The following is a 65,912-nucleotide window of genomic DNA, read 5'->3' as shown; positions in this document are numbered from 1 at the left end:
TCAGAGGAACCACAGGAGCTTCAGTAGGGAGGCTCAGAGGAACCACAGGAGCTTCAGTAGGGAGGCTCAGAGGAATCAGAGGAGCTTCAGTAGGGAGGCTCAGAAGAACCAGAGGAGCTTCAGTAGGGAGGCTCAGAGGAATCAGAGGAGCTTCAGTAGGGAGGCTCAGAGGAATCAGAGGAGCTTCAGTAGGGAGGCTCAGAGGAACCAGAGGAGCTTCAGTAGGGAGGCTCAGAGGAACCACAGGAGCTTCAGTAGGGAGGCACAGATGAACCAGAGGAACCAGAGGAGCTTCAGTAGCGAGGCTCAGAGGAACCACAGGGGCTTCAGCAGGGAGGGTCAGAGGAACCACAGGAGCTTCAGTAGGGAGGCTCACAGGAACCAGAGGAGCTTCAGTAGGGAGAATCAGAGGAACCACAGGAGCATCAGTAGGGAGAGTCAGAGACACCAGAGGTGTTGTGTCCTCTTCCAGGCTGGGCTCTTCGCTCAAATCTCCATCAAGGGAGGTGGAGTTCACGGTTCCATCCACTACAGCTGGCTGGGTGGAATCATCTAATTCCACCTAAAGAGGGAGAGAAGCCGTTTGAATTTTAGAAAAAAATTTTTTTTTCTTTTTTACTATAGAGTATCTTATCCAGCTACTCGATCATACATCTGCGCAGGTGTTCTTACCTCTTTAGTGGTCAGCACTTCAGACATTTCCATGTGTTTCTGTGGCTCGAACATCACACAGATTTCCCCCACTGTGACGTCAACGATCCTGGTCAGCAGCTCTGGCCCAAAGCGCCTCAGCTCCTCCAGCAGGACGTCTGGAGTGTACTTCTCTCTGACCTTGTTCTGGATAGAAAGGACCTTCTCATCCCGGATGGAGCGGGAGAAGGCGGCCTGACGGTCCATGGAGGTCAGAGAGGCGGAGAGCTTATCCTCAACGGCCTTCGTGAGTCCGACGGCCAGGTTGCTGAGCTGCAGCGGGGGTACGGACAAGAGGATCGCCGGATTAATCCAGAAGCCCTGCAGCACTTTGGGCACAACCAGCATCACCACTTCCCGGGGTCCGAGGAGGCTGGAGCTGGGCTGCTGCTTCTCCATCAGGCTCCTGATGGCTTTGTCAGCCAGACGGATGATCTGAGGGTCTCTGTCGATGAGAGTCGCTCAAAATGAGTTGAAATACTCATTTTCTGAAAAGACACAATTTCCCCTCGGGAATCATTCAAGTTTCATCTTCTCTCATAAATGTGACTTACTGAAAACAAGGACTGTTGGCTTCAGGTGAGTTGAGCACGATTCGGGCTAAAAACTCAATAACCATCATTTTCATACTGATGTTCACCTCCCACATCTGAAACAAGAAATGGGATGCACCATTAAGATTTGACATATTTACAGGATCAATCTAGTGTTATGTGATAATTTACTCCAAACTGAGTCTTTTCATGATCTTGGTCTTACCAGCGTGAGGAGAGGCTGGACACTTTTATCAAAACTCTCGAGATCAAACCTCCACAATCTTCAAATGGAAAGAAAACAGAAGGTTCATCTTAACTGTTGCTCTATTTTCTTCTCATTAGTAACAGACTAGCTTAAAGGAATAGTTCACCCAAAAATGAAAATTCAGTCATTATCTACTCACCCCCATGGCAGTAGAAAATCGGGTAAAGTTTGTTAGTCCATACAACAGATGGGCAGACAGAGTTAAAAAAATAACGGAAAATAACCATAAAATAGCTAAAAGAGATAGAGATAAAAAGATCCCAAAGTGACTTGAAAAGACCGACATTTACACCATTATTTAGCTGAAATCGCCACTCTAGCTGTTGATTTAAAAAAACGTCATCATGTGCGCGAACTAGCTTGAATTACCAGAAACAAAACTTCCAGTTTGGCTGTTTAGTTTTAAATCAATTACTTTGTATTTAATTGTCAAATTCAATAAGTGAGCACCCATATTAATGTTTGATGTCATAATAACATTTTTAACTATAAACGCTGCATGTATTATACTGTGCAGAATACATACAGAACAGAGACTAAAGTGGACATCAAACATTAAACCGATTTTCTACTGGCATGGGGGTGAGTAGATAATGACTGAATTTTCATTTTTGGGTGAACTATTCCTTTAACATGAGCAGAGTTGATGATAGATTGAGTGGTGGACTGTCTGTATGTCTCAGTAAGTCTCACCGCTCCCTGAGAGATTTCTTGCCCTGCTCCACCAGCCAGTCAGTCATGTCCTCAGCTGTCAGCTCAGATGGGACCTGCTTTTGTTGCTGAAGCCTCAAAAACTGCACCATCATTTTTTTCTACAAGACAGAAAACATCAGATGTTCTCATGTATAATCATAGGAGACACCTGACGAATTTGTCAGGTGTTTTATTTTGTGTGGGCCTGAAACAAAAGTGGTTCTTACTTGTACTTCATAGTACTTCCACTCCCAGCAGAGCTGTACAGTCTCTCTGTACACCGGTACATTGAACAATGCCTTTGAAGGAAATGAGATAATGTCACTCAAAAGCCTCTTATGCTACATACATACATCAGCTCAAAATCTTTACAATTTAACTGCAATAAACAATGCTCACATACCTTGATGGGTCTATAGATGACCCTTTCTCCTTCAATCCAGTCCATGGATGTTTTGTTACTGGATGACAAATCAACAGTGCAGAAACAACGACACAATAAAACCAACTACCAAACTCACAACTACAGAACAGATGTGAAAGCACTCAAACACAGTTGATACTGGTGGCTGAAATGAACTGAGGGTGTTCAGGGAGAAAGTTTCTGTGGGAGATGGAATGGACTTATTGTTGAGTCACTGGGAGCAGAATTCAGCTCTTTATGACAGACAGATTCTGTTTTGGTCCAGCTGTTCAGGCAGAGCCAAGGAAAATAAATGTCTGGGCAAATATGATGATCAAGATCGATCAATAAGTTGCCTTTACATTTTTTATTTAATCACACAGGAATGTCTTTTTGCAAGGCAACACTTGAATAGATGTTAATCCTGTGTTTTGACTTGGTTAGTTGGTTGGTATTGGGAGTGTAGCCTACATTGCCCTAAAAAACTGCCAGGTGTATCAGCACTTTTATATCCTTGATATGCACACTGTGTAACATTTTGGTCAACATTGCAGGATTACACAGCCCAAGTAGATGGATAAACACTCTCACATTGTCTACATGGCAACTTCTAATGCTATGGTATTATGCTGCAAGTCTGACTTCACTTCCTGTTGACCGACACGTTGCCTTGTCATCTTCTCCAAAATGTTGCTTGTTGTATCACAAGCTTTAGGTCCAAGATGCACAAGCAACATTTTGAAGCTGTGGAGAAGGGAAGTATCGCTTACAACAGGATGGGTTTGGCAAGCAGGACAAAATCAATGTAAACACACTGGCTATCGGAGAATAATGAAAAAATACTTACATACTTTACATTGCTTCACAACACTTCCCATGTATCATGGCCCTTATTCCTCCCTCTAACACATTACAGAGTTGATTTATTAAAAAGTAACTTTTACTTTAAATGAGCTACTTTTCTTTTTAATTGAGTAGGTGTTTACACCAGTGATTTTCCTTCTGCTTAAGTAAAATCTCAGCAGACGCTTCCACAAAATTGAGCGTCACAGGGCTGTTAGACTCTTAGTCTTGTTATGCTATAGCCTGTAGGTTCATAACTTATAAAAACAAAATCTCAATCTTCATCACTTTAGGTTTCTGGCTAACTCTGCTAACTTCAAGTATGTAAACAAATCAAGTTATGCTTGAAGTTTCACAGGAAGAGAGATCTTCTGCCATTGAAAGTGCATTCTATTAATAGAATTGTAGGCCTATTTTACCAATCCCCTAAACAAGCCTGGCAGGTTTACATGTGTGCCATTAAAATTAGCCAGCGTTAGAGCTGACACAGGTTCTCATTTCCTCACTTTTAGGATAATGCTAGTCGCCTATAATTACTTAACATACTGTATGCTAAAGCATTAGCATGTGCACCAGACAGAGCTATCAGAGATGATTTTGGTGCTAATAGGCTACTCTCGTCATTTGCATGTTGCAAGGGCACCAACTCACCTGAGAACTGCTGGTCAGGGATTATGGCTGAAACTAGTGCCTCTAAATACACATAGACACTCTAATCATGCATGTGTTCCTGGTAGATTGGCACTTTAGCATACACTGATGATAGAGTGATAGTAGGCTCCTATTAACACTACCAAGGCCAAGCCACCGTCAATTAACTCCTGTTTCGAGTTTTAGAACTGAAATCTCTCAGCTTTCTAAATGTGTTGGTAGACTTTCAAAATCATGTAAGGAAATAGTGGTTATGCTTTGCTTCCTTCAGTTGACAGGTAGTTTTACAACTGTTAGACCACTTTTCAACCAGTGGTTTGGCATTGCGAGCCAAAACAGATTTTGGCTCACAATGCCTATACTCGTAACACCCCGCCACAGGCTGCATGTGCAGTAGGTGACATAGGTGACGTAGTAGGTGTATTCTACACCTGTACGGCAGATGGCACACTCCTACAAATTTTAAGTGTAACTATCTGCCACTTGAGTAGGAGTTGAGTATGAAACATGGAATTTCATGAACATTCACATTTTAACACTCAGTGATTTCCTTTTAAGTAAAACCATTTTCCATGCTTTTATTTCAACCCAACTTTAAGAGCCACATAATCACCACCAAGAAATGGCTGCCCATCAATAGCTGTGGGTTTTAACGTTAATTGCCTTGTCACAAAGACAGTAAACTGTAAGTACACTGAATCTATCTGCAGAGCTGTAAGCAACGGAGAGAGCACTGCACTAACATTGTCCAGTGGAGCCAAAAAAACAATCTATGCACTGTACTGTAGGGTGCTTTGGACAGAAGCGTCCACTAAAAGGTACAAGCCAAGCCCATTTCCACTCACATTGTTGATCCAGGAGATGTAGGCGCTGACGCGGGTGAAGACGGAAGGCTTCTTGGGGTAGTTGCAGTCCATGCTGAAGCTCACCACACCGTGGACGTCCCAGGAGCCGTCAGGGTTCTGGCAGTTCAGGGGGCCACCAGAGTCTCCCTGAGGGGTAACAGAGCCAGACGTGATGTTCAAGCAAAAGATTGCGAAAACATTTGAAAAATAAAAAAACGTTTTTATGAAATAAAAATACAACTAAATATAGTCATGTTATTATGAAGACAATAATTATGAAATAATATTTATAAAGAATAAAATCAATCAATTATTAATTTATTTACTGATTATATTATATATTTCTGTACTTATTTCTGTAATTATTTATTTTACTGACACATATTTATTTATTTAATTATGACTAATATGGTCCTCCATACTTATGCCCATATGTTTTGGAATCCTACAATAGGTTTTAACAGGTTCCAAGAACCCAAAGGTCATGAACTCCACTCAACACATGCTCTAACAGTAGGACAAGAGTCACTATGCCTCAACAGATGGATACATATAAACAGCAGAAATCTGAAATCTGTGGTGTTCTCATACAGGTTTGGAGATGTATGGACAATGACATTTTGGATGAATATTGTCCTGCTGTATAATGATTAGACATTTTATGTAGGTGAACAATCATGTAATTTCACATACAGTGATGTATTCTGAAGAAAGCTTCTGCTGTAGAAGCCTCTGCCATATTGAGCTGACTGTTATTTTACTCAGCCACAATCAGCATATTGAATAGACCTACTGACCAAAATCCATATCCACTGAAGAAAACGAGGTCTGTTAAAAAGTGTGGAGTTTTGAAATCTCTTATTTATGATGGTAAGGGTGTGTTTTAGAAACTGTAGCTATATTTTGGATATTAACTGTATGTTTCATTATTCCACGTTGTTGCTTCTCTCCTCCCAAGGACTTCCTCCTGTTGTCTTTTTCGCGCCACCAGTACTCACAAGTCCCACCTCATACCTAAGACACACCTTCCCTAAAGCCCGTTGACCAATAAAAACAGGCAGCCTTTCCTTTCAACCAATCAGAGAATAGAAGGGGGCGTTGAGAGAAGCGGCTCGCGGGAAACAGACGGGAAGTGGAAGTTTTGCCGCGAAACACATATCGTGGGCAGCTTTTGTCTCTGGCATCTCGCTCGGTAGTCTCCAAAAGTGTTTACTTTTACCGAACAAAATCTAGTGCACGTTATTTACTAATTTGTTCCTACAGTGTTGTTGATCGTCTCGGTTCAGTATGTCTGGTTTTGACGACCCCGGAGTGTACTACAGCGACAGCTTCGGAGGTGGAGAGGGACCCGGCGGGGATGAAGGCGGACAGAAGCGGACACAGATCAAGAAACGGTTCCGTGAATTCCTCCGGCAGTTCAGAGTCGGAACCGACCGCACCGGTTTCACGTATAAATACAGGTAAGAAGACCCACGAGATGTAAACAGTGATGAAGTCGTAAATAACGATGGGTAAACTATGACCTCTAGTCAGTGAGCTTCCTAGTCAGTGAGCATCGTGAAGCAAACAGCAACAAAAATCACTTGTAACGTTGCTTTCAGAAGCGTTACATTCTGCCTTTCCCCTTTATAGACCCTGTCTTTTTATAAGTTACCTTAGTTTGGTACTGTTTCTATGATATGCACTATGTATTTATACCATTAAATACTCAAGTGGGCTTAAATAATGTGGATAAACTGTATTTCGCTAATAAAAATATTGCATGTAGGGTGTGTTTACTCTCTGCTAACGTTATCCCTGTAACGTTACATAAAGAAGAAAAAACTAAAACTGAATAGCACATAGCTCATTATCTGACTCGGTAGGCAGTTTTTTCCTATACAATGACGTGAGTGAAGTGACTTGTTTTCACGTCACATTTTCCCTAGCTTGAGTTATGTACTTTTTAATGTAACTATCCCTTTTCATTCCCCCTTCAAATAACCTGTGGTGGCTTTACTGCCAGTGCTAAGCTAATCAGCCAGATAACTTCAGCCATCAGTTAGTAACCTGCCTTGATATGTATTGTTCTCTCTTGTTTGGGTCTGTGGGAGAGTTGGTCCATCACCATATCCTTATATTGCTGTAAAGATTTCCTCCTCTTGCAGAAGACAGGATGAGTTAGTTGACCTCTGCCTGTGTGTTTTTCCTCAGAGATGAGCTGAAGAGACACTACACCCTGGGGGACTACTGGGTGGAGGTGGAGATCGAGGACCTGGCCAGCTTCGATGAGGATCTGTCTGATTGCCTTTACAAGCTGCCTACCGAGAACCTGCCTATGGTGAGAATGAACTGATAAACTGGTATAGCGAAAGCTGCCTTACAGCCCCTAACCATGATGACTGACCCATCGTTTCACAAAAGTCTCTTGTATTTTATTGAGATTGTCTTGAAATCACACACGATCACATAATGTACAAGCTGTTGTCACAGTGTTATGAAAACTCCCCTCTAACCCTCTGGTGATGGTCTGATTGATAGCTGGAGGAAGCAGCCAAGGAGGTAGCGGATGAGGTGACCCGTCCCCGGCCTGTAGGGGAGGAGACGGTGCAGGACATCCAGGTCATGCTGAAGAGTGATGCCCACCCTGCCTCCATCCGCAGCCTCAAGGTAAACCACTGCCATTCCCTGTGAAATTTAAGGGACGATACTGTTGTTTTTAGCTAGTATAATTCACTGTCGGTCGATTTAAAAAAAAATGCTCTGACTTTTTTTATAGAAGCATAGAAACAAGTAATGCACAGTCCGCTTGCAAGGTAGCCTTGATCATTACTCCCTAGTCTTTGGCTTTCCCTCTCATTTCCCCCTAGTTATGACCCGCAAATTCACCATATTTCTCTTCTGTCTCCCCTGTAGTCTGAGCAGGTGTCTCGTCTGGTGAAGGTGCCCGGCATCATCATCTCGGCCACACCAGTGAGGGCGAAGGCCACCCGAGTGTGTTTGCAGTGCCGCGGCTGTCGCACTGTCATCAGCAACATTCCTCTGCCTCCAGGCCTGCAGGGCTACGCTCTGCCACGCAAGTGCAACACGTGAGTATGACCATCTGAATTGATGACCTATCAGGAATGACTTGGGTGTATGTTGAATTTACTTATATCACGTGTGCAAATGCAAAAAAAATTTTTTGCATTTACTGCATTTGTATAGAGCGTTACAGTGCTTTACAGAGAATAAAAACGAGGTGTCAGAAGAATAAAATGGGCGAATGGAAGTAAAAAAGTTTGAGCGTATTCTATAAAAGCCAGCCTGCAGAAATCTGTTAGAGGTGACTTGAGATTTGATTTTTTTTTTTTTTTTTTCCCCAACCTAGCCTCCTCAGCCTAGGAGCACAGATGGCAATGATATTGGTTTGAATGGTTTTGGCCTTGTGTCTAATAAGTTCTCTCCCTTCTCTCCTCAGTGACAATGCCGGCAGGGTGAAATGTCCTGTGGATCCCTACTTCATCATCCCAGATCGCTGCATTTGTGTTGACTTCCAAACCCTCCGCCTACAGGAGTCCCCCGATGCCGTGCCGCACGGAGAGATGCCCCGTCACCTACAGCTCTACTGCGACAGGTAAGCTACACGTTCTCAAGACGCCCTTATATTTGGTCTTTGTATAATAGGATTCTTCATTCATATGTGAGCACCTGTCAGCAGACCATGAGAAATCAACCACTTTACGCTTTTTAAATGTGTAAACCTCAGACTCTGTTTCCCCTCCCCCCCTTCTTTCTCAGGTACCTGTGTGACCGTGTGGTCCCAGGGAACAGGGTGACCATCATGGGTATCTACTCCATTAAGAAGATGGCTGCTGCAAAGACTAAAGGCAGAGACAAAGGGGCTGGTGTGGGCATCCGTGCATCCTACCTGCGTGTGGTTGGCATCCAGGTGGACACAGAAGGGGCAGGTAAAGACCATTTCCTGCATCAAAACATGAAACTATATGATATATTAGTGTGATCCATATCAGTATAGTATTATACTAAGTAGGAAATTAACGCCAGTTATCAGCCAAATGCCAAATTTTTCTTTCCTTGTCCCTTTGAGGTCGTGGAGCCACTGGATCAGTCTCTCCACAGGAAGAGGAGGAACTGAGAGCGCTGGCTGCTTCTCCCGACGTCTACTCCTCTCTGGCGCGCTCAGTGGCTCCCTCCATCTACGGCAGTGATGATCTGAAGAAGGCCATCACCTGTCTGTTGTTTGGTGGTTCAAGGAAGAGGTGAGACAAAGGAATGTCCGCTCATTGTTTTCTGCCTGTATCGGTACAGTTTATTATGCCTCTTCTCCTTTTGCTTAATGGTATTGCCTCCTGTCCCTTAGACTCCCTGACGGTCTAACTCGTAGAGGGGACATCAACCTGCTGATGCTGGGAGACCCCGGTACAGCCAAGTCTCAGCTGCTCAAGTTTGTGGAGAGGTGCTCTCCAATTGGGGTAATTATCCATTTGCCTGTACTGATTAAACTTTACTTAACTGCAAATTGCATCAAATAATCAAAGTTCCTTTTCTATTAAGTGCTATCTTTGGACCAGACTTATAATAAGTTGTGTGAAGCCAGAGAAAGCCAGTGTGTTTGTAAATCTTGTCCACCACTGATACTAAGCATCCATTTGTCCTATCAGGTTTATACCTCCGGTAAGGGCAGCAGTGCTGCTGGTCTGACTGCCTCCGTGTTGAGGGACCCCAACACTCGCGGGTTCATCATGGAGGGAGGGGCCATGGTGCTGGCTGACGGTGGAGTTGTATGCATTGATGAGTTTGACAAGGTAAAGAGACGTCGACTAGCAGGAGTTGTCAAGCATTTAACTTGATTTGTGTCATAGGACCACACAAACAAAGCTATACTTCTTTGTTCCTCAGATGAGAGAGGATGACAGAGTAGCCATTCACGAAGCCATGGAGCAACAGACCATCTCTATTGCCAAGGTAAGTGCTTTTTTGTTAAAAATATACCGCACATTCCTTACTGTATTGGGGAGATTGACTTACTTTGTACACATAGTTACCTCGCAAATTGACCTTTTGACTCCTTCCAGGCTGGCATCACCACAACCTTGAACTCTCGCTGCTCAGTGCTGGCTGCGGCTAACTCCGTGTTCGGCCGCTGGGACGACACAAAGGGGGAGGACAACATTGACTTCATGCCCACCATCCTGTCCCGTTTTGACATGATCTTTATCATCAAGGACCACCATGACCAGCAGAGAGACATGGTGAGGAGACGCATGTATTTGTATTGTTTTTAGAGTTTGGTAACAGGGGCAGCGGTAGCCTAATGCACTTTTTGGCTGGAAGTTGGCCAGTTCAAATCCTTGGACCAGCAGGGAAAATTTGGGTGGTTTTTATTTCCACATAAGTGTGGAAGAAGAGTTTTGATTCTGTTGAGTCTCATGATGTTTAACCCCCCCTCTCTTTGTAGACCCTGGCTCGTCACGTGATGAATGTTCACCTTAGTGCTCAGACACAGACTGAGGGTGTGGAGGGAGAGATTCCCCTGGCTACATATAAGAAATACATAGCCTATGCCAGAACGTGAGTCTCCCTGAATTCTCCTTTCTTTCAGACGGCACTAATGCAAAATTCATCTCTTGTAAATTGATTTTGTATACCTCACTCACCACAAAGTTATTCTGTATACTGTCATGTGGTCATTACTGATATTTGGTATGAATGTCTCCTGGCAGTAAATGCGGTCCTCGTCTCTCTGCTGCGGCTGCTGAGAAGCTGAAGAACAGATATGTGGTGATGAGGAGCGGAGCGAGGGAGCATGAAAGAGAGAGCGACAAAAGACCCTCTATCCCCATCACTGTCAGGTATGTGTGTGTATAAAAATCCCCTAAATGTCTACTCATCAGTGATGAACATTTATCGTCTGATTGTTTGATGCTCCTAAGTAATCATTCATCTCTTCTCCAAGTGAGAATAGTTAGTCTTGGGATGTATGGACCTTGCTTGTCCTCTACTCCTTTGTAATTATGCTCATGTGCACAAATGCCTTGGGTTTAAATTCTGGCATCAAACTCACACTTGCTTCTGTGTCGCCTCCTCTTCCAGGCAGCTGGAGGCAGTTGTGCGTATCGCAGAGTCCCTGGCCAAGATGAAGCTGCAGGCTGTGGCTGGAGAGGAAGAGGTAGACGAGGCCCTCAGGCTCTTCCAGGTTTCCACGCTGGACGCTGCACTTTCTGGCAGCCTTTCAGGTGTGTGTGTGTGTACGCACATTGTCATATTTGTGAATGGAGCTATCGTGAGTTTAATTTTATTACGAGCGTACATATATAGCATTTGACTTTAATCTCATTGTCCACTGTACTGGTGAAGTACATAAGTTGGTGCCTACAAGAGTGCAAATTGGTCACACATCTTCCCCAACCGTTTAACCTCAGTTAAGTGTTTTAGCTGGTCACAGGGCAAAAGCTTGAAACATTCTAATGTCTCTCCATCTACATTTTGTGTGTAGGAGTGGAGGGCTTCACAACTCAGGAGGACCAGGAGATGATCTCGCGTATTGAGAAGCAGCTGAAGAGGCGCTTTGCTATTGGCTCCCAGGTGTCCGAACACAGCATCGTCCAAGACTTCACCAAACAGGTCAGTAACGACTGTTTTAAAGTGATGATTACATCCATTGATTTGTAATGTACCTTACATCTCTGGGCCCATTTTGTTGTTTGGTGTAGTTTTTCTTTACTGACCAAGTGTAGACAATGTGACATCACGTTAGTATCTCCAGCACACCTAAAACATCAACAGTAAACTTCAGTTTTTGGTGTCAGTCCTTCAGAATGAAAGACAACCCACAGCTGAATGGCACAAGTTCAGGACTCTTCTGTATGGGTTGTTGGAAGTCACTCTGGGAAATGTAGGAAATAACTGAGTGAAATAGAAGTAGATGAGGCAGGATGAGGGAAAGCTGACACACCAAAAAAGTAGATTACAATGCCTGGAACATCACAGATTGATATGTTAACGGTGCAAGAGTATCAGAGGGTGGATTTTTCCATAACTCTACAAGTCTGGTCAAGTCTTTGCTCAGTTACCTGCTTTTCCATAGCATTGTTTAGTACTTCATGATTCTGTAGCACTTCAGCTTAATGAATCCACTGGATCTTAGACTGGCCTGTGTATTGTGTTTTTGGTCTGAGTCCACTGAGAACTCTCCCTTTCCCTCCCCTGATGGTCTTCCTATATCCTTGTACAGAAGTATCCAGAGCACGCCATCTTCAAAGTCCTCCACCTGATGATGAGGAGGGGAGAGCTTCAGCACCGCATGCAGAGGAAAGTGCTCTATAGAGTCAAGTAGAGCCATCCATGTGTTCTCATAGTATTGTTGTTGATGTAAATAGTTTTGTTAAAATGTGCCCGTTTCGCACTACCAGTGGACATCCTATATTTTCTGATCTCACCCACTTGTCATGAATTTCCTTGCCACCATAGCTGTGATTGGGTTGGATCTGGATCCATTGCTAAAACTGTCTATTTAGATGGGTCAAATTATATAATGGAGATGTTTTATGGAAACCATTAGTGGTTGAAAAAAGATGGAAAGAGATGTTTAGGATTTCACTGTATTCATTGTAAGAGGGTTATGATGCGTTCTACCAAAATAACAAAGATGTTAGCAAGTGATGTGGTCTGCATGTTCTGTAAAGGATTAAAGTATTTGAAATCATATGAAGACTTGTACTCTTAAATGGTTTAAATTAGTCTGATGTAGACTGGTTACTTTGGGAATGTTGTGATTTTGGATTAATAACCATATCAGTAGCAACGATGAGTTATGGAGACAGTTTTTATTTTAGGATTTTGCATTGTTTTTACAGTTTTTTACAATTGGTTACAAACTTTTCTCAATACTGAGTCCACTTTTTCAAAACTCTTCACACTGTTGTCTATACCAACACGCAGCTTGGCACAACAGTTAATTTCACACCCAAAATGCACCAAAACTACCAAAACACTGCATACTTGTGTCAAAATCAAATAATTCTACCAAAACACCAGCACTAGTTTTCTCCAACAGCAACACTTTGTCAGTCATAACACAATTACCTAAAAGACACTAACAACAGGTAGCATTACAGTAGATTTTATGGCAATCTTTGATGTAGTAAGTCATTTTGTGCTCTCTAGTTTTTTGTTGTGTGTGTATATATATTTTTTGTTATTGTTACAGTAATTGTATAAGAAATGTGTACATTGTCTTATTTTACAGTAAATGAAGTTCCCGTTACAGAATACAGTAAGAATGGTACCTCTTTATAGAATGTACTACAGTATACTACAGGAACAAGTCATAGGAATGCAACAGGAAAACAGGAAAAGCTTCAATGTGCTTTTTTTTTGCCATAAAGTAATTCAAAAATACAGTAAACTAGAGTACAGTAAATGAAAATTGCTCTAAGGAAAACAAAAGTCAATACTGTAATAGTTTGCTCAAAAAACAAAACATACAAATCATGTTACTGTACTGTAGTCCACCCGGTCTCCTGCGTTTGGCCACATGTTTTTGTCCACATCACACCTACAGTACTGTATAGGTAGTAATTAAATGGGACTGAGATGGGAATCGCCTGTGGTTGGTCTCATTTACATAATTTCAATCAATAATTTTTCACTATTTGTCTCCATAACCATCTTTTTTTAGCATTTTGAATGTATTTCAATGGAATGGGAAGGCAAATTGCTCTCCACTTGAATGTATGTTAGGTTTTGAAAAGAGTATGTAAGCATTTGCAAAATGGGCTGTAGATACACATGGTTTTGCTGGTGGTTCACTTTGAGTGAGAAGAGAATTCAAGAATTCTGAAAGCTGGTCATTGAATATCTTTTGTGTTAAACCAATGCATTTTGTGTTAAAGCAAGGCAAGAGTCAGTCACAGTTTGGTCCGCATAGACTTCTGTTGTGCTAACAGTGTGAAGAGTTTTGAAAAAGTGAGTCTAGCATTGAGACATGCTTGTAACCAATTGTAAAAAACTGTACAAAAAAAAGACAAAATAATCAAGGAAAAACAATTCTAAGAAATAACTCTAGGTTGTCATTTGTTTATGAATGAGACTATAATTTAACGCGATTCCATATGCTTATTGAATTGACTAAGTAGTAAAGTGTTGTATATCCAAATTAGTATTAATACAGTTAAACCTTAGTTAAACAAGGGTCTGCAGTAGGGTACAAGCTGCTGGTAAAAGCTCCAACAGTGGCCAATGCAACACATATCCCCATGGTGACCTGCATCATGCATATGGTGAAGATGGGAACATGGCAACCGGGAAGTTGACAATGTTGGCTTTTGGTTGGTCCACTGTTTCTGCTGTGACATTCAACATTTTCTGCAAGTCATCAAATACCTGTGGGAAATACAAGGGATAAAAAACAATCAGCAAGTTGTTCACATGCTTACTCTGAAGCCATTCCCTGAACAGATTCACTTTCGCTAACTGGCGATTGTTCCGCCATCATTCTTCATTGACACCACAGAGTCCAGTGATTATCAACGTCTACATCCACTCTTAATCCCCATCTTCTCATTCACTCACCTGGATGTTGAGCTCAAATGCTGAGACTGCCTCCTCCAGCACCGCCTCCCTCTCCTCCTCTGTTAGCTCAATGCTGTTCATCCGACTTCTGTACAGCTGTTTGAAGCGGTTGGGGCTGGTCACACCAGGGAACAAGAAAAATGAAATCCCCTCTTTTCCAGTGAGCCCCATAGATTTCTGGTAAATTTCCTCAACCCTCTTGATATGTCACCAATGTAACAAGTGTAGGCATGGGCCACCAACAACATTGGCTTGTGTGTGCATTTATGTATAATTACAGAGTAGGCCCACCCTCAGTATTGATTTCTTCCTCAGCACTCACCTTTTGTGGCTTCTCACAAAAAAGCATATAACTTCCGGATGGATTCACGCAACACCATCAAACTTGTGTGCCTATCAGCAGACATAAGAAGAGGTAACCCTCCATTATTGGAGGGTTTATGAAATTATTCACTTTTGGTGAAAATCAGTCATGTGGAACTGGCATATATTATTGCATAGCGCTGGTATGCGCTCTACTGTGCCATCTACTTTTGGAATGATGTGTTCAATGAGGTGTCCCCATACTTTTGGCCTTGTAGTGTGCTTCTTCAAGGGTAAGTGGATGATGTTTGACATCCCTGGTAATACCTCTGCTGTGCAGTCACATGTACATGGGCTTCTCCCAAGACCTGTCCACTGTAATTCACTGAGCTCAGCTCAATATTTAAAAAATGTCCCATGGTGGCAAGTCAAGTCAACTTTATTTATATAGTGCCATGAACACAAAACACTTTGTAACAAAGTGCTTTAAAAGCTTAAAGAGAAAAAGACATCAGAACAAGAAACAATCTAAAAAGTCAGAAAAGACCAAGCACATTTGAAAAAGCAGAAAGACATCAATCTACAGAGGAAGAGTGGGCCTTTTTTCCATTATTAAGAATGGCAATGGATTATGCTGACCTAACACTTTCAGGAAAATTGTTCCACAGTCTAGGAGCTGCAATGTGGCAGTAAATCATAGGCCATGTCCAGACAAGGTTAATATTACAGGACAATGGAGATAATGTCATTTTTTTACATTTCTAGTTAAAATAACATATCAAATACTGCAATATACACAAGTTCCCAGGATAATCAGACATTGGATAGCTACGAAAGCTCAATAGTGAAGTAAGTGATGAAATTTTCAACACAATCAATCATCATGATGGCAAAAACTAGGAAAATAAGGCCCAGGTTGGAAATAACTGGAATTATCCTTTAATAAAGTAGCTAAACTAACGACATTGAGGAAAACACACCTAAAATCTCTCAGTTTTGGGTTGTGATTTGTTAGTTTATGAATTAGACCATAATTTAATTTGATTCCACATTGAATTAAGTCATTAGTAAAGTGTTGTATATCCAAATGAGTATTAATACAATTAAACCTGAGTTAAACAAGGGTTTGCAGTAGGGTATTCCTTGTAAAAGCTAGTTACGATGCAAAGATTCTCACTGCAACAGTGGCCAATGCAACACATATCCCCATGGTGACCCGCATGATGGATGAAGATGGGAATATGGCAGCCAAGGATTTGACAATGTTGGCCTTTGGTTGGTCCAGTTTTGCAGCTTCAGCACTTATCATTTTCTGCACGTCCTCAAATACCTGTGGGAAATACAATGATAAAAAACAATCAGCAAGTTGGTAAAATGCTTACTCTGAATCCATTAGCCATGGATGTCATCATTCTTCATTGACACCACAGAGTCCAGTGATAGAGGATTATGAACGTCTACATCCACTCTTAATACCCATCTTCTCATTCACTCACCTGGATGCCTAACTCAAAGGCTTTGCCTGCCTCCTTCACCACCTCCTTCTCCTCCATCTCAATGCTGTTTATCCAACTTTTGTACAGCTGGGTGGGGTTGTCCACACCATGGAACAAGAAAAATGAAAGCCCCTCTTTTCCAGTGAGCCCCACGTTTTTCTGTATCATTTTCCACAATTCTTGTCCTCCTGATAGGTCAACATGATAACGAGTTAAGGCGTGGGCCACCAATAAAATTGGTTTCTCTGAGCCAATCTGAAAAAGAGAGACATGTAAAGTTGGTTTGTGTGTGCATTTATGTATAATTACATAACAGGCCTTCCCTCTGTACTGAGCACTCACCTCTCGAAGCCTCTGTTCATATCTCTGTGTGGCTGCAGAAGTGGTTATTTTCTTTTTCCAGTCTGGGCCTAAGAAGTGCTCCAGGTCTTTCTCCAGGGATTCTAGACGGGCAAGTTCCTTGGGGAAATATATTGGTGCAACACCTGGCTGTGAGGCATTTTTGACCAACTCCTCCTCCAGTACTTTGTAGATCTTATAGTAGGAACCCAGCAGGAGCTGTCAAGGAATAGAGGCACACACACATCACAACTCAAAACAAAGTAACATTCACAGTCCCCTCTGGGATAATTTCTTACTTGTAATCACATGGAAAATATGCTGCATATTCTTTTGTAAATGTTCAGCCCACAAGACTTGGTCTGTTTGTTTGAAGACAGAAGAGGAAATCAGTTTGACTTGCCTTGTACTGTGGCAGGGTGATCTGTCCCTTCTGGTAATTCTGGGAAAAATGTGAGTTTTCCAATTTTAACTTGCTGTCCTTAATGACTCCTGTAACCAGCTCTGATACATCACTGTGGACAGATGGCCAACACAATAAGGATATGCAAAATCAACTGAAAACATGAAATCATAGCCTGAGAACACATAACTATTAACAGGTCTTAAAACCCAAAAGGTTTTGAGAACATAATTGAAAATATGTTGCTGTAAATCAGAGATTAAGTTTATCATTGTACCTGCCAGCTTTCTCTGTGCCATTTATCTTTGCAGTCGCCCTGTTCTCCAGCTCTGCAGTAAGTATTAAATGGTTAATTACTATAAGGTTTAGTAAATCACATTTAATAAGAACTAGAAAAGGTAAAATTTTCAGTTTCCGTTTGAAAAGTTTAAATGTCTTTAAAATTTGAAACTTAAAGGAATAGTTCACCCAAAAATGAAAATTCAATCATTATCTACTCATCCCCATGCCAGTAGAAAATCGGGTAAAGTTTGTTAGTCCATTCAACAGTCCCGGAGATCCCCGGAAGAAGTATATTGCAGCTTAAAAGTTACTGATTTACTTTTTGGAAAAGAGAACGTTGTTAGATGTGATCTTTCCCATGCAATTCTAAAAGGATGAGAATACAGTTCAAACTCACATCTTTTAAATGGAAAAATAAGAAATTACAAAAATACATAAAATACATAAAGTGCATGAACAAAGTAAAGCCAGATTACTCTTTTCTTCTTTACTGATTGACCATTCACTGCAAAGGGCTCCACAATTTGTCAATTTACGATTATCCAGTTCTTATGCCCACAAAATATGTACTCTGTAATGGATGTGATTTAAAATGTATACAATATTTCAATAAAAATCGAATTAAGTAAAAGTAAATGGTTGACTAAATGGTGAGTAAATGTAATTGGTTACTTCCACCCTTGTAAATTAGATTGTATAGTGTGACTTGTTGAAGCAAGCACACTAAGTCTGTAACAATGCATATAACTTTGTATTTACCTGAGAGAAATTGCAGTGCTTTCTCCATTTTGTTTGTTGAAATATATCTTGTATTGCTGGTTGCCTTCCAATTCCAGTTAACAGTCTACTGTTGCCTCTCAGTTCGGTCCCGTCTCTTTTATACATGCCTCTGCAGTGGCGAATCTTGAGTTTTGGGCCCGAGGCAAAGAACATTGCCAACCCCCCATATGCTAATATTTTCACCTCCTCCATTGCAGTGGGGAGATCTCTTACATCTCTCTCTCTCTCTTTTTCTTTGACAGTGCAGCAAACAAGATTGCAGATGTTAGCTAGATAACTCAGAAATATAAAATATCTTCTGATTTTGACAGTAATACTGTAACTGGGGATCCAAAATACAAACAACAACAAAAATACTTTGAAAGATTCCAATCTGTATCATTCCAAACCAGTGTTGGGAGTCACATTACTTTTTCCTATAATGGAGTAAAGTAAGGCATTACTGTTCCAATTTCAGTAATCACATTACAATTACTGATCTAACAGATCGGTCACTACAGTTGTGTTACATATTAACCTCTTTATTGGTGTAATAGCTATGAAAGATTCCCCTTGCCTTATCCTGCCTTCAAGTAATGTTGGAAATAATCAGAATTACAAGTAGAGTGCACATGAATGAGGCAACAACGTGATAAATACTCGCTGCAGCCTGGACATCAGAGCTTCCTGCGAGCACGTGAACGCACCAGAAGACGTATAGACTTTCAAATCAATGTGTGGTTTCAATTAAATTATCACGTAATGTAACTGACAAAAATAAACCTGGGGCAGAATCTTTGCCTATTGCCTATCTAAAGCAAGTTTCAGGATAGGAAAATGAATGGAAACAAATGGCTGCCTGGGAGGAAAAACACATTCAAACATATATGTAAAAGTATGCTCGCTGTATAAATGCACACAAATGAGCTATACAGTCTGACAGGCCCCACACTCTTAGAATCTGTTTTTCTAATTTTAAAAGCTGTGCTGTAGCTCTCTCATAACACTATAGTGCCTGTCCTATTCTTTGACACTTTTTTTTCTTTGACAAACAAAATTGCAGCTAGTCAGAGAGCTCAAAAATATAAAACTTCTGTTTTTTTGGAGATCCAAAGTACAAATGACTAAAAGGCATACCATACGTTTGTTCCAATTATTCTGAGAGATTCTAATCCAAATGTGCCAACACAGCCTTTTACTTGCTTTCTAATGCTTTCTAATTCTAAGGCTACCTCTCCTCTTCTTTCTTTTTTGTGTTATAGACATATGTTTCAGTGTGCTGTGACCAGTTCACTGACTGGGAGGTTCATGAATGACGTCACATAAGATAATATAAGATAAGATAAGATAAGATAAGATAGCACTTTATTAATCCCCTTGGGGAAATTCAGATGCCACAGCAGCAACTGGCAGAACAGTACAAAGGAAAACAAGTACAGGAAGATAATAAAAGAGAAGAGGTAATAAGATGAAATAAAGGTAATGTACATAATATAAATCTATAGAGATGGTGTAAATAATGCAAATAAATGCAAATAATAATAATAAATGCGTATACATATATATATACTGTATATATACACATAGTCAATGGTCAGGAGTTATTAGTACATCTGGGTAGCTCCATGTAAAAGTTGAAATTACCATAAAAACATCTTATGGTCATTACATTTTTTTTAAAGCTGCAATAAGAGAAATTGTCCAACCGCTAGAGGGCGACAGAAACCGCAACACATTTGTAAATAACACACAGCAAATCCACTGCACTACGGAGGCCTAGAAAGGACAAATGAAAAGATAAATGCTAATAGCTAAGCTAAATGTAGCTAAACGTAGGCTAAGTGTCGCCGGTTACCAGTGTCGCATTGCCAGATGAAGGCTACATGAAGGTTACATGTCCCACAATGACAAGTGAAGAGGTAGGTAACAAGTTTACTATTTTAACAAGTTTACTTGCTCGCTTCATCGATTCCGCCATTACGAGACAGTTTTTCAGGAATGGGAGGGCGTGAGAGCCGATTTTAAACATCAAGGGAGGAGACAAGCTCGTGTTAAAAAAAGTAAAAGCTGCTGAATGGAGCAGGAGGAGCTTCATTCCGGAGCGGAATTTGACAACAAGCTTTAGAAAAGAGGTGAAAACAGCAACACAGCTGGCTGCTGTGTGGATATTGGTTTATATCATTGTGTCTCAATGAAATCTCCACATAGCACACATTAGTTTCAAGATTGATTATAAGGTCTGATATTGCTTATTCCGCAGATTTAAAAACTGCCTACACTACTCCTGACATCATCTGTCCTTTGGGGTCACCCCTCTCGGCCCCCTCTACTGGGGGCTCAAGGCAATTGCCTGCAGTGCCTGCTGTGTTCATGAATATTAATACAGTTAAACCTGAGTTAAACAAGGGTTTGCAGCAGGGTACAAGTGCTGGTAAAAGCTAGTTACAATGCATAGATTCCCATTCCAACAGTGGCCAGTGCAACACATATCCCCATGGTGAACTGCATGATGGGTGAAGATGGGAACATGGTGGCCGGGAAGTTGACAATGTTGGCCTTTGGTTGGTCCACTGGTTCTGCTGTGACACTCAACATTTTCTGCAAGTCATCAAATACCTGTGGGAAATACAAGGGATAAAAAACAATCAGCAAGTTGGTAACATGCTTACTCTGCATCCATTAGCCATTCCCCGGACAGATTCACTTCCTCCATGTGTTTTCTTTGCTAGTTTCAGTTTAAGACCTAGTGACCGTTAAAGCAACTGTGGATATCATCATTCTTCATTGACACCAGAGTCCATTGATACAGGATTATCAACATCTAAATCCACTCTTAAAGGAGACGATTTTGAACATCTTTCTCTTACATACCTGTAGTACTTGGACCCACAGAGAATATTGGCTCCCGAGTCAGCTGTCGGTTGAAACAGCGAGCTCCTGTTGCTAGGTGTCTTGCTGATTGGGGTTTGTTAAAATATCTCTAAAAAAGCCAGTCTGTGAAACGATATTGTGGCTAATGTATTTATATCCACGGCCCGGAAAGCAGCAGCACTGCACCATTTCCACTCAGTGGATAGTCTTCTACCAAACTCTACCCGGCTCCATGTGCAATTGTTTACAACCTGACCTGGCCGTACGCAAAACTAGATCATGCCACCAGTGACACACTTTCACCCCACAGCAGTCTGTGCTGCAGCAGAGAAAAATAGTTCTGTGATTTCCTGATTAATGAAAATGTGTGGAATGACAGAAATGTGTGATGAAACCAGAGCTAAATTTTAATCTATGTACTCTGCAACTTTTCCATTTACTCTCAACCCCTGTGGAGCTTACAAATGGTTTGTTTGGAGATATTTTGAAAAAAACACATTTGGACTCATTGTTAGCAGCAAGAGGCCTAGCAAAGGAGCTCGCTGTTTCAACCAACAGCAGACTTAGGAGCCAATATTCTCTGTGAGTCCAAGTACTACAGGTTTGTAAGAGACAAATTATATATAGGTCCAAAATTGCCAAACTTACCCTTTAATCCCCATCTTCTCATTCACTCACCTGGATGTTGAGCTCAAATGCTGAGACTGCCTCCTCCAGCACCGCCTCCCTCTCCTCCTCTGTTAGCTCAATGCTGTTCATCCGACTTCTGTACAGCTGTTTGAAGCGGTTGGGGCTGGTCACACCAGGGAACAAGAAAAATGAAATCCCCTCTTTTCCAGTGAGCCCCATAGATTTCTGGGTAATTTTCCCCAACACTTGTCCTCCTGATAGGTCACCAAGATAACGAGTGTAGGCATGGGCCACCAATAACATTGGGTTCTCTCTGCCAATCTGAAAAAGAGAGATGTAAAGTTTGTTAACTGTGTGCATTTATGTACTAATAGTAGGCCTACCATCAGTACTGATGTCTTCCTCAGCACTCACCTTTCGAAGCGTCTGTACATATCTGTGTGTAGCTGCGGGAATGATTATTTTCTTCCTCCAGTCTGGGCCGAAGAAGTGCTCCAGATCTCTCTCCAGGGATTCTAGACGGGCAAGTTCCTGGGGGAAATATATTGGTGCAACGCCTGCATGTGAGGCATTTTTGTCCAACTCCTCCTCCAGTGCTTTGTAGATCTCATAGAGGGAACACAGCAGGAGCTGTCAAGGAATAGAGGCACACAGATATCACATATATCTATAAATTATTTTGTAAATGTTCAGCCCACAAGACTGTTCCCTGGTCTGTTTGTTTGTAGGCAAAAGAGGAAATCAGCTGAACTTGCCTTGTACTGTGGCTGGGTGATCTGTCCCTTCTGGTAATTCAGCATCAACTGTGTGTTTTCAGCTCTGATGTGGCTGTCCTTAGTGACTGCTTTAATCAGCTCTGATAAATCACTGTGGACAGATGGCCAACACAATAAGGATATGATGATCTTGATTTAAAAAATCAACTGAAAACATGAAATAGCCTGAGAACACATAACTATTGACAGGTCTTAAAACCCAAATAGTTCTGTATGATGGACAATGGTTTTGAGAACATATGTATAAGTCAACCATGAAGTTTACATTGTACCTGCCAGCTTTCTCTGTATCATCTCTCCTTGCGCTCTTCATGGCCTCCATTTCTGCAGTCAGTTTTAAATGGTTGATTACTATTAGGTGTAGTAAATCACATTTCATAATAATAATAACAATAAAGAAGTAAATAAGAGTGTGTAAGTGTGATTTTTACTTAAGTAGAAGTAAAAGTAGTTATGTTTAGTAAAATCACAGTTAATAAGAATAAGTCGGTAACAATGCATATAACAAACACTTTTTTATTTACCTGTGATAAATTGCAGTGGTCTCTCCTTTATGTTTGTTGAAATATATCTTGTAATGTTGGTCGCCTTCACTTCCTTCCTCAGAGAGTTAACTGTATACAGATGCCTCTCAGTTCGGTGCCTTCTCTTTTATACATGCCTCTCTCCTATCACGACCTACTGTGGCTGCTGAATCAAATGGGAAGTGAGATTACTGACTCACATTAACATGACAAAGCAGATATGCACGTGACACTGAGGAAATCAGTCAGAAAACATGAGAAGGCAGAAATCAAAAGCTGAGTCACACTAAGGTTTAGATTTAGATTTGCGGCTGTAGCAAACAGCTTTAAATGCCTTTCCAATCCTTCTGATACACAAAAAGCAAGTGTATACAGAACCTGATGGAGTGAACCTTCAGTATTGCCCAGGATTCAATACAGCTTGAAGAAGGCTGGAACAAGGAGTCTGAATGGACCTTCCTCTGTCCCTTTCTGAAGACCAACAACCCTTGGAAGAGTATGGAGACACCTAGACAGGAGCTGCAACCACAGGAGCTGCAGCCCAGTGTACATGCTGTGGCACCTTATCACAAGTGTTAATAATAATAATGAACACAATTAATTAATTGTGTTCATTAATTAACATAATAATATAATAATCTGCAGTGGTTCTATAGTGTTAGGTTCTATGGGTGACATAACATATTCCTTTTGACCCAGTTAGTGTTGTGTAAAATGTGGTGCTTTCTTGATAAGTGCACACATAACCCAAAATAGGAACCATAGTCATTTTAAAAAAGTACAAAAAGTACAAAAGTAGAATAATGTTGGGCATCTTTCATAGAAAACAAGGTAATTGTCTATTCTATTCTATTCTATTCTATTCTATTCTATTCTAATAATCACGCCCCCTTTCTACACGCAGCCCTCCATTGGTCTGTCTTGATCCTAGGGGGAAGTAGCCTGTGCTAGTGGATTTGCAGAGAGGGGCAACACACACACACACACACTAGGCGTTATGAAATGTAACTAATTGTCAACATGTAGCTTTCCTGGCAGGTTTGCTAAATGCTAAACCGCGGATTTTGCGTGCGAGGGATCGACTGACATAAAGGGTAAGGTACACGTTTACAGTTTTGTTCTGTAAATAATACAAATCTGTTTGCACACCGCACATCTGGTTCAGCGGGCGATGGCAGCCGCCGCATCCTCTAACATGGAGTGATAACAGGGGGAAGTTTCATGGAGAGCAGGGGGATACTGCACTTATCCTGGGCCTGCTGTGTTTTTCACCATGTTTTCACCCGTTTCGAGTCGTTAATAACTTATCTGGTTTAATGCCATAATAATTGTGTGTTAGATTTGGGTATGTTCCATAACCTAGGCCTACAGGATGTATTGAATGTTGCCTATATGGCTCAAATTCATTATTTGTTCGTGTAAAGTAATACAACTCATATGAATCCATTTTCCAATATCGCCGTGCTTACACATGTAACAGAAAATCTTAATGACGTTTACTGAACTGTCTTTATGCCATATAATGTTTTAGCAGCAATCCTTTTAGATCCTATTGGACAGTCAAAGGATGTTAGAGTCAAATACAAAGTCAAAGTCCTGCAGAGTTTCATGCTACCCAAACAGATGTTCTGATTGTTTCTGAATGGATTTTTATGATATGTTGGGATAAGCATGAAGTAATTCTTCCCATGGAATTCCTAAAGAACCTTTTGCCTCGGCCACTTTGTCTCGTATTCGGCAGGTTATGGATTCCAGCCTGCCTCGTCTCCTCCTTTGCATCCTGATTGGCCTTGTCCACTGCTCTTATGACAACCACCGCCACAACAGCACTCGTCACCATGACTACTGCGTGCTCGGAGCCGGGCCTGCCGGTCTGCAGATGGGACACTTCCTCTCCAAAGCTAAGAGAGACTACGTCATCTTGGAGAGGAACTCGGGACCGGGCAGCTTCTTTAACATGTGGGTTAACCTTGTCATGCATCACTTCATATCAAAGACGTCCTATTTGTGTTTATCCTATCTTCCTGAATCGCCTCTCTCTCTTCTTCTCTGTTCGGTTCTGTGTGTACAGCTATCCCAGGCACAGGAAGCTCATCAGCATCAACAAGATCTACACGGGGCGACGGAACCGCGAGTTCAACCTGCGCCACGACTGGAACTCTCTGCTGAGCGACCGGCCCGACCTCCTGTTCCAGCGGGTCAGCCGGGAGCTCTACCCGCCCGCTGACGCCTACCCCCTCTACCTGTCCATGTTCGTGAAGGAGCTTGGGCTGAGGGTCTGGTACGGTGTGGACATCGGAACGGTCCGGGCGGCGCAGTCAGCCGCAGGCAGGAGCTACGTACTGACCGATCAGCGTGGGCTGGAATATACGTGCAGGTATTTAGCATAATGCTGCACCTGAGATAGAAACTAAAGGAAACATTCTGGGAAGATGGAAGTAACTGCTCTCTCTCTCTTTCTCTCCCAGGGTCCTCCTGGTGTCCACGGGGTTGTGGGACCCTCAGAAGGTGCAGTTTGTCGGTTCTGACCTGGTGGAGGGCTATGAGTCCATCTCCGTCGACCCGGAGGACTACAAGGACCAGGCCGTGCTCATTCTGGGCAAGGGGAACTCCGCCTTCGAAACCGCGCAGAGCATCTTGGGACGAGCGAGTCGAGTCCACCTCTACAGTCCCAGCCCCGTCCGACTGGCTTGGCAAACACACTACGTCGGAGATCTCAGGTACTGTTAGTGATGTAGTTATTACTGGGGATGGGATGATACGCGATATGGTTAGTGTTATACAACCATGATACGATGTAATAAATAAAAGCTCAGTGGCAACAAAGTCTGACTGTGCAGAATTATGTTTATTTCTGAGCCACAAATCAAATTTCTAGCAGTGGCATTGGCTTGCTATAATGTAAACAATTTTAAAATGTCATTACAAAGTGCAAATATTTGGATGGAGTTTGCGAGTTTGCGATTACTACAGCAGAATAAAGTGGAGCTAATATTGCGATTCATTTTTCTCCCCCATGATACGTATTGTCACATTTTTGTATTGCGATATATTGAATTTCAATAGCCTATATCGTCCCATCCCTAGTTATTACTTATCTCTTATTTTCCCATGACAGATTTTGATTTACCTCCTCCTCCGTGCTTTGCATACGTCAGCTATGTGATAATTGTCCTGCGCTGGAGAGTGCTTGCCAGCTTTTCAGCGTATTTAAAGTCAAATTGACCTATTTTCTTTCAGAGCTGTGAACAATGAGCTGCTGGACACATACCAGCTGAAGTCCCTCGATGGGCTGGTGGAGGGAGGCCTGGAGGACATCGCCGTGGTTCAACAAAAGGAGGATGAAAGGAGGAGATCAGGCAGAAAGCAGAGCGAGCGGAGACCCGGCGGGAAGCGGAGGAGAGGCCAGTTGTACCTGACTCTCGCTGAGCTCCTGGACAGCAAGGAAGGGAGGAACGGCTCCGGAGTGACGGCCGCCAACCTGCCAGCGTATCACAACGACAACTTCTCTCTGCGGCAGCCGTACGACCGCGTGATTCGCTGCCTGGGCTTCCGCTTCAACTTCAGCATATTTGATGGGTATGGCTTAACACTGCTTATTAGTTTTGTATTGTGTGTACATCCACATAGGAGTGAGAAGTTATGTAGTAATGCTCTTCTGTATGGTTTGGAGAGTCCTGTCCATGAGTAACATTATCTTTTCAAAGTGTTTTCCCCACCTATTATCTGTTGGCTACATGGCCTTTAGCTCCTATTCAGTGGAAGTAGTTTCTCCTTTATCATATCAGTATTTAAAGAAAAGCCCATGCTGTTTCATTTAGATAATGTTCACATTTCCTAATAATACTGATAATCTCCCAAGCTCTGCCCGCCCACCCAGCAGTGAGGGTGCTAGAAGTCGGTTGCCGGGGGTGACGGCCTGGTATGAGGGGCGGGGCACCCCTGGCCTGTTTGTGCTGGGCACTGCTGCCCACTCCAGAGACTACCGCTCGTCTGCTGGAGGCTTCATCCACGGCTTCCGTTACACAGGTGAAGCTAAAAAAAAGTAAAAATAAAAATAACTTACAGACAGCAACCCTTACTTTGCTACAGCTTGTCTTCTGTAATCATAAGTGTCGTGCTAATTTTACATACAATTAATTATCTACATGAATTTCCTGCCACAGTGCGAGCTGTACATCGTGTACTTGAGCATCGTTACCATAGCGACCCGTGGCCATCGACAAAACTGTTGACAACTCAGCTGCAGTCGTGGATTCTGAAGCGGGTCAACGAGGCCTCTGGGCCGTACCAAATGTTTGGGGTGCTTGGTGATGTCATACTTCTTCAAGGGTAAGTGGATGATGTTTGACATCCCTGGTAATACCTCTGCTGTTTCCAACACATCTTTTATTGTAGTCACATGGGTAATGTAATGTCATTTTTTTTACATTGCTCATCAGTGATTTCAATGAGCAATCTACACAGGATACATCTATCACAATATATTGCCCCAAAATTACTGAAGAGGTGTTTAACTTTTGGAACTACATCCTACACTATTTCAGCCTACACTTTTTTAACACAGAAAATAATATTCAAAGCACACAACTTACATGGATCGCCTTCACAGCAACACAGCAAGAGTTGAAAAGGGTATTGGTTTGTTTTTGTCAAATTGTCTTGCAAAGTATTTACACTTTACAACAAGCACAGACTGCCGATCCAGGCGGTAATAAAACTGACAGATGACGTGGGAATTGAGACAGCAAGTTATTTATCCTGTAATTATTACTCAGTGCAAGGACCAATGCCCTGCTCATCACAAATAATGTCGTTCCACACAGGACTAAAATCACTGAATTATGTTGCTGAAAATTACATCAGCTGACCTCTTCCAGTAAAGTAATCCTGTCTGGACAACAAAGCCCTTATTATGTTCATCACATCTCTGGTGCCTTCTTCTCTCCTTGACTCTAAGCTCTCGCTGTGAGTACTTGGAGGAGTTTCCAGTCCAGGCCTTGCCTCAGCTCTCCTCTCTCTCGGGCCGTGAGGTCTCCAAGCATGGACTGCTGGTTCTAGTCCTGCAGTACGGGCTGAACCGTACCGACTCTCTGGGCCCCGGCAGGGCAGAATCAGAGTGGACCCGTGCCTGGAAGTCCAACTTCCTGCACCCTGTTCTGTACTACTATGACACACTTCCTACTGGTGAGGAGGGATGCTTTTTGCCTTTAAAAAGTTAATGCACTTTTTAAGAAAACATCACTGCATTTTTGCCATGTAGTGATGCTTCAATGAAAAGGGGACAGTCAAAATAATCCCTTTTAAAAACTAATGTTTCTTTGTCTTTTCTTTGTATAACAATCAGCTGTATTTTTTTATTGTTTCTAATCTGTGTGTTTTTTCCCCCCAGAGAGAGACATGAGGCATCGTCCCTCTGGTTGGCCATTGCCACGGCCCAAGGCAGTTCATCACATGATTGAGGACTTCCTGACAGAGTGGGACGGTCCTATATCTCACAGCCAGCCACTGCGACGCTTCCTGGAATACTGTGTCCAGACTGACCTCAGGGCCTTCTATGCAGGTAGTGTAGCGTGTTGCCAGCTGATCTGTGACTAGGCCCTCAGTACATGTCATATGTGGCAGTATTGCCAGGGTAGACATGCCACGCTGACACATTGTTTAATTTCATATAAACGTTTACATCCCACCACACCGCTGACCTTATACCTTAATTCCTTAAAGGAAAATTCCACCCTCAGATACTCACCCTCAGATACTCTTACACTGTTATATATCATCTATCTGTGATATTCAATGCATTCCAGGAGTTATTTTGTGATCAAGTGTTGCTGTTTACTTTTTTGTTGTACCCACTTTCCCTCAACCCGCCTCCTCTACTGCTACTTCAGTTAGTTATTTCCTACATTTCCCAGAATGCCTTTCGATAACCCCCAGAGAGGCCCAGAAAGTCAAGATACATCGCCAATAGCTATTTTTTTTAACAGTGTTTAAGTGTTTTAGGGTGGGTTTTCCCTATTATTTTCACTCATAGTACAAAGCAAATCGTGGTGTAACTTAGAGCTGCAACGATTAATCGATTAATCGATTAGTTGTCAACTATTAAATTAATCGCCAACTATTTTGATAATCGATTAATCGGTTTGAGTAATTTTTTAAGAAAAATAAGTCAAAATTCTCTGATTCCAGCTTCTTAAATGTGAATATTTTCTGGTTTCTTTACTCCTCTATGACAGTAAACTGAATATCTTTGGGTTGTGGACAAAACAAGACATTTGAGGACATCATCTTGGGCTTTGGGAAACACTGATCGACATTTTTCACCATTTTCTGACATTTTATAGACCAAACAACTAATCGATTAATCGAGAAAATAATCGACAGATTAATCGACAATGAAAATAATCGTTAGTTGCAGCCCTAGTGTAACTCGACCCTGTATTTTCCTCTGTCTCGTAGAATCATGTTTCCGCTTATCCCTCACCCATCGCAAGCCACCTCTGTTCTGTCGCCAAGGATACTTGAAGAAGCAGGGCGTTGTTGGTACCAGCCAGCTGTGGCGGCACGCCCGGGACGCCGGGCTGATGCCTGCTGAGCAGGACTCCGACGCATCAGAGGACGACCCCTCCTTCCCCGATTACCTGACACGAGCCGCAGCCTCCATGTCTTCAGGACTGAAACTTGACTTCTGATTGTTTTACTTAAAGCTATGCCTGTGACACTTTCTAGGTCCCTCAGACTCTCTACCTCCGTCACTCTTCATAATTCCCCTCATAAGCCCTAAGTCTATGGAAAGCTCCCTTGTTGTTATTCCTCACAAAATATTCGTCTGTTACATCAAAGTGTGCCATTTTTATAAGATGAAAATGTGAATGTTTATGTATACTAGGCTGTATAGGTGGAGGGTATGGTGGGTTTTCATGATATGAAATTCTATTGATTATGCAGTATTTATTTTTTATACAATGTATAGTGACTCAAATATTAATTTACTTTTGCTGTTAAAACACACATTAAAGAGAGACGATATACTGTGTCTTTTTCCTCTTCCGTTTTAAAATATCTCGTGTGGAATATGAATGATTTCTACGATATGCATGTGCAGAGCAATCACTGGCCCAGCACGGGGGCTATCTGATTGGCCGCCTGGTTGCGTTGATCCGATTGGACGAGAGGCAGATGAACAACGCGGAATCTGATTGGTCGTTGCTGTTTGCAGACTGTTGACTGTACAATGGGTGTGCCTTTTACTACTTTTATTCGATGAAATGGAAAATGTGAAATAGGGGACATTTTGGCTCTTTGAGGTACCATATCTTGGACTCTGGAAATATTTAAATGACCCAGGATGGTAAGGCGGTGAAGGGGGCTTTCTGTGTTTTGACGCGCCGTGCCGTGCCGTGCAATGCCGCAAACGCTGCTAACGGAGGAAATGCCATATTCAAAGTTAACTCCCGATAGCAATGACGATTTTATTTCCTTTTCGCCTTGGCAAGAGTAGGAACCGTATGTAACGAGCTTCGTCCAAACCACAGCCTCCATATGTTACGGTAAATATGGACGGGTGGAGCCCAATCGTTGCGACAGCCTCGGACAATGATCGATCCAGCTCCGAGGGGGAGTACACGGTGGAGCCCGCGCCCCAGGGTGAAGCCCCGGGGAGGGACGGAGAGCAGAAGGCTGCCGCGGAAAGGATGGACGGGGGCACCGCGGTCGGGTTTGGGATAAGTGGGATTGGGGAGGGCAGCGTGGTGCTGGGTCGAGCCGGAGCGAGAGACGACCAGGAGCTGCGGTACCTGCACTTGTTGTGGGAACCGGGTCGGGCTGAACTGGGCGCCGGCGGCGTCGCGAGCAAGCTGGGGAAGATGACCGGGAGCAGAGCGAGGCGACACGGCAGAGCTGTGCGGAGTGTTGGACCCATTGGGAAAGATATTTATGGTAAGGAAAACTGTTTGCATGTGACACGGGCAGCTACACGGTCTACAATTTGAAAAGAAAAAAAACATAGGTGTGCGTGAGTAGAGAGAGAGAGAGAGACATGTTACACTGTGGTGAAGAGTAGCACCAGTTAAATACAGCAACAAACCAGTTGCTAATCATGAAAGTGTACATTCAACGTGGCTGTGAACGCTGCCTTTGTCTGCTGTTCTGATCCCATGCAAATTGAGCCCTTCACCAAGTCATAAATCTGTATTAATATGCCTTTACTTTGCATTTCTCACCTCCGCAGCTGTGAAAAGACTGAGAGAAGCAGCGAATGGCAATGACATTGACACAGGTATGAACCGTGAGGTGACAGAGTGACATGTGAGTAATGTGAATGTGAAGACCTGTGTGGATGATGGAGAGTGATGTTGTGTTTTCCCAGTGCGAAAGCTCCTGCAGGACGACATAGACCCCTGTGCAGCAGACGACAAGGGACGGACGGCCCTCCACTTCTCCTCCTGCAACGGCAATGAGAGCATCGGTAGGTTCACAGCTGATTCCTGTGATAGTTTGTAGCTTTTATTGCATTATCAGGGTCTGTTCAGTAAGAGAGCATCTTGTAGAGGCAAGGCACAACGTTTCACAGTGATGCTGTTGCTATAATGTCATGACAGCATCTTAGGAAATCATGTGTCATCCATGCAGCAGGTTGGCATAGTGGTTAGACAGAGCATCTTTCAACTGGAGGACAACAGTTCAAGTCACTGTGTCAGCAAGCATCCGTCCTGCTGAATCTCTCCCAGCTGTTCTGTAGCTGACCCTGCAATCTGACCTACAAAAAAAGGAATAAATCTCAATAGGGATCAATAAACTATCACATTAATTAATGGGTTAATCAATAGGTACTCTGTTACCTGCGCTGAACTTTGCTTAGTTATCCTTCAGCCTAGTTTGAAAAATCTTCTCTACTTTTCTAGTTCCTTTATTGTTGTTCATTGCACTTGTTTAGTCTTCAGTTAACTTTGCTCTCAGTCGTCCTTTCCTCCTATGCAATCCTTCTACATTACATTACATTATGTCATTTAGCAGATGCTTTTGTCCAAAGCGACTTACAATAAGTGCATTTTGTCAACAGTAGTCAAACCAACTGTATATCACAGTCTTCATCAGCTGAGCCTTTAATAGGAATAAGTAGCTTTTGTAGAATCACAGTTTTTTTTTTGTTGCATTAAGAGTAGAATCGGAAGAAGATCTTTACATGATAAGCTAATTCAAGTGGGGTCCTGTGGTTTCACTGTAGTTTCTACCCTATTCCAGTTGTTAGTATTGTATTGTTGCCCATTGCAATTGTTCTTTACCAGGCAGCATGCAATTACAATATTCAAAAATTCTTTTTCTACAGTTGGATTTTTTGTATGCGGCTCTGGGTTTGAGCATCAGTTACAGTTTACAGTAAATTTTTAACAGCTGCAATGTCCTCTTTCATACGCCCCTCCTTGTGGCTTTAGTGCAACTGCTTCTGAGCTACGGCGCTGACCCCAACCAGCGGGACGGTCTGGGGAATACCCCTCTCCATCTGGGTAAGACAGCACAACAACACATGGCATGTCACATCTGTAGGACTGAGGTCAGTCATGCACATCACTGTGGTTTCACTCTGACACACGCTGCGCAGCTGCTGCAGAGTCACACCTGTTAATGCGAACAGTTACACTACAGAATGACACAAGAAAAAGTGGCCGCGTCATTTTCTTCTGTGCATCCTGATTGCATTGCAAGAGCTTTGCGACAGTGTCGTGAATGTGTTTTGTGTTGTAACATGCCCATTTCATCCTGTGTGTCTGCAGCGGCCTGTACCAACCACGTGCCTGTAATCACCACATTGCTGAGAGGAGGTGAGAACCCAGAAGGACACTGTTGTAGAGGTGTTGAATTCTGTGTAAAAAAAACACAAAAAAAAACGGTACACAATCATATTATAAGAGAGTTATTTCATTAAACGTATGTAAGAGATAATGTAGAGCAAGCCGGTCATTATCGCAAAATAAGCCCCAACTAGTTCTTGATCACCCAGAAGGGGATTATTGTTGAATAATGACAGGCTCCTTGTATATTATCCTGCTTATTACATGGCTACTTACCAAAGGCATTCATCATTTGTCACGAGATGTTGATTAAAAATGATTTTATTACAAGCTTACGTAATTGACAAGATTCTGCCAAAAAGTAGTTCAGGACTGCATCCATATCATGATAGCATGACTAGCATCCATGGGCTTCATTGTAAGAACTGCAACCATAGCAACATAAACAAATCTGGTAAGACTGCTGTTTAGCCTTTCACCAGCAATCAAAGGTTTTGTGCTTTCTGAGGTAATTAAAAGTAATATTGGAAAAATCCTTCATGTTTCTAACCTCGATTAGCTGAATGTTTGTCTGCAGTAACCAAAGAGTGACATCTTTTTGGCACAAGGTGTCACTAGTTAATTTGATTAGAAATCAATAAAAACAACTGGACTTCTTGTCTGTGGAGTGATATGATTAGATGTGAAGTAACAGCAGTCTGTTATTCAGAAAAAGACCTGAGAGCGCCTTCACATTCCAATTAGAACTGAGTATTCAACAAAGCAGTGTAATAAGAATTTATAACATTCTGAGAGTATGTTGTTGATGTTTCTGTTCAGGAGCGCGTGTGGACGCCCTAGACCGAGCAGGCAGGACCCCTCTACACCTGGCCCGCTCCAAGCTCAACATCCTACAGGAGGGAGACTCGCGCAGCTTAGAAACCCTGAGAGGAGAAGTCACGCAGGTAGAGGGAGTTTACTGACTCGACTGACCTCGCCAATCATGACTTGGTGTTTTTGTACAGATAGATTCTGAGGATCTTGACGGGATTGTTTCTGCCTTCCCTAATTTTCAGGCTTGAGTTAATTGATGCCGGGGTTTAAGGCAGGAACACTTGCTAATATTCTCTACATCTGTCCTGCCTTTACAGATTATTCAAATGCTGAGGGAGTACCTGAACCTGATGGGCCAGAGTGAGGCTAGAGAGAGGCTGGAGCACATTTCAACACAGCTGCAGCACACACGCACCAAAGAACAGGTGAGACCTACAGACATACTAACTGAATGCTCCTCAGCTTCACACTCATCAATTGCAAACCTATTTTTTTTTCTGTAAATAGATTGAGATGTGTCTGTCCCTGAGAATTGCACATAATGTTGGTTTACTGTATATTTATATGTATGTAATTTCCACCAAATCATGTATGTTTTTCTTTTTTTTTTTCAGGTGGATGAGGTGACTGACTTATTGGCCAGCTTCACATCACTCAGTCTACAGAAGCAGAATTTGGGGGATAGGTAGAGGGTAGAGAGTACCGTGTGTGTGTGTGTGAGAGAGAAGAGAGAGAGAGAGAGAGAATGCGTGTGTGTGAGAGAGTGAGAGAGTCACAGCTGTGTCTGTGCAGACATGTTCTCTTTTTGCCAATGATTATGAGCTACGTTTTGTGGAGAAGATTAAAAACATGATCATGAAATCACTCAATACTTTTTGACTGTTGTATCGGTTTCCTTCTCAACAGCATCTTTATAACACGCTGCCTTTTCTCTTGCATTGCATGTTATGTTTATATGTGAACTGTAATTGTAAAAATGGATTTGGGTTATTGTTGTAAATGGATATATCTGAATCAATCATTTAATAAACTATCTTTGGGTATATTTGTGAAACATTGTCTTCTCTGCTATGTATATCTAATTCAATTAGAATGTATTTATGAATAGAGTATCTATCTATCTATCTATCTAATCCAACAGGGCTTCTAGTTGCGTTGTCATGACATTAAATGTAAATGCTCTTTGTAATTGTCACGTTGGAAACAGGATACATTGTATCCTCATACATCTATATTATTAATCTTGATAGTATATGTATTCCTAATATGGCTACTTTTCCCCTGCGCTGATTGGCTCCACTGGCTAAGTCCCTCCCCCGTCCGACACGTATTGTTGTTCCCCGATATCAAAGATGGCGACCGGACCCGCGTAAATTGGTGAATCCATAGAGGTAGTAAAATTTAATAAATGCATTCTTTTCATATCTCCTGGTGGTTATAAAATTCACATGCTGCCACCCCAGTGTGGACGAATACATATACAGAGTTAAATGCATGAAAGTCACTGTGTTTGGCCACTTAGGGAGACCCGGGCCTAGCTGTGTTTGAAAGCCCCGGGCTGCCGGTAGCGGCTCTGCCCGGGAAGCTAAGCGCACATTCAGGGAGACCGGTTCAAGTGCTGGAAATGTTGGGAGTTAGGGACTCAAAGTGAATGGAAAGGGGGTGTGTTTGTGTGTCTTTACGAAAGTAGGCGGGAATTTGTCTATCAATTTTGTTCTGCTGCTTTGTAAATGATAGAGAGCAACATTACCGTGATAGACTGCAGATTTGGGTTTTTCTCAAGTAGCTGGCCGTCAACAGCTTCTCTACTTTTGAGAATGTCCCGTTTACCTGCAGCTCCTCCTGTTTGCTGCGGTCCCTCTTCAACACCCGACCTGAAACATATAAGATCCTATGACTGCTCATTATGGGACTAAATTGTAGTAGTTGTAGCACCCAAATATCTATCTTATGGATTTAAGTCTGCTTGAAACAAGACGTCTTTGCTGTTTGTCTGCAGTCTAGGTAATGCACTTGGCTACAAGATATGACAATCAAGACACAAGTTATAGTTTTTCAACTTCATTGAAATCTAAATATTCTGTGCAGTGATATAAACAGTTCTGATTTCTATGTCTTGGCTGTTATGTTGATATACAGCACTTTAACTTGCATCTTGAAATAAGTGTTTCCTTTCCTGGTATTCACTGAACAGGTCATTGTCCTGTCTTCATGTTGTCAGTGACGTCCTGTGACGAGCAAACCTGCTGGGAAAGGAGGACTCATGGCTTTTGAGGAGATCAAGAGTAAAGGAGGGATGGGTAATGTCTGCCTATAATGTAGTTTTACTGTGTCCCTATGGTACTGAATTATTAAAGTGAATTACATTTCTGCATTACAGTGCAGTCAATACCACAGTGATAAGTGATAAGAAAACTTCAAGTCCAATCCCTGTTGTTTATTTAAAAATCACTGGGCTCCTAGTTTGAGGGAGTGCTTGCCAAGAGACCCGATTGTGATGACGCCCAACATATGCAAAACATTTTGTTGTCATTCCATGGCGAGAGTCTAAATGTGTCATGTTTTTATAGTCAAGGTAGGGATTATAATTGTCATGCCATGTTTTCCTCAGATGTGGGTATGGAGGGAGACAGGGGCCTAGTAGCTGGTCGCAGCCAGAGAGAGAAGAGGCGGTCGTACAAAGACCTGCTTAGGGAAGAGGAGGAGATCGCTGCTCAGGTCCGCAAGTCCTCCAAGAAACGGCCCAAGGTAGGTCATCTAATCTCTCCACAATAACTTAGTTTGATACCATTAGAAAGCTTTTAAGACATTATGTCACTAGTTTAGCTGTTATCGCACATTGTAATTTTTGAACCTCAGTTTCTATGAGTTGTTAAATGGAGAGCCGCTCTGTCTTTCCTAATCAGGACTCAGAACTTTTCATGCTGGGAGGGGACTCGCACAAAAAGAAGAAAAAACATAGTGATGACTACTATTACAGAGGTGAGAGCCAGATATTTCAAGTTGTAATATATTTTTTTATTGTCAATAGAATTGATTTTCTAACTGCATCAGTTTTTTTCTCCTCTTCCTTCTCCTTCTTCCATGTATCAGACCATGAAGGTTCAGGTCCGCCTCCCCACAAAAAGAAGCGCAAGTCTGCAGACCGCTCTCCGCCGCTGTCTTCCCCCTCGTCTTCCCACCCGGCAGATACAGCCATGGGCCTCCTGCAGGCCATCACCTCGCCCCTGGCCACAGGTACAGACCCCAGTCCCCACCTGCACAAGAAACCCTCCTACCCCTCCTTCTCCTCCCACTCCTCCAAGGACCGTAAACGTGAGGGCAACAGCGGCGGAAGCAAAGGGAGCCACGCCTTCTCTCACTCCCGCCCCGTGACCTCGTCCTCATCCTCCTCCAAGAAGCACTCCTCCTCTTCGTCAAAGTCGTCTCTGTTCCACGGCGGAACCCCCAAAGAGGAGCCCTTGACGTTACGCGAGGCCGACGGGCTGAAGATGAAGCTCATCATGTCGCCAGAGAAAGAGGAAGGGGAGAGCTTCCCGTTCACCCCCCACTCGTCCAAAGGAGGGGTGAAGAAAGAGAAGGACAGAGACCGCATGCAGCTCACCAAGTTGCCCAAGAAGAAGATGCAGCAGAGTCGAGATCCACTGCCTGTCGTGGGGAAAGAGGTGGAGGTAGAAGGTAAGAACATTCCTTGGGAGGCACCTATCGTATTTATTCCCCAATAAACCGATTGATCGACTCCATAGAGCAGCACAACAGATGGCACATATATTCACAGACCCAACGTAATATATACTGTCTGCTTGTTGTTTAAACTGATAAGACCTCCATGTTCTGAATCTGTGAATTTATGTTTTTTTTTTTATTAATGCTCATTCTGCTGTTCTCTGTTGCTACACAGGTCACTATGGAGGTGGCATGGGAGATGATAGCTCATCATCTGGAGGGGAACTGGAGGCAGGAGAACTGGTTATAGATGACTCATACACACATCTGTCAAAGAAGAAGAAGAAGAGCAAGAAAAGCAAGAAGAAAAAGGACAAAGAGAAAGACAGGGACAAAGAGAAAAGTGGAAGGGAGAAGAAACACAGCAAAGGATCTGGAGGTGCGTGGATGTGAAAGTTGTAGTTGTCTCTGTTCATCTGCATTATTACCCAAGAACCGATTAAGTTCCCCTTCTCCTGTGTTGTGTGTATGAACTGATTTCAGATTCAGAATTTTGTATAATTTTTTTTTATAATTTCAGGTGCGGTCTAATATGTAAGAAATTATATTCAGAAAGGTCTTTTCTCTTTTGCATTGTTTGAACACTAGAGAGCGCAAGGCTAGCAAGTTTTAGTTTGGGTCATCACACTTCTGGTGAGCCCAGCTGAACTCACTACTGTGCAGACAAAGTAGGCTACAAGATGGACTCAGGCAAAACTGGAATGGAATCAAATTTTAAGTCTGCTGTGTGGCAGCAATTTGGATTTTCACTAGCAACACGCTGCAACAACATCACAATGAAAAACTCGCTGGTAGATGGTTATACATGTTTTTTTGTTAAGGTATTTTTGTTTTTGTTTTGTTTTTGATTAGGTATTGTTTGTTTATGGTATTTTCTCAGTTAAAAAATGTTTTCATTCAGATTTTGCTCAAAATATTGCGATAATATTGAATGATGACCCCAATATGTATCGAACCAAATCGTTAGCGGAATATATCGTTACATCCCTAGTATTTTGACATTCCTTAAGTCTATACATTGTTAATTTCGTAAACCCTTAACCTTTGTTTTTGTTATCCCTTCTGTTTTGGTCTCCTGTATGACCATCTTCAGACCCGTCCAGGGGCCACAGCCACTCCCATCCCACGGTCACCCACAGTGCTGTTGGTCCGATGTATGCCATGGGCACCCCCATCCCTCCCCACCACCATCAAGGCAATGACGGAATGATGGAGAAGAAGAAAAAGAAGGAGGAGAAGGAAAGGGAAAAGCACGAGAAGGAAAAAGATAAGGTAGGATCCTGTTCAGTGCTATTTCCTCAGGATTGAAGCCAATTGTTCACATACATGCGTGCTGTCATTACTTTGTATTTTGACTTGGCAATTACTTTTCTTAAAGTGGCATTAAGTAATCTATGACTTTTATTGACCTCTATCGACAACCAAGGAATTGCAACAAAAACGACACGTGTCTGGTACAGCTTCTGGCCTGTAACTGACACAAATAATAAAGTCATATTTTCACAATAGAGATGAGCTCCAACAGAAACATCTAGTAAAGACTTAATATATCATGATGCAGAATACTTCAATAATAACACTGCTTTGTCATTTGCTTTTTTTGGCTTGATAACGATAAGTCTTGCAACGCCTGTTGCTTGGTCATGGCGCCATCGTTCATCATTGAACAGCTGAAAATGCCAGTAGGTTGTGGGGAGGAGATGTTGGAGTGGATTGAACTTCCAACAGGCAGAGCGTTTTGTTCCAAAACAGAGTCCGGGCATAAAACTGACTTTTGAAAGCCAGAAATCTCGGCACCCGTTGAAGTAATCCTTTAGTTCCTGCTATTGATCAACATCTCTATCAGACCCATGCAGACTATTATGGTCATTTTGTACTATTGGACAGTAAAAATCTCATTGCACCTTGAAAGCCATGGTGCCGAATGTGTTGTTTAATGTTAATAACCCCATATTAACAGAGAAAAACCAATAAAATAAAGGCGTTTCAACTATTGGAGTGCTTTTAGGTTGCTATTTTTCATTGCTTTTGAAGACTTGTGTCGAAAGAGCACCCAACTTTTTTTCTTTAACTATGAGAAGCTAAGTAGTGTTCCAGCCTCCTCCATTTCTAACACTCGTGGTCTGTTTCTTTTTCCTCTCTCAGCCCAAGAAGAAAAACACAACAGCATATCAAGTGTTTTGTAAGGAATACAGGGTCAACATAAATGCAGAACAGCCAGGACTAGGTGGGTGAAACGTCAATCTATAATTCCATTATAATGACACAGCTTTGCATATTGTCCCTTTGTGGGTTGTAAAGGATCAAAAATTACTCTATTCAAACAAACTGCTTGTATGTCTGATCTGCAGTCTTTGGTGAGCTCAGCAAAAAGCTGGCAGAGGTTTGGAAGGCCATGCCTGAGAAAGACAAACTAGTAAGTTTTGTTCAAACTTAATCCATGTTGAAAAAAGCTTTGGAAGTCCATCCAATGTTATGTCATTCCAGCCTCATGCTTGCAGTTGTGGCGGTGCACTAAATGCCCCATGTGTTTTCTGTTCGTTCCCTTGTCCAGGTTTGGAGGCAGAAAGCCCAGTATCTGCAGCACAAACAGAACAAAGCCGAGGCCACCACCGTCAAACGCAAGAGCTCCACTGACGGCAAAAGCAAAGGTAGTGATCCTTCAACCATTCTTGTTTGAGTGAAACTAACTCCAGAGTTTTCAGTTGGATAAATTGCAAACTTCTTGACCTTTAATTAGTTCAGTGTTCCTATCTCTTACACTGTCGTCTTTGTATCTTATTCTCTGCTGAAAGGTGTAGGAATGGGAGCAGGGATGGTGTCGCCCACCAGAGCGTCTGGCAGCATGTCCCTGTCGCCGGCGCGGGTCCCAGATGTCGATCCCATCGATGCAGCCGCTCACCTGCAGCTGCTAGGAGAATCTCTGTCCCTGATTGGCCACCGGCTGCAGGAAACGGAGGTTACTTTGCACTCATTCACAGGCCAATATGCAGTGTCTGTTTATACTCTGCATTGGTTTTCACCGTATAACCTCCATACAATAATAAAAATATTATGTTGACTACTTTTCAGAACAGTTTTACAAAATGCTTTACACCATAAGCTGAACAATAACAATGCATTGAGTTAATTATAACAAAATTGTGTTATATATGGTGAATATGACCCAACTAAAATAGACTGAATACAAATAATGTAATCTGACTTTGTATTGGGACCAAGTGTCTCTGGTAGCAACATTTCGCTGGCACTTTTAGTGTTATGTATTACATTAAGATGCAGTGAAACAAGTAAGCCATGTGACTAACTGTTTTTTCCTCTGTTAGGGGATGGTGGCGGTGTCAGGGAGTCTGTCTGTCCTTCTGGACTCCATCTTGTGCGCCCTGGGGCCGCTGACCTGTCTCACAGCGCAGATACCACAACTAAACGGATGTCCTCGAAATGTTCTGGTATAGTATTTGCATTTATACATCTTATGTGAATATAATTATGGAGGTTTCAGCTTCATAACTGTTTTAGATTTATATTCACGCTTAGTATTTCCCAAAGGCCCAATCGTTGATTCAAACAAAAACAACAACAACAAAAGAACCAACCCCTGAATTGCTAAACCTTCCTATTGTTAATGAAGCGGAGCAAAAACGAAATGTAAACTTAGAATTATTTGTCAGGTTTCAAAAGACCAGCTGCACCACAGAAAGTCACAACATGCAACATTGTCCCTCATTTGTGTTGCCATTGTTGAAACCACGATAAATTCAAGAGTTGAATTCTAATAAGAAACTTGTCAAATTCATGAAAGTTTCCTACCCGTCTATATGAGTGCATAACCCAATGTGAAACACATGTTGTCAAGCACAATAACACCCACATTTGATGGTGCCCTCCAGTGGAAATCACAGGTTGCATGTGCTTTCTGTTAAACAAATGGAGCCGAACAAGCCGACTTTGTATTCTAGTTTGTTTAAATATATACTGTCTGTCTGCTGTCTTGCACTGCATGCTTCACAAGTAAAGCAACTACAAGTGTGCTTCCCATATTCTGTCCTCTAAAACAAAGTGAACAAAGTGCTCAGAGGAGTAAAACATTAGGGAAACATTTTTCTGAAGATGCAAATTAAAAATATGTGGGAGAAGCACATGAGCTCATTTTGTCATTCCATATTCCTAATGCATGAAGAGATCCACTTGTCCACCTACCCAACTGCATATCTACATGATTTAGTCTGGATTTTTAGTCTGGAGTACTGGAAGTGCAGAGTTCAAAATTATAAATATAGATTTTGTGATAAAATGGGCAAACATTTATTTTAAGATTAAAGGCACACAATAAGTGAGCTATAGTGCTTCTCTCAAAATGATTAGCAGGTCTTGATACCAGAACTGAAGAGTATATGACAAACTAGTGTTGCAAAGAAAGTTTATTGTCCTGTATTTTAAATGTGTAAAAATATAGTTCAGTAAACTACTTGATTGAACCACTTATATTGCGATAGTTTGATAGTAGTTTCATTAAAGGCTCCATATTCAGTTTTAATGATTTTGTTTTTTACTATGGCTCAGGATAAGAGTACGTTCTTCATAGTGTTTTGCAAGTGTAGTTTAGTTAAAAGCTGAATTAGTTAAATTGAATTAATTGGAAGACTAAGTTCTCACAGGCAGAACAGTCACAATACTGGACCAACTCCTCTAATTCAAATGATTCAAACCTGCTGACTGGAGACTTTCCACTCTAAATGCTGCAAACTGGCCTGACTGGATGGATTTCAGTCATTCTTTAGTGAGGAAAGCCCAAAATTCACTTGTGATGCGTTTACTTGAGTTAGTCTGAAACTGCCTGTAAAAAAGGGGAGGATTGTTGAGAATGCAATAACTTTACATTTAACCACTCAAACAAAACATTTTTTAACCTAAACTTTACTATTCATACATTGTTATAATTGTGTCATTATGTGTTCCCTCCTTTCCCTCAAGCCTTCTTCTTTTCTCTAATGTACCGCCAGGCACCCCATGAGTGTCTGTCAGGGAGTTGTTTTATGTGCCGTTCAACTTGTTAGTTAGTCAAACCTCTTTTGCAAATTAAATTCCGTTTAACAAATGTAACTGAACTGCTCCCCCTCTTGTACTGATTATTTTGGGTTAAAGTCGTGGAACCTGAATGCTCATACTGTATAAAACACAAATTTTTCAACTGTATTCAAGAACCCATTTGTATGCATCCAGGACTGAAATACGTGAACGACAATCACATGCGCTTTTATTGCAGTTTTCTAATATTATTCTCCCTCTTTCTCGTCAGTCAAACACTTTGGACAACATTGCCTACATCATGCCTGGGCTGTGAGTGAAGGACAGACGAGCGTTCCTCTGTGTGACTTGGCAGTGCAAGTGAAGAGATTTGAGTGGAAGTGTCCTTTAAAGGAGTGGCCCTTGGACTTTTATTTAAGCCACTGCTTGGCATCCGAAAACCTGGACATTTATAGTATCGATATGTTTTTAAAGTGTATTTTTTAAAAACCTTTTCTGTTGATTTTCTAATTGTTATATTTTTAAAGGAAACATTTTACTGAACACCTTAATCTTTCTCAGCATGTCAGCTTGGTTTTACTGTTACTACACAGTTTGTTTCTGTATGAATGGAGTGTGTGTATATACTGTATGTATGTACGTGTGTGTGTGTGTGTGTTTTAGTTTGTTTGGCTGTTTTAGTGTATTTGACTGTTAATGTATGACTGCTGCAAGCGTGTTATGTACATACAAGTCTACACGTTCATAGATGACGGTCTAGAGGATATTTTTTTTACTCAAATGTACAGAAACAGTGAAGTCAGGGTCCAAGTTTCTTTTGCTCATCATCAACACAACATAAGAATAATATATTTGACAACTGCTTATTATTTCTTTTGCCATGTAAGTACTGTCATGCCTTGCTGTTTTATACATGTGCTATTTTACCATGCATACAGGAGTTAGATTTTGATTGTACTGTAGAACTTGAGATGTGATAGAAAACACTTTTAGGTGCAACCTTGTCGTAATCAAGAGCTTTTTAAGCACAACACTGTCAGTCAGAGCTTCACATTCATGCATTTCCAGTAGGCGATGGAAATGGCAACAATAAAAACAATACATTTCCAATTGAAGCTTTGCTTTTCTTCTTTAATAAATGAAAGATCAGGTAGGGCTAGGCAATGTGGACACAATATGATAATCATAAATTATTTTGATATTGACAACTATCTGCTAACATGCACAAGCACAATAATCAAATGAAGGTTCATTGCATTGACCGTGGTAATATAAAGTATGACAAAACTGCTTTTCAAATATTTCCTGATTCCAGATCAGATCTCATTTTGTGAGATTTTATATGTATTTGCTTTTTATCATTAAGAAGACAACAAAATTGTGTATCACGATAACTCAATACTTCATTACAATATGATTCTATTGAAAGTGATAAATTATAATATTGAACTATTGCCCAGCCCTAAGATCAGGGTTTATTTGGGTTTATCTCCACCAAAATAAGTGAACATGTCACAGGTATGAATGCCAAAGAATATGAAGAAACAACCCAAAAAAGTGATCACACAAATTGTTTTGCCGCAAAAATGTCATGGCATAAAAGTCTGGCCAGGAGAGGTCCTTTATATGTTTAATATATTAGGATTATGCAGCCATTCAAGATAACAGAGCATGTCCCAAACCTTTTCAAATTGATCCTTATTAGACTGGATTTTATTTCTATTTTGTCTCTGGACCCCTCATTCAGAATTACATCACTTTCTACTGCAGGGTGATTCCAGCTGAGAGAGCGAGACCTCTGATCAAAACTTCCTTATGCATTCTTTCATTGTGCTAACATGTATAGGGCAATTAAACTCATTTTGCCCCGGGCCCCCCTTTGGGAACCAGTGCATTAGACCCACAACAGATGGACCTGTGTTCACCCCTGGTTCAGTTTAGTTCAGTACAGTACGGTACAGTACAGTACAGTACAGCCGGCCTGACCAGGCGGGCAGGGCTGAGTCAGGCGTCAGGAACGAGGAAGTGTTCATCCCTGACTAAATACGGCGTTGGACAGGACGAGAGATGGCAGCAGGCATCAGACACACAGGTATGCTGTATAATTATCTTTGTATGCTGTGTTTCATGCGCTAGAATCTATGACAGATTATAGGAGCAGAGTCAGACGGATGCCGCTCCTCTTTCTACGCATTTTCGGCATCGCAATAGTGTGATCTGTGTTGAGAGGAAGCGGCAGCACTAAAGGGCGCTGCCACTTCTGAAGTGTCCGTGCAAAAGCGATAATAACGTCTCCAGTAGTGAAATATGCCTGATTGCACGACAGCGTCTCCAGCAGCTGACCAGTATGAGTAGACAAAAAACCAGCACGCAAACACAACAACAGCTGTTTCTTTTATGGGGCTGTAAAAAGACACCAGTAAACACTTAGTAAAAGACGCGTTCAACTTGTTATTATGGACGCTCACGCTGCTGTCTCTCTGTCTTTCTGTCTCTGCCCTTTTCCTTAATTGCTAGCAGAGCTGAGGCTGGTCGTGCTGGGCCGGACGGGGGCAGGGAAGAGTTCAGCAGGCAGCACCATCCTGGGCCTGCCAGTCTCTCAGCCCCAGCAGGGAGATGCTGCCGACTGCCAGCAGAGCCGCAAACACACGGGCGAGGCTGCAGGCAGACAGGTAGGTGGGGGGGGACCTTTGGGTGAAATATGAATCATCAGATCATGAAGGCTCGGGGCAGCATGCAAAATTTACACTGTATTATATGATGTAAGGAAAGTATAGAGGTAAGTGATTTGAATCTATTGAAGACATTTTACTGAAGTTAAAATCACCCAAAGCAAAAACCATGCAAAGTTTTAAGATTTGCATATAGGCCTACTTCTTTCTCTGCTGTTCTCTCTCTCCCTCTCTCTCTCTCTCTCTCTCTCTCTCTCTCTCTCTCTCTCTCTCTCTCTCTCTCTCTTTCTTTGATTTTGTCTGTTACTGTTTTATCTGTTACTAAATGTGTTACTGCTGTCCTGACCAGGTCTTCCGTATCTCAAGATAAAAATACATTTTTCTTATCTGGGTGTAAAAATACCACTTCTACCGGGTGTTTCAAAATATATATATTTTTTATAATAATAAGAAGAATAGGAATAATAAGAATATTCATTTTTCATATTTCATTTTTAACTTATTCAGTCATTATAACAGAATAATGCAACATTCAATTAATGAGAGAAACAGGAAAAACATTTAATAATACAGTGATAATGTATATAGAAATGTATACCGACTTTTGAAACAGTACTAAAAAGTAATGAAGGACACATTATTTACTGTCCTTCCAGTACACAAAAAATTACATGTTTGTGTTGCTAATGCATTTTTCCTGTCAAACCCTCTTTAACTGTGTTTTTCATTCTTTGAACCTCAATATTTTGGTTTTGTATATTGACACAGCTTCTACCTTCTCTGTGCAGGTAGTAGTAGTCACCAGTCCGGATTGGTTCAGCTCTGACTGCGACCCGGAAGAAACCAGACGCCGCATCTCCTCCTTCGTGGCCTTATCCAGCCCCGGGCCGCACGCCTTCCTGCTGTGCGTCCCTGTGAACCAGCCGGCCGACAGAGAGGCCGAGGCCCTGGAGGTGCTGGAGAAGCGCTTCGGCCCCTCGGCGGTCAGCGGACACACCGTCGTCCTCTTCACCCGCACGGACGAGCTGGAGGAGGGTGAACAGCTGGAGGAGCACCTCGTCACCTGGCGCAAGGACCTCCTGGAGCTGGTGGAAAGGTGCGGGGACCGCTACCACACCCTGGAGAAGCGGGGCGGAGAGGCCGAGGAGAGGCAGGCTGTGGAAGAGCTGCTGGAGAAAGTGGAACAGGCGGTGAGAGAGAGCGGGGCGGAGCACTTCAGCTGCCCCCTGTACCAAGAGGCCGAGGCCAGGGTGAGAGAGAGGCAGGCAGAGATACTGAGGAAGAGGAGAGGAGAGGAGTCGGATGATCAGGCGCCTCCAACGGACTCGTGCCCAGAGGAAGACATGGATGATGAAGAGATGGAGAGAGTGCGGGAAGAGGCGGAGAAGAGCATAGATGACTTGAATGTGGACGTAGACGGTATTTTCCCCTCTACCTGTGTCTCCCCTTCCTCCCCCGCTCCCTCTTTCCTCTGGGGCTTGTGGGAGAAGCTGACAGGCTGGATGAAGAGGTTGCCCAAACTAGTGAGGCGGGAGGCCCTGCTGGGAGCCCTGGTCGGCCTGTTTGTGGGGGGGCCTTTCGGGGGCATGCTGGGGGCCACTGTGGGATCGGTGGCTACTGAGGTGGGCAGGAGGAAAACACAGAAAAATAAATGAAGGGAGCAGAGGGGGAGATAACAACCAAATCTCATATCAATGTATTATGCATAAAGCTGCACCTTTAAGTCGTTTCACTGCATTGAGCAAACCAATGTATTTCTGAGCTATTGGCTTGCCTGCTAGCACCTTCACAATATTTATATGATATGATTTATATGTTTGACCACTGACCACCAGGACCTGTTTTCTGTTTTCTATGTTCAGTATTGCAGAATGTTTTAAGGACTTTTGGGAAGAGGCAATAGTAAGAAACGTCCACATGGTGGAGACATCGACCCTTATACTGGAGAAGTTTACTGTTTGAGTTGAACTGAGAAGATACTAATTTACTGCTTACCCAAGCAAATAAAAGCTGCTGTTTAAATACATTTCGCTGTTGTTTCTCATATGTGTTATTGAGATCTCCAAATCTGCAGTTATTTATTTTTAAAGAATGTGATCGAGTTAAGGACAAATCCAACTCAAGGATGTCCAGGACATGACAAAGGGAAACTTCAATTATAAAGATACCTTTTTATGCAATGTATTTTGCATGCATTAAAACGCCGGGGAATGAAATGAGAGACTATGGTTAACTGTGGTGGGCTGTGCAAAGAGAAAGAGCCTCTATTCTGCATTTAAAACACTGCACAAACTCAACTGAGCACTGAAGCAAGGCAGTGGGAGCTGTCTCTCCCAGTCTCTCTCCTCCTTACACAATGGCAGGTTATGGTTTTGACATTGATGTAATTGATACTCTGCTAAAACCATCAGTCATAACCCATCCTTACATCTCTCTCTTCTCTCTCTCTCTCTCTCTCTCTCTCTCTCTCTCTCTCTCTCTCTCTCTCTCTCTCTCTCTCTCCCTCTAAGCTGCCGGAGGCTCTGCCTTAGGAACTGCTAGGCGTTTCCGAATGTGGGTGGTCCGGCTGGGGTGGGAGGGAGAGAGAGAATTAGCCCAGCTCTCATGTTTCCCAAAAAGAGAGGGAGGAAAGACGCGAGAAAGAGAGAGTGGGGAGAGAGCGAGTGAGAAAGAGCGAATGCGAGGGAGAGAAGAGAGAAAGAGAGACGAAGGCAGAGAACATGCTTAGGGACTACATCTGTCTTCCAGATGTGGCCTCCACAGTTGTCTGAAACAGGAAAAAAGAAAGTTTTAAAAGTAAAGGAAAATTGGTGCTAAACAGTTTTTTATTGTTAGGGATTACACATACAGTATAGACTACAGTATACTCTACCAGCTTAGAGCGCACCAGCCAGGATATGTTGCCTTTTTCTCCTCATGAAACTGCAGTGAAATGACGCACTAGACCCCATTGAAGATAATGTATATAAAAAGAACACCTGTCCAAATATTATTCGGTCTTACTGGATATACATTGAGGATAAGACAGAGAGAGTAATGATGGAGTCGGCGTGATGGGGAAAAATTAAGAGGGAGGATTTTCGGGGAGGGAAATTTATTTCTTCGGGGAGACAAGACTATGGGACACAAAAGTATCACAGATCAAAAGTAGCAGAGAAAAAGTCACAAATCAAGGCCGAGTGTGTGTCGGGGCGTCCCGCAGGGCGCAGACAGCGGAGGCCAGGATTGGTCCTGGAAGATGAGACCTCAGCAGGACAGAGGAAGAAAAAAGAGGAAAAAAAGAGGATGCAGAGTTGATTTGTGCCTGTATGTATAAGCAAAGCCAAAATCTGAACAAACATCTCAGGGAATCACCAGTGACCCATCATTAACACACAGGCTGTAACTTCTGGGCCTCTCCCTCAGAGCAAAAATGTTGTTGTAAGGGCCTTGCGGTCCCTCATTGAAGTGGGGGCAGTCCGCTGTGAGACGTGGACAACGCGATATTTTTTGTTATCATCGCGCCCTATGGGCTGGAAAAGACAGCAAACCAAAGGAAAATAAACAAGATGACACAGTTTTTCCTCAACCGCACACGGCCTTTTCTCTCGCTGCCGGTTTACACACAGCTCACACTTTATCATTACATGCTCAAACTTGTTTTCCTTAAGAGTGATAAAAAAAAGTTTTGCACAGATTTTTATTGACTTTTATTCACCCAGAATTGTTTTTTTTAAGGGATACTTGACCTTACTTACTTACTTGATTGTTTACACTGAAGTCCGCTTGATTAATCTGAACATAATAGTTTTAGTTTGTAAAGCAAATGCAGCACTGGATGTTCTCCAAGAAGAAATATCAACACACCAGCATGCATCACACAAAATATACAAAAAAAAACCCAAAAAATGAGGTTCAAAGAATGATAAACACAGTTAAAACTCTCGACAGGAAGAATGTATTAGCAACTCAAACATATAATTTTTGTGCTGTGGAAGGACAGTAAATAGCGTGTTCTACATGACTTTTTTTAGTATTCAAATTATTATTTTTATCTGGAGATCTGGGAGAGCCGGCCAAGACGGCAGCAGCACAGTTAGCTACAGATAGAAGAGGAACAAAAACACAGTAAATACAGACACAGTCAAAGAAAGTGAGAGAGAGGGAATGAGGAAAGAGAGAGAGAGAGAGAGAGAGGGGGGAGAGAGAGATATCTTGAACAAACAAACACACAAATGTCATAGATCATACTGTAAGTTATATTTAAGCGAGGAATTTAAGTGGGCTTTCTGAACAATGTGCAAGGGAGTAAGACCTCCTACGGCAATGTTTCTATCAAATCCCAGGCGGTGTGTGTGTGTGTGTGTGTGTGTGTGTGTGTGTGTGTGTGCCAGCGGGGCTGAGGCGGCGGTGTCCAGCAGCCGGCCCTCTCTCCTCTCCTCTCCTCTCCTCTCCTCTCCTCTCCTCTCCTCTCTCTGGGTGTGCTTGCTGTGAGCCCTCTCATCTTTTTCCTATTAGTGCTGTTTTCATGTTCCTCCCTAGCGTGAGTGTGTGTGGCTGCAATTGTTTATGAAGCAATGCTTGCCCCATCCGACTGTGCGTGTGTGTGTGTTTGGGGTGTGTGTTTGTGTGTGTGTGTGTGTGTGTGTGTGTGTGTGTATAGTGTATGTAAGTCTACATGTGTCTTTGAGTGTTTGTGTGTGTGCGTGTGTGTGTGTGTGTGTGTGTGTGAGTGTGTTTGTGTGTGTGTATGTCAGCATGTCAAAAGCATGATTAAATATTGAATTATATTAAATTACCCAGAAATGCAAAAAATAAAAATATAATTAAGATGTTCAATTTAATTAATCTATGAAGTAATACAATCAATTATTTAATCATTAAAGTTCACAAAATGGAATTGTCTGTTGGTTTAAAAAATTGTCAGAATGTATTGTAGAATATAATCATAATCATTTTTAGCAATTGCAGAACCAGGATATAAAAGTCAAAAATGAATAGGCTCACACAGGCTTAACTTGTGCAAAAATGTCCTTTATTATGCCTAGTGCAAACACACATGAACATATTTTTTCTTCTACATTTGACTCATGAAAGCGAAGGCATCTGTATATGAACCGCCTTGTCACAGATGAAGTGAATACTGTATCCGTTCACTGAAGCTCTGCGGATGAAATAATGCAGCACACATCCATCGTCTCAGCAGAACGTGTCTCCAGCACACGAAACAAGGTGTCGGGACAGGCCCAAAAAAAGAAACAACAGGAAAGAAGCCCCCAGACAACATGAATACAAAATCACACGCAGCTGCTGAGGTTAGGGGTGCTAGCACGTTCTGGTGGACATACACTCACACACACACACACAGAGCCAGCCGCACATGTGCCAGCAGCTGGACTTGCTTTCTGGGGGATAGGGAGAGGCACGGCTAAAATGGAAGTGCACTGGTGGCGCCGGCCAACATGAGAGTCACCTTTCATCCCCCTCGCGCTGGGCCGGCCTGACCTGAACCCCTGGCCAGATGTGAAGGAGGAAGCTCTCTCCGGGACAGAGACGGAGAGAGACGGGCTCAGAGAGGAGAGGAGAGGAGAGGAAAAGGAGGAGGACGAGGCACTGAAAGAGAACCGAGAGAGAAAGAGAGAGAGAGAGAGCGAGACGAGGGATTTCAGATGATGCTGTGTGGTCTGGTTCAGGTTTGCACGCCCCGCCGTCATCTGTCTCTTAAAAGTGAATTCTAAATATGGTCACCACATTGTGTGTCATTTATTTTCACCCTTACAACCTTAACACAAGTTCTGTCACTTGAATACCAAAAAGGCATTTGGCCCTAACGAATACCCCATGGCAACATCTTAGAATCAGATGTCATCAAATGAGTTCCAGTTTGCCTCACAAGCAATAACCCGCCTCAACAGTTGTTCTCCTGCCAAGGGACAGATAAACAGTGAGTAGGAGGGTAAGGTCGCGGACTCTTGTGTGTGTCTTACAGGCGTGTGTATGAGCCTACTGTGGGATGTTTCCTGTGTTTTAAAGCAGGTCTACGGGATGGGAGGAGGGGTGTGGACGGACGAGAGGCAATTACATCAGGGAGCGGAAGAACTGAGCCGCGCTGGAACGAAAAGAGAGGCCAAATTCACAGACAAGAGACATTTTTAAGGGAGTTATCTGTGTTGCGGCGGGCGTCTGAGAAACGCGGCATTAAAAGGGCCGTGAGAGCTCGGGGTTCTGTTTGTGTGACAGTTCATAGGAGTTAGCGGTTTTACACCACACCTCCTTCAACAGATGGGCTTTGAGGACTCTGGGGGGGGGGGGCTTCAGTCAGAACAGAAGACAACTCACTAGTCGCGGAGCTGTGGCGCGGGTGCTGGACGGCCCCTGAGCTCACCATAATTGATGAATAGTGTGGTCCACATTAACTGACATGCGCCGTTGGCTGTAAGTGGGTGCGATGAGTGGGGCCTTTTGAAGCTGGGGCCATGGGTTGTGTTTGAACCATCAGCGGAGAGACCCTTCTTCTCTGTAAAGGACACCGACCTGTGGTTTGATCACGGGCTCGGCGCAGGATGAGCCAAGTACGCACACATACACGTAAACATAGACATACAAATGCACGAACATGTGTGCAAGGCCATGCATGTGCGCTCACTTACACACACACACACACACACACGTTACCCTCCAGTTGTATTACAGGGCTTTGGGGGAGGTGATTGTATTATTCCTGCTGCAACACTGACTTAATTCAAGGCAGATCTGGCCCGAGCGCGTTCTTCTCCAGTTCTACTCTATTGGATCAAGTCATAATCCTGCCTTCACCACATGAATGGGAGACACGAAGAGGAGCCGCGCTCGCTCCTGCCGCATACATCAAATGTCACTCAGGTCCATATGCTGTCATGCAGCTTATGATGGGTATCACCGTGTCATATGAAAGCTGAAGGGGCTTAATGGAGGGCCTAGAGAGGCCGGAGCTGGAGACAGACAAGCAGGAAGATTGGAGCCACGTCTCACACAGATACACGCCGTCAACCTGGAATTGATCTTCTGTTTGCCCTGTTGTTTTCACGGATCCGCAATCCCACACATCCTCCGCCAGGAAAGCCAGAGGAGCTGCTGACCCATGACACCACTTCAGAGTCGCAACGCACAAAGCAATCTCTAAATAGAAGCGTCTTAGGAGACACTTTACAGTAAGCTATGACTAACAAACCCAAAGCACCTCAAAACAACACTGGGAAACGTCCAACTTCCATCATAGGAGCACAGCGCTGTTGCTTTCAGCCAAACACATAATAACTCCTGCTCAAAGGCCCTATCTTGTCATATCTTTTCAAAGGATGCCAAACCCAAAACACACACACACACACACACACACATATACACACACACACGGCCTTGAGCTAACGAGGGATGCAGGCGAGGCTTTCGGGGCTTTTCCAGTGACTGCTCGCACCAGACAGCAGATAGCGGGGCAGAGGCAGTTGCGGTGGGCTTGACGTTTGGTGTGTGTCATGGTCCAGCTCCCACGCAGTGGAAACACAGAGGCCCTGGGGCGGCGGGTGCTACTGAGGCCCCCTGATCCCCACTGACGCCCCGGGGGTAGACACGCCCTTCAATCCCCGTCTGAAATGAGAGACAGGCCATTGGTGCGCAGGGATGGGCCTCTGATTTGTTCTGTGGTCCCTTTGAAACCATGCATCCTGCAAAAAGAGAGAAGGAGAGAGGGAAACATCAAGTAAACATGACAGGCAGGATGCAGGAGAAATAAGATTAAGATGTGCAGCTGCAGTGGCTTTACTTTGGCCCAGAGAGGGCAGTGGAATCAATATGGAAACGATAAGGTGGTGTCAAAAATTTGCATTTCTCACATGCAGTGGCTTATAGGGCTATTGCATGTTAAGAGTCTTTTCAGCTTAAATAAATGTGTTTGTGGATGAAAAAACATTTAATTCAACCATGCTAATAACATCAAGAACTTGAATGTCAAAAATTATATTGGTGATGTTTTGTAATATTTCTGTGGACTGTGTTCAGGAGTGGATTTGCTGTCAGATGAACAGGGATCAAAAGAACATGTTGAATCCCTCCCATAGCATATTCTTACACAAATGTGTTTCAGTTTGTGCATGGTTTGTGCACAGGCGTGGGCCGGAGAGAGAAAAAGAGTGTGTGAGAGACAAATCGTGAGAGAAACAGACAGATTGTGGTGGCTTTGATGTGCTCTTGGTGCTTGGTGCTTAGAATAGATACTAGGTGGAAAAAAAGCAATATCATAGGACAAATGTCTCTCTGCAAACCACTACAGTAGAATAGTGTGTGAGTGTGTCGGGATGCGTGTGTGTGTGTCTGTGTGTGTCTGCGCACATTTGCGTGTTGCACTGTAACTCGCAAATGACTTGCACACACTCATTCATGTGTGCAGACTATCGAGATGTCAATCACTAGGAGTGATGAAGTAGAAAAAAGGTTTTTCTCCCAAATATCCTCAAGCAGGACAGACAACTGACACGCCTTAAAAGGGAAACAAAACAGCCTCTACCACATCTAAATCGTGTTGTATTCTCTTCCCCTCAGAAGAAGAGGAAAAGTAGTACTTGTGTGATCAGAACCCTGCCACCAATATGCTCCCCATATGTCTGGGTTCAGCGTTTGTCTTTCAACTCTGGTCATGTTTTTGTTTTTAAGGAATTTGGCTTTTCTGCACATATCTATTTATCTATTCTTTGCTCTATATACCCTGCGTATTAAGCGAAGGCTGTCTCTGCGCGGACGCTGACAGCCCGTCACTTAGCAGTGACTCGACGGTTTGCTTTATCAATAGCACACACAGCGGTATTAGGAAAATAGGCCTAAATGGGCCCAAATGCTAAGACTCACGGCTTAGCCCTGCAAACAGATCCCGTCTTATGCTGCAGATATGAAGCACATCAAGCAACGTCAATGTTTTTTCAATCTAAATTCCAAGATTACTTCATTTTCAGCACAATGCCAGACCCAAGTCACAGCCAACATGTGAATACACCATCACTCACTGAAATATTACAGACACCAGAAACACACAAGCTGAGGGGTTTTGAAAAATGAATCCGTGTATTCACAAGGCCCGTCTAATAATTAACTGATGCTATGACTCAACATGGTCTCAGCGTGGTAATTATCTGAGGAGGCTGTCATATTTATTTAACTAGGAAGCTAAGACGGCTGAAGTCCAGCCGTGTCGTTTGTTAGATCGTGTCAGATTGAAACCATGACATATTAAGTTGATTTTTTTCCCTCTTTCTATTGAGGCAGGGTGGTCCTCACTCTGGACTAGTGTGTGGGACTGTCACAACAACTTGACCCCCAGAAAATTTCTAACATACACACTAATTCTGCACAGACACGCACATCTAGGCACGAGAGCTTGCATGTCCACATGCACGTAAACATACACACACATGTGCACACACACACACACACACACACACTAACCTCTGTCCCATCTGCAGGGGTGAGTGAGCAACGCTCCCCAAAATAACAAAGCTGCCATTGACACTGACCCTAACCTCCTTCCTCCATCCCTCCTTCCATCCCTCCGTCCCTCCTTCCATCCCCCTGGCCCTCATCACCCTCCCACGTTGCCCGGGCCCGGCGCTGGCCATAGGGCCCGGAATGCGGTTCAGGTGCAGGACTGTGCTGTTTCCAATTACCAGGGTATAAATTAGCATTGCTCTCTCCTGTCCTCTCTCCAAACATTGCTGTCTCCTCATCCTTGTCGACCCCTCCACACTTCACTCTGCCTCTGACCTCCCCCCCTATATCGCTCCGACACATAAATTTAGCCCCTTTATGGCTCTTGTCGGCAACCTCTGCACTCCCCTAACTCATGCTCGGTGCTGTTAATGTGCAGTGCATTTGGTGTAAAATCCTCCATTGTCAGTCAATGAAAGTATAAATCCAATGCCATATATCTGACTTTGAAAGGAATATACCTCCTGGTTTTACTGTAAGTCTGGTTACTGTAACTGAGATATTTCACAGAACACAAGGACGTAACCTGACACATGTACTCCATATTGCGGCAAGGCATGTACTGATAGAGATATTCAAAATCGTGAAATCTGTGTGAGGAAATGTAGCCTTATTCCTGGACTTATTACACAGCGTATTTGCGAGCTCTTTTCCACAGGTCAGTCTGTTAAACGGAGTGTTATTTTTCCAGGGCGTAGAGATCAGCCTCAGTGTAGCCAAGTAGGACCTGAGGTCACCCTGGCACTGAGAGTTCACATCTGTTCAAATAAATCCTCCACTGTGCCATCAGCAGTAAAAACACACACACACACACGTGTGTGCAATGCAGGATCCACACACATGCACACACACATGCATGCAGAAAGGAGCATTACAGACACACACATGCATGCAGAAAGGCACATACACACACGTGCACATGCACATACACACTCAAACACTTCAGGCACATTCTGCCTGCACTCACATAAAAACACGCAGAAAGAGACACACACACACACATAAAAAACTTGGTGAAGGCGGGAAGTAACAAGCACAGTGATATTATTTCATCATTCACTTTTTTTTCGCATTCCTGCCTTTGGCACCTGTCATGCGTGTGTTTTTTCTTTTCTTTTTTTCTTTTTTCTTTTACAAGCGCGGGCTGCCGTTGCAGAGAACACAGCACACGGGAGGGAAATTTACAGAGCGTGTCCTCCCCAGGCCGCGCACCGTTCACAGGGATCAAATACTCCCAAGGTGTAGTGTGTGTATATAACTCTATATTCCTCCTCCACCACCACTATACCACCACCCGTGCCGCTGCCACAGCCTTTTACACAGCCCGGGACCTCGGCGTGCCCTCGGAGCTCTCTCTTTATGAGCCCCAGCTCATCCCTCGACTTGTAGAGAAAACAAGACCGGAGCAGGCTTTTATAGGACTCCTGGGGAAAACACAAGGAAAGAGACAGAGGGATAAAAAAAAAAAAAAGAGCAAAGTTTAGAGCGGTCGGCTTCGGCTTCTCGCTCTCCGAACATCAGAGAGGGAGTGAAGGAAGGAGGAAATGAGGATGGCAGAGGACAGAGGAGAGGAGGGAGGTGAAGTGGTGGAGCTGCCATTCACGGTGCCAACAGCAGAATTAGACAGACTCTTGGCCCATTACTGCAAAATGCGCTGTAGCCCTCCGACCCTCCGCCGACGAGGGAGACATTAGGAAAGAGGTGAAGAGGACGATGAAGATGAAGACAAGAGAGAGATGGAGCGCAGGCACGAGGAGGGTGTGAACTTTCCCCCATCGACACGGGACCACCCCCAACCCCCCCTCCGCAGGAGTCCCGTGCCTCATAAGATAAACACGGCTGTTCGGTTAACAGCTTTCACCTCTCTCTCTCCCTCCATTCATCCCCCCTTTCCCTCCTCTTGCTCTCTCATGTTCGCCCTGTCTGTCTCTATAACCTTCTCTCTCTTTGCTCGAGCAGCCCAGTCCCCCCCCCCCCTTCTCTCTCTCTCTCTCTCTCTCTCTCTCTCTCTCTCCAGATGTTTGGCCCCAGCAGCAGCAGCAGACAGAGTGAGAGAGGAGACCCGGGGCTAAGCAGCAGGGATCTCCAGCGTGGACTGGAATGCTGACCCTCTATCCATCTCCATCAGCGGAGACGCATTTGTTTGACTTGAGATGTGATTGTGTTTTCTCTTCCCCACACCTGCAGCTTCCTCTGAACCTTACCCCCCCCTCCCCTTGGACCCGGGCCGGACTCTCGCTGATCAATCGCTTCAACTTGGAAAAATACTGATCCAGCTGCTACTGCTATTCCTTATGTTGTTTTTTATATTCTCTGCTGGTGGTTCTATAGGGGCCAAACCTGTGGAAGAAGAGCCGGAGCAACATCCTGAGCAGTAGTTGTGTTTAATTAGCCAAGTATTCTCAACAAACACAGCCCAGGAAGTATTATAATCCGATGAAGTCATGAAATGAAGCAAGTGCGCTCATTTGTTGTCACTTCGTCTTTGATTGACTGCTGTGAAAGCGGGCCGCAGGGGGAGCAGCTTCAGTTACGGAGACAGCTAATATGGGATCTGAATAAACTAATAAACCTCCTCTGTGTCATGATGGTGTTCTCCCCACCCTGAGCTGCACAGGCATTGTGTCGTTCAACAAACTGCGGTTTGATGCAGATCAAACGCATCTCGAACTTTTGAATTTATCATGCAGCAAACCCACCCTCATTAGTCAATGGCACTCAGCAACTTGTAGCATCTAATTCTGCGGGGGCCGCCCAAACTTAGCACCCTTCGTTTCAACATGGTGGGCTGCCCCGACGCTGAAACCCTCTCAAGCGGTTCCAGACGTCTGACAACAGCCACATTTATTTATTGACTTCATTTCGCTTACGGGGCAGCCTTTACAGCTCCCCCGAGTGATACAGAGTTAATGTAGAACTGTACATTGCTAGTGAGTGTTTTTTCTCTCCTCCTCCTCTTCCACCTCCTCCCCCCTCCTTTTAAAACCGTTCTTAAGTGTTTAAACACTCGGGTAATGACGTGCTGTTGTGGAAGTGAAAAACCATGCGGGATAAAAAAAGAAAAACATCCATGTGGGCTTTTCCCCGAGGAGAGAGCGAACCACCAAGGATGGGACGAGAGTGAGGAAGGCCCTGTTAATCAAAATGAATGAGCACCTCTCAGGGCCGCTGCGCCGACGAGGCCACATAGGATCTGTCAGAGTCACAGACCCCCTCGGCTCCAGAACAGCGAGCCCTGGGTGTAAAGAGAGATCCAGACGCTCTCCCGCATACAGCCTACGGCCATCACCAAACCAAAGTGGCTTGGCTGCAGATATTCCATGGGTTGTTTCCTGTTTGCTGCATCTTTCCAGCGTCTTGTAGACATCAGACTTTAAAACAGAGTAACATGCAGTGACTGAAACCATTACATGGCTTTTTGAAGGTGTTTTTTTCCTCACTTTTATACATGTAGATAGTCAGCTGGAGAGAGTTTCTATCTCAGAGACTTTACGATTATAAGCCCTAAGAGTTTAACCAAACACAAGTGAAATACGAGTTATTTTGGCCAAGGAAGTCAACTCAGAACATGAGTGTTTTCGTAGGCTGAACAGAAATCGCATTAGCTTGGAATGGGAGGGCACACATTATCATGATCATTTCATTAAAAGAGCCATAATTATTGGTGGCTATGGTTTTTTATTTCCCAACAGTTATTATTACATGACTGTCTTCTGCCTTTTGAGGCTCATCGTGTTTTTGCTGTTTCTGTTTTCCCTTTTGATGCACTCGACTGATTGAATTTAGTCCCTCTCTCTCTCTCCCTCTCTCTCTCTCTCTCTCTCTCTCGCTCTCTCTCGCTCTCTCCCTCTCCCTACTGTTGCTCCTACCGCGTTTCACAGAACGCCTTCAACTCAGCAGCTTTTTCAAATTTGGGGCTTGCGACACTCAGCCAAAAGCCGCAAATTACCCCCCTCTAGCAGCAGCGAATTAGGAACAATTTTGTGTTAGCTATAAAAAAAGAGGGAGAGAGAGAAGTGAGGGGAAAATATAGCTTACACCAGGGACCACCAACAGAGGCAACATGGGATGAACGGCTCGTTGGCCGACAGTTTGGGTGGCAGGGCGGTGCTAGAAACGCAGCCTCAGTGATCTTCACAGCAATCAATCCTATCATATCGCATCTACATAGTATAGCACAACATCCATTACCAAACATAAAGGCCTGAATTACTGGATTTATGTTGCTGTTACAGGATGTTTGCAAGCCCATGAATTGGCTTTACAGCTCCCTGAGCACACAGAGACCTGCAGCACTGATAAAAAAGGAGGCCTGTTCCCCGACACTGACAGGCTCACAGCACTTCAAGCTCTTTTCACCCCGGTGACACTGAAGGCAAAGGGGGAACGATATGAGGTGACAATTCACTGCCTGGAGTTTTCATTCTCTCTGTAGCGAAGAGGGTGGGATTTTTGATTTCCCTTACTATGCGGTTGGTCCTTAACTCTGCGCATTAACGTAAAAAAAAAAGCTCTTTTTTCTTGTTTCTTACAAAGCGTGAGGTTTGGCATGCCCACTTAATCTGCTTCGATTGAGCCAGTCCATGTTTTTCCCATTCTGGCACCGCTTTCTATTCCCTTTTAAAATCCATTTCCAAGTTGTAATATGCCACTGCAGACGTTATTGAGGGGAGAAAACCAAATGTAATGGGGGGGAGAGGTGGAGAGAGGGAGACAGACAGAGGGAGAGAGAGAGAGAGAGAAAGGGAAAGAGGGAGGCGAGAGAGTGAGAGGAGAGAGAAAGAGAGAGTGAGTGAGAGGGAGGGAGGGAGGGAGAGCGAGAGAGGTTTCCAACTGTTAACTGCCTAGTTTCCAAACTCCCCTCGTCTTCGTGGCGATGCCTGGTGCAGAAGGCAGACCACTTTGTCTTCCTCAGAGATCAGTGGGACGGGGCGAGCCGCAGCCAGGTTGGGGTTACTGACTGAGTGACTCTCATTAAGCCGTACACAACCAGGCCTAAGACTATGCAACTGTAATAAGAGCCTGCACCGTTATGACCTGACCCCTCTCTGACACATCTTGGCCCAGATGTTAATTGTGCTTCCTGCTCCCCTTTTGATTAAATGACAGAGAGTTTTAAGTCTTTGTTTGTATGGCTAATGGCTCTCATTTAGTGCAATAAGTGGTTTAGGGGCTGCCGTGGGTGACATCACCCTTCCACTGGCTTTGATCTCGGGCCCATAAAGGGTGAGCAAGCGAGCGTTTCTGCTTGGACCATGGTTTTGCTGGAACTGGTGGTTGGAGGCCTTGTACCTGCAGCGGCTTAAGAGCAGTATGAGGCCCCGATGCCCAGGCACGCGCTAGTGCTGGTACACAAACCTTGCTTTCCATTGCTAACCCATCCACCAGGCTGTGGGATGCCAAGCTCCATGGGCAAGGCGAGGGCATGAGGTCGCCAGCTGGGGATCAGCGGGATGCCAGGAAGATTGAAAAGGCAACATGGAGAGGAAGAAGAGGGAAAACAAGGGGGGTCAAGACCCAATGTCACCCAATGAGCTGCAGCATGGCTGCTTTACAGGCCCTGTGTTTTTGTCAAACAGATGTCGTAATGAGGAGGATCTATCTGCCATAAAATCTTGAATGCAACTGCGGATTTTCTGATGTTGTTTGATGGAGTAGCTTGATATTTGCTTTTCCTCAGGAACTTGGCTTGCAGAAAGAAGCCATGGTTAATCAGACAGAGGGAGAAATCTGAGGTTAAGAATAGAATATCTAAAAGGTTTAGCATAGCTGAGTTTATTCAATTATTTATTATTAAATTATTAAAACACGATATTCAATTGTACAAAGTATCCTAACATATTTAAGGAAGCCACAGACATATTTCTAATTCAGTTCTGCTGCTGGTTCTTCCCTTGCAGTGTCACACACTTATCAGATCATTTACTTGACTTGCACTTTTAACGTTTTTATCTTGATATTGGTGAACCCCATGCTTTTCCTTACTCTTTCTTTTTCTTTCTTTTCTTTTCTTTCTTTCCTCCATCCTTCCCTCTTTTCATCTTGATTTCATTGTCCCCTCTACCCCCAGCTGCAGATCCCCCTCTCTAGCACCCTCTCTCTCTCTCTCTCCCTCTCTCTCCCGCTCCCTCTGAGCGCGTGGCTGAGGTGTGAGATCATTTTCCTTCTGGGTGGCTTTCCTGCTATATGTCACTGTCATCTGTTGGCACTGAGGCTTGAGGGGGGGTCCCTTTTCCAAAAACACACCGCACTCCGCTTCACCACCCCGAGCATAATAAATTCTTGGGCACGAGACTGGAGAGGGGTGCACCAACGGAGCACCGTGTTTTACTGGGCTTGGCAGGCTAACACATAGACCGGTGAGAGAGGGAAAGCAGAGGGGGGGGTGGGGGTGGGGTGCAGCAGAGGAGGGTGGAAGATTTATAATTGAATAACTCCCCAAAGCAGGGCAGCGGGGATTGGCCCTGCCAGGAAAAGCAAACGCCAAGGAGCGAGCGAGGCCCGTGGAAGTCAGCCATTAAAGTGAGAGCAGAGAGAACCTCGGCTCTGATCTGCCTCAGCAGAAAGGTGCTAGATTTACTAATGTTAACTGAAAAACCACAACACCTATTTAGCATAAGCATCTGTATTCACCCCGATTCTCTCTCTGATTCTCGACAGTCGTATAAATCATCCAGCTGAAACAATGAAGCAAACTCAAATCGGTCTTTTGCTATCAGCTTTCAACCCGCATTCAGAAAACAGTAGGCTATAAGAGAGGGAAAATATTTGAGAGGAATTTATTCCAAATGATGCATTTCAAACCCTCTGGAGCAACATAGCAGCATTGTTTTTCCTGCCCTGACTGGACTTGCAGGGGTTATCCCAGAATGCACCGCTCTCTCTCCCAACTAGGATTGTGGGTCGTGGCTGTCTCATCTACCAATGAGTTTATCTTGCCTGTTTGGCTTGGCGTTAATAAGTGGAGAAGGAAAGCATGGTACAGCGGCACTGTTCGGCATGAATGGAGTTCTGACTGAATTGACTCACTTCTCCCGGGGAAATGGCCTCCACATCAGAGGGAAGATATGAGTTATGATAACTCATGACTGATAATCCACGTGGAACTGAGCAGCAACGCTGCAGCGGTGTAACATGGCATGCACCATTGACAGGTTGTCACATAAATGCACATTCATCACATCCACTGTGTTATGAATAACCCTAATGTGACATTGATTAGAGTTCTCAGTGGTGACGTATTCAATTTAGAACCCAACGTCCTTATTGTTTTCATTTCTGAGCTAATTTGCAGATTACATTCAATTTCCACGTTAATGGTGAGACTGCAGAGACGCTTCACAAAATAAAGAGAAAATATGGTAAAACGTATAGCCAAAAACAGGAAAAACTTGCTGCTTGCCATATAAAAGAAGCTTTTACTAATTCAAATGAAGATTTAATAAACCATGTCACACTCAATGACGCACAAAGGAAAAAGGAACGAAAAAACACTTTAAGCGGTGTATTGGCAACTTTTACCTCCTTCAGGACGGAAAATTGATGTGCAATGATTTACACTAACGGCTACACACAAACGTGCACTTGCACACACACACACACACACACACACATACAAGTCTGGGGTGTCTGACTTGCTTATTTTATCAGGTGCAGGGGCTTCTCCCCCAAAATGAGTCTGACTCCCTTCCCTGGCTGCCAATCAGCCGCTGATAATGTTTGTCTGCTTCAGTGTTTATTCTTTTCTCGTCTCTTGGCTTCCCACTGGCACATCGGCTCTATTACTCATGAAAAAGGCTTCTTCTCGGATACACTGAGTCCTTTTAAGGATTACTGATGTCAGTCCAACATTGTTGTGTCTAACTCATACCTGACCAGTGGAGATGATGCTCCACCATGTCAAACCATACCAAAGTCAGACATTCTGTGTGTGTGTGTGTATGGGTGACTGTGCATGCATGTGGTCTGCACTCTGTTTCAGTACTCATGACTTATTGTCTGCTATAGATCACATACACAAGACTTTCTGTAATGATTAAACGTGTGCCTGCTTTTCATAATCCCAATAATGCTCAATTTCACTTCTACAACTTCATTTTCAGACTTGACAATCTAAATTTGATGGAATGTAAATGGGAAAAATATTCACATGGATTTCACTTTTCCAATCAGATAAGTTCTAATGGCAGAAGTGCTGTGGTTTATGATATGAATCTCATGGTGGATCAGTGTGACCGCAGTTCTCACCACACTGTTTAAGATTAGCAACACCAATATTAGGCATTTGGGAGGTTATGAAGAAAAAAACACCAACCTCAAAAAAGGATTGAATAAAACATAAGAAACAAAATAAGTGAGTCTGTAAAATTTCCTGAATCAAGCAAAGAAAGGGGAAAAACACATAGAGAATCAGTGTGTGTGCATTTACTCTTCTTTCACAAGTGGGCAGCTTAACAGCTCACCATCAGGTAACAATCTTTTTATTTGTTTCAGTCCCTCACTGGGTGCCAAAGTCTGCTAAGGACTATAGGAGAGTGTGCGGTATGATCCATCAGCCCCGTCCAAAAGCTTTAGCACAGTAATCCATCTAAACCAGACTGAGAATAGAATTAAATAAATACTTCCATGCTCTGAAACCTAGAATTATTTTACTACTGTCATTTTCACTGTAAAACAGTGCTGTATTGAAGTAAATGAAAAAGAAAGGGAAAATAAATTAGTTAATCTAAATAAGCAGCATGAAGAAATGGATGGAAAATACTTAATATTGCAATGCAAGCTGGGATAGATTCAGTAATCACTACTTACAGATTTAGCCTCTTTATATCTTCAGTTTAAAATATGTCTGCTTTAAATATTAGCCTGCTTATTTTTCTACAAATAGGCTACATATAATGGTGGTGATTTGTATCATATTGAGCTATTGCATGACCAGAATGTTGGGTCACCAGCAGACACTCATAAAAAAGAAGGAGAAGAAAAATAACCTCTAATAACCATGTTGCAAGCAAGAATAGTTTGATTCCTCTATATTGTCTTTGCATGAGTGTGTGCGTCTGAGTATGAGCTTCTATAATATTTTAAAAACGTTACTTTAAGTGTTTATTGACAAGAACACAGTAAAAAATAAATTAAAAAAAGATTATTTTGAATCTGAATATTAGATCATTTCTTGCAGAGAAATTGATTAGATTTCTAATTGTTTGTAGCATTAACAGCAATTATCCATTCACGCGGAACTAATCATGAGCATAATTTGCTTTTTAGATAGATATATTATTGTTTGAAAATCATGTAGTTATCTCTACGAAATTCATAGGCCTACTCATAATTTCCTGTTCATGTGTGGCGCATTGCCTCTCTGGATATGGCTTTTTTTAGGAGTCTTGCAGTGAGTAAATAAGCTCTTACAGGCCGACCGATGCATATTTAAACGCATAATTGAAAAGATAGTCAGCCGGCAAATATTCGCATGTGGCACAGCTCTTAAGCTCCTCACTGCGGAAATGTTTCAGTGATATCCCAAAAATCCTCCTTTGTGGGAAAGTTTCGGAGGTAGGCTAAACGACCAAAAAGTGGCTTTATGATTAGCTCATAATCCGACATGAACAGATGAAAACTTTGACATGAAAATGTGTTGTACAGATTTTTTCCCATCTCGGGTTGGGACTGGGCGGGCGAGCTGTGTGTGGCCCTGCAGGCAAAACAAGGCAATTATAGGCATCTATATTTTGATCTATGGATGTGATGTAACCCTTCTGATAGACCATGAGCGAGCGGCACGCAGGCATACACGCACGCACGCACGCACACACGCACGCACGCACACACACACACACACACACACACACACACACACACACACACACGCACACACACCTGCTATTTATACGCTTATTAGAGCTATGACCCATTATGGTCATCCTTTAGACGTCATCAGATATTGTCAGATGATAGACTATTTGAAGGTCTTGAATATATATGTAGGCATCACTGAGTTGTGTTTCTTCATTGCTTCCTTATAATTTCCATTAATATTAATGGTAATTGTTAACTGTAAGGCCTGGATGGCGCATCCAGCGCCTTGACCCTGACGCTCTGAGGTCTTGCGGGGCCAGGATTTATCTAACATGTGGCATCAATGTTGCGGGCTTTATATTAAATCTCCTCAAACATTTAGCTTGGATTTAGATTTTATTTTAGAATCTATACTTTGTTCTTTCCCCGCAACATATTTTTCTCCACTTCACAGATCATCTCAGTCATAGCTAATCGAGCAAATCTTTGTCAATATTAAAACATTAATACTCTTTTTTACTCCAGTATCTCTGATTATTATGTCAACCTGAAGCATTTTTTTTACAGTAATGCACACTATCAGGCCTCAGACCTGCGGATTATTGTCAGTTATGCTCAATTCATTTTTCTGTAACCTTATTTTTAATCCATAACTTTTATAGCCTATGACTTTTTACCTTTGAGGTATTATATTTATTGTCTAAAGCACTGTAACTCTTTTTTTTTAAGTTCTTAAAATAAAGATTACTTTTATTGATAATTTAATCGATACAGACTCAAAAACACAGGCTACCAATGCAAAGTTGGAATTAGAAGTATTTTTGAAAATAAAATAAAATCTACAACTTAACACATGGTAGGCTATATGAAAATACGGAATGCCTGAAGATTAAAACTTAAACCGGTTTTCATCAGGCCTGTGTTTTCTGAATTTAAGACAGCTAAATAAATTGCTGAATCACATCACATAGGTCTATAAAAAAAAAACAAAAAAAAAACAATTGAACGCAACGTTTAAATAGTCAGTTTTATTTCTTTCCAGAAAAAGATATAGGAAACTCGTCAATTAAATATTTAGACAAAAAATGATATTTCATGATCAAATTAAAAAAAAGGCGCCTGCTAAAAGAAATTTTTGCCATTAAAGGAGGGGAGGGAAGGATGGTTTTAAACATATCTACAACATTCTTTTAAAACAGATCCGTCCAATTTCCAACACTGGCGAAATCGTGTGCTTCTGCTTTAATTGTCTCTGTTACCTGAGATACAAATGAAAACACGAATTCAAAGTCCGCTTTAATATCGCACTGATTATTCATTCGCACTGCTCATGTGTTTGGCCAGGTCAGAGGCGCCGCGCTGAGTCTGTAATTTCTGATACTCCTGGTGTAAACTGAGGAGGTGCGGGGACGCCGCGGGGTGGAAAAGCGCAGGAGACGCGTAGGCAGCGCCGGAGGTCAGGGGAGAGGAGAAAGCAGTACATTGAGCCGGGGAGAAGGGTTCAATACCGGGCTGCGACTGGAGGAAAGCCTTGGCCGCCAGGGCGCTCCGGGAGAAGAAGCTGGACAGAGCCGGCAGGATGCTGCTGACAGGTGGGATGGAGGCGGGCGCGCACGGCGACGGCGCGTGGTGATGGATGTACGGGTATATCTCCAGGCTGGGCAGCTGCAGACCCGCCGCGCCGAGCCCGTAGGCGCCGTGGGGGAAGCCGTGCAGTCCGCTGGGCTCCAG

The 65,912-nt window shown here is 43.1% G+C and overlaps 7 protein-coding genes and 1 pseudogene across 9 annotated transcripts in view; 5 read left to right on the top strand and 3 right to left on the bottom strand.

Annotated features, from left to right (window-relative positions):
* The first annotated feature begins 6,086 nt into the window (after positions 1–6,086).
* Positions 6,087–12,919, top strand: mcm5 (minichromosome maintenance complex component 5). The gene is made up of 16 exons (XM_071918469.2): positions 6,087–6,386; positions 7,120–7,246; positions 7,447–7,575; positions 7,822–7,994; positions 8,366–8,521; positions 8,686–8,855; positions 8,996–9,167; positions 9,269–9,380; positions 9,570–9,713; positions 9,808–9,873; positions 9,984–10,160; positions 10,367–10,479; positions 10,632–10,760; positions 11,002–11,144; positions 11,405–11,532; positions 12,143–12,919. The coding sequence occupies exons 1-16, from the start codon at positions 6,214–6,216 to the stop codon at positions 12,242–12,244; spliced, it is 2,214 nt and encodes a 737-aa protein (XP_071774570.2). The 5' UTR covers positions 6,087–6,213; the 3' UTR covers positions 12,245–12,919.
* Positions 12,920–14,080: 1,161 nt separating this feature from the next.
* LOC139926689 (heme oxygenase-like) lies at positions 14,081–18,237 on the bottom strand (annotated as a pseudogene).
* Positions 18,238–19,440: 1,203 nt separating this feature from the next.
* Positions 19,441–22,974, bottom strand: hmox1a (heme oxygenase 1a). The gene is made up of 6 exons (XM_078284629.1): positions 22,865–22,974; positions 22,613–22,664; positions 22,320–22,431; positions 21,979–22,194; positions 21,613–21,885; positions 19,441–20,679 (listed from the first exon to the last, which is right to left on the bottom strand). Exons 2-6 carry the CDS (start codon positions 22,660–22,662, stop codon positions 20,506–20,508), a joined length of 825 nt encoding a protein of 274 aa, XP_078140755.1. The 5' UTR covers positions 22,663–22,664; positions 22,865–22,974; the 3' UTR covers positions 19,441–20,505.
* An 872-nt stretch (positions 22,975–23,846) lies between these two features.
* Positions 23,847–29,884, top strand: foxred2 (FAD-dependent oxidoreductase domain containing 2). Its single transcript, XM_071918518.2, has 10 exons — positions 23,847–23,958; positions 24,606–24,823; positions 24,936–25,241; positions 25,333–25,584; positions 26,105–26,443; positions 26,727–26,893; positions 27,031–27,196; positions 27,825–28,051; positions 28,257–28,427; positions 29,324–29,884. The coding sequence occupies exons 2-10, from the start codon at positions 24,609–24,611 to the stop codon at positions 29,554–29,556; spliced, it is 2,076 nt and encodes a 691-aa protein (XP_071774619.1). The 5' UTR covers positions 23,847–23,958; positions 24,606–24,608; the 3' UTR covers positions 29,557–29,884.
* Positions 29,885–30,088: 204 nt separating this feature from the next.
* Positions 30,089–34,504, top strand: ankrd54 (ankyrin repeat domain 54). The gene is made up of 8 exons (XM_071918516.1): positions 30,089–30,802; positions 31,095–31,142; positions 31,233–31,331; positions 32,299–32,370; positions 32,638–32,685; positions 33,475–33,599; positions 33,786–33,893; positions 34,083–34,504. The coding sequence occupies exons 1-8, from the start codon at positions 30,421–30,423 to the stop codon at positions 34,155–34,157; spliced, it is 957 nt and encodes a 318-aa protein (XP_071774617.1). The 5' UTR covers positions 30,089–30,420; the 3' UTR covers positions 34,158–34,504.
* Positions 34,505–34,810: 306 nt separating this feature from the next.
* hmgxb4a (HMG box domain containing 4a) lies at positions 34,811–43,314 on the top strand. 3 transcript variants are annotated; one of them, XM_071918508.2, is made up of 13 exons: positions 34,811–34,859; positions 35,663–35,768; positions 36,080–36,216; positions 36,375–36,450; positions 36,562–37,146; positions 37,370–37,573; positions 38,288–38,466; positions 39,340–39,421; positions 39,546–39,610; positions 39,749–39,845; positions 39,990–40,153; positions 40,521–40,643; positions 42,494–43,314. In XM_071918508.2, the coding sequence occupies exons 2-13, from the start codon at positions 35,732–35,734 to the stop codon at positions 42,536–42,538; spliced, it is 1,794 nt and encodes a 597-aa protein (XP_071774609.1). In that variant the 5' UTR covers positions 34,811–34,859; positions 35,663–35,731; the 3' UTR covers positions 42,539–43,314. The 3 variants fall into 3 exon arrangements, with proteins under 3 accessions (XP_071774609.1, XP_071774610.1, XP_071774611.1); XM_071918509.2 differs by having other exon boundaries at positions 34,816–34,859; positions 35,690–35,768; XM_071918510.2 differs by lacking the exon at positions 34,811–34,859 and having other exon boundaries at positions 35,735–35,753.
* A 920-nt stretch (positions 43,315–44,234) lies between these two features.
* LOC139926721 (GTPase IMAP family member 7) lies at positions 44,235–46,920 on the top strand. The gene is made up of 3 exons (XM_078284626.1): positions 44,235–44,314; positions 44,743–44,898; positions 45,687–46,920. The coding sequence occupies exons 1-3, from the start codon at positions 44,290–44,292 to the stop codon at positions 46,547–46,549; spliced, it is 1,044 nt and encodes a 347-aa protein (XP_078140752.1). The 5' UTR covers positions 44,235–44,289; the 3' UTR covers positions 46,550–46,920.
* An 18,321-nt stretch (positions 46,921–65,241) lies between these two features.
* foxd7 (forkhead box D7) overlaps positions 65,242–65,912 on the bottom strand; it is a 1,232-nt gene continuing 561 nt past the window's right edge. Inside the window, exon 1 of the mRNA XM_071918521.1 lies at positions 65,242–65,912. This exon is cut by the window's right edge and continues 561 nt beyond it. Coding sequence (XP_071774622.1) covers positions 65,493–65,912 — 420 coding nt within the window. The 3' untranslated portion in view covers positions 65,242–65,492.

Source organism: Centroberyx gerrardi, chromosome 7, assembly GCF_048128805.1.
Source record: "Centroberyx gerrardi isolate f3 chromosome 7, fCenGer3.hap1.cur.20231027, whole genome shotgun sequence".
Lineage (NCBI taxonomy): Eukaryota > Metazoa > Chordata > Actinopteri > Beryciformes > Berycidae > Centroberyx > Centroberyx gerrardi.
This window is presented reverse-complemented; position numbering and strand designations above follow the sequence as displayed.

Excerpts from the sequence above, each read along its gene's own strand:
- mcm5 (XM_071918469.2), top strand. The coding sequence starts at position 6,214 with ATGTCTGGTTTTGACGACCCCGGAGTGTACTACAGCGACAGCTTCGGA. Across the intron at positions 7,995-8,365 it reads CTGCCACGCAAGTGCAACAC|TGACAATGCCGGCAGGGTGA; the intron begins GTGAGTATGACC and ends TTCTCTCCTCAG. Across the intron at positions 8,856-8,995 it reads GGTGGACACAGAAGGGGCAG|GTCGTGGAGCCACTGGATCA; the intron begins GTAAAGACCATT and ends TGTCCCTTTGAG.
- hmox1a (XM_078284629.1), bottom strand. The coding sequence starts at position 22,662 with ATGGAGGCCATGAAGAGCGCAAGGAGAGATGATACAGAGAAAGCTGGC. Across the intron at positions 22,432-22,612 it reads GATACAGAGAAAGCTGGCAG|TGATTTATCAGAGCTGATTA; the intron begins GTACAATGTAAA and ends ATCTGTCCACAG. Across the intron at positions 21,886-21,978 it reads ATGTACAGACGCTTCGAAAG|ATTGGCAGAGAGAACCCAAT; the intron begins GTGAGTGCTGAG and ends TCTCTTTTTCAG.
- foxred2 (XM_071918518.2), top strand. The coding sequence starts at position 24,609 with ATGGATTCCAGCCTGCCTCGTCTCCTCCTTTGCATCCTGATTGGCCTT. Across the intron at positions 25,242-25,332 it reads GGGCTGGAATATACGTGCAG|GGTCCTCCTGGTGTCCACGG; the intron begins GTATTTAGCATA and ends TTTCTCTCCCAG. Across the intron at positions 25,585-26,104 it reads CACTACGTCGGAGATCTCAG|AGCTGTGAACAATGAGCTGC; the intron begins GTACTGTTAGTG and ends ATTTTCTTTCAG.
- ankrd54 (XM_071918516.1), top strand. The coding sequence starts at position 30,421 with ATGGACGGGTGGAGCCCAATCGTTGCGACAGCCTCGGACAATGATCGA. Across the intron at positions 31,332-32,298 it reads CAACGGCAATGAGAGCATCG|TGCAACTGCTTCTGAGCTAC; the intron begins GTAGGTTCACAG and ends TTGTGGCTTTAG. Across the intron at positions 32,371-32,637 it reads GAATACCCCTCTCCATCTGG|CGGCCTGTACCAACCACGTG; the intron begins GTAAGACAGCAC and ends GTGTGTCTGCAG.
- hmgxb4a (XM_071918508.2), top strand. The coding sequence starts at position 35,732 with ATGGCTTTTGAGGAGATCAAGAGTAAAGGAGGGATGG. Across the intron at positions 37,147-37,369 it reads GAAAGAGGTGGAGGTAGAAG|GTCACTATGGAGGTGGCATG; the intron begins GTAAGAACATTC and ends GTTGCTACACAG. Across the intron at positions 39,422-39,545 it reads TGCAGAACAGCCAGGACTAG|TCTTTGGTGAGCTCAGCAAA; the intron begins GTGGGTGAAACG and ends TCTGATCTGCAG.
- LOC139926721 (XM_078284626.1), top strand. The coding sequence starts at position 44,290 with ATGGCAGCAGGCATCAGACACACAG. Across the intron at positions 44,315-44,742 it reads AGCAGGCATCAGACACACAG|AGCTGAGGCTGGTCGTGCTG; the intron begins GTATGCTGTATA and ends AATTGCTAGCAG. Across the intron at positions 44,899-45,686 it reads GGCTGCAGGCAGACAGGTAG|TAGTAGTCACCAGTCCGGAT; the intron begins GTGGGGGGGGAC and ends CTGTGCAGGTAG.